A 72,089-nucleotide genomic window follows, 5' to 3' on the forward strand; every position below is an offset into this window, starting at 1 on the left:
AACTCTCCGATCTTCTAAAAAACCCTAATTTAGTTAAGTGAGATGCAAGTTTATCGCACTCTCGAAACCCTAACCCTGTAAGGTGTCGAGAGAGAAACTTGTCCCCCTTCAATGCAGGTTTCTTTTTAAAAGCGCGAAATTTCCCCAGAATTTACGATGCAGTGCACATCCCTTTCTAAAATCTACCCCTCAATCGTCTCTAAACCTGGGACATTACAGCCTTTCCCCCTTAAAGAAAACTTCGTCCCGAAGTTGTGGTTGTAATACCTGAACAGTTCTGGGTACAATTTCCTCAGGTCTTCTTCCTTTTCCCAGGTGGCTTCCCTCTCGGGGTGATGCTTCCATTGAATCTTGCAATACTTAATGGCTCTATTCCTGAGTTGTTTCCAATTCTCCTCGAGAATCTTGGCTGGCTTCTCGATATAGGTCAAGTCTGGTTGTAACTCGAGCTCATCATGTGATATTGGCTCGTCTGGGGTCTTTAAACACTTCCTGAGTTGAGACACATGGAATACATTGTGAACTTGAGCTAACCTTCCTGGTATATCCAATTCAAAAGCTAACCCTTGGTTTTGACTCAGTATCTTGAAAGGTCCGATGTATCTAGGGCTCAGCTTTCCCTTTACTCCGAATCTCTGAAGACCTTTCATCGGACTTACCTTAAGGTATACCATGTCTCCAACTTGTGGCTCCCATGTTCTTCTCTTTTGATCTGCATAACTCTTTTGTCGACTTTGAGCTATTTTGAGCCTATCTCTTATAATGTCGATGATCCGCTGCTTTTCTTTGACATAATCAGGATTGAACTCCTTGCTTGATCCTGCCTCGTACCAACATATCGGTGATCTACACTTCCTTCCATACAGAGCTTCAAATGGTGCCATCTTGATACTACTTTGATAGCTATTATTGTATGAAAACTCTGCTAGTGGTAAGTGCTCCTCCCATGATCCTCTGAAGTCTAGGGCACAAGCCCTAAGCATATCTTCCAATATCTGGTTTGTTCTCTGATAAGGGGTGGCCCGATCTTCTCAGTAAGCGACGGGTGGTGATGAACACACGATGGTAGCAGCGGATGGAATCGATGATGATGAGGAGGATAACTTGTATGATGCCAACGAAGTCTCTCGATTGATTCCTGATGCCAATGCAACAGCTCTCAACCCTGCAAGATATTCGCAACTCCACACACTTGCGCACGTAGCCGCCGACCACGAAGCGGTAGATTGCAATCTTCTAATCCCCAATGGAACAGCTGAAAGGATCGTATGCCGCACCTAGAGGGGGGGGGGGTGAATAGGTGCTAACCAATTTTTAGTTCTTTTTCAATTTAGGCTTGACACAAAAGGTAAATTCTCTAGATATGCAACTAAGTGAATTTACCTATATGACAAGGATAACAACTAAGCAAGATATAGAGATAGAATAGGATAGAGGTAACCGAGAGTGGAGCACGCGATGACACGGAGATGATTCCCGTAGTTCCCTTCCTTTGCAAGAAGGTACATCTACGTTTGGAGGAGTGTGGTTGCTACGAAAGCCAAACCAACAGCCACGAAGGCTTCACTCAGATCTCCGGTGAGCAACGCCACGAAGGCCTAGCCCACTTCCACTAAGGGATTTCCTCGAGGCGGAAACCGGGCCTTTACAAGGTTCTTGGGGCACACATCCACAACCTAATTGGAGGCTCCCAAATCTGTTACAACATAACAATCAACAACAATACATCAACACAAATCAACTAGGGAACCAAATAGGAACACTAGCATGAGATCCCTCAAACAAGAGAGGGGGAAATGAAGAACGCTTCGGTGAGGATGTAGATCGGTGTCTTCTCCTTCGAATCTCCAAAGATCAAGAGATTTGGTTGGGGGAGGAAGGAGATCTTGTAAATCTTGACTTTCTTGAGGTGGCTCTAATGGAGGTGGCTTGGCAGAATTCTTGTGCAATGATTGAGCAAGCAACCAAGGAGGAAGAAGGGGGGTATTTATACCCCCTCTCAAAAAGGAGCCGTTGCTGTTTCCGGGGGGCCGGATAATCCGGCCTAAGTAAGGGCCGGATAATCCGCCCCCCCCCCCCGGATAATCCGGTCTTCGGGGCAAAAGTGTGACATTGTCCGGCCAAATGTCCGGCCCATAGCCAGAGAAGCATTTCTTCCAGACCTTAGCCAAAAATGGGGGGCCCGGATATTTCCAAAATATCCGGCCCGGATAATCCGGCCCTGGTACAATACCGGGACATTATCCGGGCAAATGTCCGGCCCCCATACAGAGCCGCATTTCCTCGAAGACTTAGCCAAAAACAGGGGGCCGGATATTTCAACAATATCCGGCCCGGATTATCCGGCCTGGCCAACTTTTTCTGAATCTTTTTGACAGACGATCAAATCCAACACACATGAATAAATATCTATGTAATCTCTGTACCACTTAAACAAACATTAGTGTATCATATATATTGACATCAAACACACAAAATATAATGTGAGAGATGTTCTTTCAATCTCCCCCTTTTTGGTGTTTGATGACAATATACGGATTTGCAAGAGAATCACTATAGAGACAAGCATGATGGCAAAACATAGAGGCACTCCCCCTACATGTGTGCATATAAGTAATTTGCACTTGAATACAAATACACAACACATAGGAGTATGGTGCCTCAACACAAGTAATATCCAACATGAGCTCTAACAAAAGACATTGACACATATGAAGTTGAGATAGGATGTAAGAAGTCATACCCATGTGTAGATATATAATACGGAGATATAGCATCACACATAATGTAATATCCTTGATCTCAACTAATAGAAATCCGAAAACCATACCAATGTCTCACACCACATAGCACATAGTTTTGAACGGCACACAAACAAACCAAATAGTTCAAATAAGCGGGAACACAAGCAATATAAGAATGATAAACGCATATGCTTGTGCCCAAACCATGCAAATCCCCGAGAATCCTAATAGAACACTTCTCCCCCTTTGGCATCGAGACGCCAAAAAGGGGACAAGCGCGATGCTACACGTCCCATGGGAATCACTCGGAGGCATAATCATCATCAGACTCTTGCGCCTCTTCTTCTTATTCTTCTTCCTCAGTGTCAGGAGCATCCGGAGAACGACGAGAGGTGTTGGACCTGTGAAGGCAATCATCAAGATCACTCCATGGAACCTGTGCAGAGTGCCATCCACTGTAACCCTGGTGAGCTGGAGGCTGAGGCGGGGGACCTTGATCACCACTAAGCTTGTGTAGAATAACTGCCTAAGTATGCTTGATCTCAGAACGCTCACGGCTAGCTGCATAGTTCTCCTTGTGAATCTCAATGTTCATGCAAAGGATGTGACGCTGAAACCAACTAAGCCGAGTCACTTCCTTCCTCATAGCCGGGACATCAGGATGACGAGCAGGAGCAACACCACTAGAACGAGCATCATGCATGAAAGAGTCGGGTGCGAGTGCAGCTGAAGAGACTGGCTTAAGCTTGTAGGCCTTCTTGACATGGTGCTTCACCAACGGATACCCACTCAAATCTTCACTCACAGACACAGAGTTGTTGATGAGAAGCTGGATGTAGGGGGCATAAGGTATGGTGGTCCGGGAGACCATGGCATCACGGATCTCATGGAAGATAAAGTCCATGATATCAAGAGTGTAGTCCCGCTCCTCATTACCATCACGAGCACACTTAAAACTGAGGTGCATAAGATCCACAAGGACTCCCCGGATAGCATCATTATTACCACCACTTGGGCAAATGGTTGCCCGAAAGAACCGGAGCAACTGACTGTATATGAGGAGCAGCCCCTTAGTATAACCAATCCTTCCTGCTGAGGTATAGAGATTCGCAAGAGCATTCTTGTCAGTCTGTTGTGGTCCATGAAGACGACGACCCTCATCAATAGGAACTCCAAGAATACCAGCAAAGCGGCGCAGAGTGGCAGTGCAGTGAGTGGAGCCAGACATCCATTCCATAGTGCGTTCCTCATCGGTCTTGATTGCCAAAGTGGCAAAGAATTGCTTCACCAACTCTGGGCTATAGTCACATTGAATCTTCATGATATCTTTCAAGCCTATTCTTCCAGCAACCCAGATAGCATCTTCAAAGTGGTTGTTCTCAGCCAGGATGTCCACATTGATAGCTTGCATGGGTCTCAGATTCTTCATAGGCTCATAGATGTCCTTGTAGATGAACACTTGCTCCATGCACCAAAACCTCCTGCCCTCTATCTCTTCATCCCTTGGAACATCTTCATACCAGTTCTTCAAGCAAATAGCAGAATAAGACACTGGATCCATGGTCTTGTAGTTCTCCCTCACTTCCTTGTTCTTCCTCCTTGAGGTGACGGACTTGCGAGGTGCATTGGGTGCAAACTCGTCACTAGATCGGTCATGCCTTTGGCGTCTCCGACCACCCCGAGAAGCACCACCTGTGAGAAGCAAAAGGCGGGAAGCAAAGAGAAGGTAATGCTCATAAGTCATGTAAGATTTCCACCTCAGCTAATTTTAATTTTGAACCGCTAAACTAAAGTAATGTGCACACAATTTACCGGATTAAATTATTTGTTATAAAGTTTAGATATGAACTATGCCATATGATGGAGTTGGTATCACAACATCTCAACATGGAGAGACAATTTAAATTGTTGATCTATGTACTTGACACATATTTCCTCTTCGGTCGATTGCAATCTTTTTTCTAAAGTATTTCATATATAGTATATTTATTTATTTAATTTTGGCATTGTGTCTTTCTGTTTTTCCATGTTTTATTTATAAAGAGCTAACTTTGTTCCACAAACTGTGGTACGTACTATTGCATTGTTTGGACTTCTTTCCTGTTTGCCCAAGTGAAATTCTGCAGCAATAAGCATAACAAATAAAAAACTGCAACTAGCACACCACGAGAACAAGGAGAATGCGGAACAACGAGACGGCGTGGGGCATGCCTGATTGATCTCGGACTACATAGAGTCATGCTAGGGGAGGACACCATCGGAGTGACGGAAGGAGGACAAAGATGACACGAATATGTCAACATCGAGACAAATTTGGTGGCAACCCGTAGCAACGCACGGGTAATTTTGCTAGTAGTAATATACTCGAGAAACATGCTATAAGTTGGTACAAGTCTAGACATGATAGATTGAAGCAAAACTGCAGCGGCGATGAAGCTCCAGGCCGGATAATCCGGTGTCCCCTGGGGGCGGATAATCCGGCCCGGCCGGATAATCCGGCCTGCTCGGGGGGCGGATAATCCGGCCCTACGAGATGTGCAGATTTCCAATCAAAAACTTGTCTAAGACTAGATCGGCCTCATAGCATGCAAGAAGAGTACACTACTCGTGATTTGGAACAACTAGACACCAATTCCACCAAGAAAATAGCACATATAAAACACAACATCTAGGGTTAGAGATTGTGAATCATACCCACATCCATTGTGGAAACCGCTTGGAGGAGAAGGTAGCTAGGGAGGAGATGCACCCGATCCACCCAAGAACTCCGAGAGGGGGCGGACGGAGCGTCTCCGGCGAGGAGGAGGAGATCCGGTGGCCTTGAGAGGAGAAAGAGGAGAGAGGCGCGTGGGGGGAAGGTCTGAACCGTTTTGCCCCCTGCGCCCTCGACTCAACCCTTTCAAGATCTGCCCAGGCCGGATAATCCGGCCCTAGCTTAGGGCGGATAATCCGGCCGGGCCGGATATTCCGGGGTCGCCTGGGGCCGGATTATCTGGGGTTCTGGAAAATTCCAGAATCACCGGGAATCCGGCCCATCTTTCGTTGGTTATTTGCAACACTCATATATGAAGTAATAAAGTATCACGTCACATATAAGGTGCAAATTTACCAATAAGATGGAGCACCCTAGATCATCCGACCGAAAAACCTCAAACTCCAAGTTTTTACCAAACATGACAAATGAGCAAGATGGAAATGGCTTATAGGAGAGAGTAGGCTTAGGTTTTAGAAGATACAAACTGTTAATGGTACATGGTCACTCAAGTTTGCAAGATATGAGCAAATAAGGCCAAACTAGAGTGATTTCCCATAAGAACATGGAGAAGTCAATAAAATCCAATGAAAAACCAAACAACTCCAACTCTTCATGAAGAAGAGTGTGGTGGCCTAGGCCACCATATATGAGTGTTATGGTATGGCACCGCGAAGATATATCTTGGGTCCAAACCAATACTCATCATTTAAGCTCACATATCAACAGATGATATAACGAGAATGAAATCTTTAATGTTGGCATTATGGGGGGAGGGATAGCTCAATAGTTTAAACCGCACTCCCCCTATTTCCATGCCCACATCTAAACCAAATAAAGTTTTGAGACGAAGGTGTGTTTGCAAGATGGTCAAGCTATACTCCTTGAATCGATGATATTTAGCTCATTCCTCAAATAAGTGAACCTTGCTTCATCAAGAGGCTTCGTGAATATATCGGCAAGTTGATCTTTGGTAGGAACATAGATGAGCTCAATATCACCACGGGCAACATGATCCCTAATGAAGTGATTCCGGATCTCAATATGCTTCGTTCTTGAATGTTGCACCGGATTGTAGGCAATCTTGATAGCACTTTCATTGTCACATAAAAGAGGCACTTTGTCACAAATGACACCGTATTCCTTTAAAGTTTGCCTCATCCATAACAATTGAGTGCATCCACTTGCGGCGGCAACATATTCGGCTTCGGCGGTGGAGAAAGATATGCAATTTTGCTTCTTAGATGACCAACACACCAAGGACCTACCAAGAAATTGGCAAGCCCCCGAGGTTGATTTCCTATCATCCTTGTCTCCCGCCCAATCCGCATCGGTGTACCCATTGAGAATAAAACTTGAGCCTTTGGGGTACCAAATACCATATCTTGGGGTATCAACCAAATATCGAAAGATTCTCTTGAGAGCAATCATGTGGCTCTCCTTAGGAGAAGCTTGATACCTTGCACACACACCAACACTCAACACTATGTCCGGTCTAGATGCACAAAGGTAAAGCAAGGATCCAATCATGGAGCGATATACCTTTTGATCCACCTCTTTACCATTGGGATCAAGTGCAAGATGACATTTGGTAACCATAGGAGTGGCAACACCCTTCATCTCGGTCATCTTGAACCTCTTGAGCATGTCTTGGAGATATTTTGCTTGATTGATGAAGGTTCCTTCTCTCAATTGCTTGATCTCAAACCCAAGGAAAAACTTCATCTCTCCCATCATAGACATCTCAAACCTATCGGTCATAAGCTTTGAGAATTCATCATTGAAAGCTTTGTTAGTAGAGCCAAATATAATATCATCAACATATAATTGGCAAACGAAAAGCTCCCCATTGACCCTCTTAGTAAAAAGAGTGGGGTCGATTAGCCCAACATCAAACCCACGGTCTACCAACAATTCCTTAAGGTGCTCATACCAAGCTCTAGGACCTTGTTTGAGACCATAAAGTGCTTTATCAAGCTTGTAGACATGGTTAGGAAAGTTGAGATCCTCGAACCCCGGGGGTTGCTTAACATACACCTCTTCATGCAAAGGACCATTAAGAAAAGCACTTTTCACATCCATTTGTTGTAACTTAAAGTTATGATGCGATGCATAAGCAAGAAGGATACGGATGGACTCAAGACGAGCCACGGGAGCATAGGTCTCTCCAAAGTCAATCCCTTCAACTTGAGAGAAACCTTGAGCCACCAATCTTGCCTTGTTCCTCACAATATTTCCAAACTCATCTTGCTTGTTCTTGAATATCCATTTAGTGCCTATAACATTGCGGCACTCCTTTGGCTTCTCTACTAAGGTCCACACTTTGTTGCGCTTGAAGTTGTTGAGTTCCTCATGCATAGCTTCCACCCAATCCGAATCTTCAAGGGCTTCAAACACTTTCTTGGGTTCCACTACGGAGATATAGGCATGATGATTGCTAAAGTTAGCCAATTGCCTTCTTGTGGAGACTTTTGCTCGAATATCACCGAGGACCTTATCATGAGTGTGTCCACGAATTTCAAGGGTCCTATCTCTTCTTGCCAAACGACGGGCCTCGATCTCCTCCTTGGTTCTTCTTGGCCTTGGAGGTGTCACTTGATCAACTTGATCATTTGGGTCCCCGTCTTGACCTTCAATTTGAGCTTCCTCAATTACTTGAGGTTGCTCATCCTCATGTGCTTGATCTTGGACATTATCCGGTGAGAGAAGAATGTTGAAAGGATATTCATCGGATCCATCATGAATCCGTGGTTGATCTTGTCCTTGATCTTGTCCTTGATCTTGCACACAAGGGGGAGGGTTTTGTTCTTGTTCTTGGGTTGGTGCATCATTTGCTTCACTTGATGGGGTTTGTTGATGTTGAGAAGATGAGGGCTCCACCGTGGTAGAGCATAGTCCTTCCCGAGACGCCACACCGTGTCCCTCAATGGGGTGGAAAAATCCCACACCCATTCTTACTATGGCATCTTGAGGTATTTCATCACCTGCACAAACATCAACTTGCCCCACTTGGGAGCCATCATTTTCTTCGAACTTCACACTACAAGATTCAATGATAATCCCGGAGGATACATCAAAGATTCTATAAGTGTGAGATTCGGCACCGTAACCAACAAATATACCCTCCAAAGCTTTAGGAGCAAATTTAGACAAACGAACCCCTTTGATTTTGTAGAAACACTTACACCCGAACACCTTGAAGTATGAGATATTAGGCTTGTTCCCGGTGAGTATTTCATATGGAGTCTTGTTCAAGCCCTTGCGGAGATAGAGCCGGTTGGAGGAGTGACAAGCGGTGGAGATGGCTTCGGCCCAAAAGTTATAGCGGGATTTATACTCCGCCATCATAGACCTTGCCATATCCATAAGAGTCCGGTTTTTCCTCTCCGCAACACCATTTTGTTGAGGGGTGTAAGCAGCGGAATATTGATGACGAATCCCCTCATCACTATGAAAATCATTGAGTGTGTAGTTCTTGAACTCGGAGCCGTTGTCACTTCTTATTGCCATAATGAGAAGGTTGTGTTGGCGTTGCACCTCGGTAGCAAAATCAATGAATACTTGTTGAGTCTCATCTTTCGTCTTGAGAAAATAAACCCAAGTTTATCTTGAGTAGTCATCGATAATCACCAAGCAATGTTTCTTCGCACCAAGACTTGCATGAGTAACGGGACCAAAGAGATCCACATGAAGGAGCTCCAAGATCCTCTTGGAAGAGATGATGGTCTTGCTTGGATGCGGAGAGTCATGCATTTTGCCTTCAACACAAGCCCTACAAACACGATCTTTGGCAAAAGACACATTTTCCATTAGTCCCACAATATGGTTCCCCTTGTGAAGACTTTGCAAAGTTCTCATGTTGACATGGGCTAGGCGGCGATGCCACAACCAACCCACGTCCGCCTTTCCGAATAGGCACATCGCACTTGACGTGGTGGTCCCCGAAAAGTCCACCACATACAAGTTGTGTTCGCGATACCCAACGAATGCGACTTTTAGAGTCTTGCTCCACAAGAGGACCACAATATCATTATCAATAAAGACGGCGAAAGCCATCTTGCCAAGGGCGGAAACGGAAAGCAAATTGTAACCAAGGGTTTTGACAAGCATGACATCCACAAGAGTAATGTTGTGTGCAACCACAACCTTGCCAAAACCCAATACCTCGGATGTAGAATTATCGCCAAAGGAGACGGTGATATCATTTATGTTAGGCCTCAACTCCTTGACGAGGTTCTTGCCGCCGGTCATATGACTTGTACATCCACTATCAAGTACCCATTTTGAACCTCCGGCGGCATAGTCCTACATGAGATCAATTCTTGGATTTAGGTACCCATTTTTCAATGGGTCCTCTTTTGTTAGCAACAAGGGTCTTTGGGACCCAAATAGACCAAGCAACATAACCATCATATGGACCAACATACTTAGCATAAACATCACCATAATAATCTTTAAAGAGAACATAGTGAGGATTATCTATTCCCGCACCATCATCATTAATGGTGTTGCCCTTTCGGGGTTCACCATTAGCTTTCTCATGTGCGGGCTTGGTTTTTTTCTTGTTTGCCTTTTTAGCCTTGGAATTAAAACCTAGTCCCTCCTTCCCATTGTTTGATCTTTGCTTACTCAAAAGATCATCCAAAGAAAGTTTACTTTGGGGAGAGGAGGTCCTAGCAAGTTCATCTTTCAACCTAGCATTTTCCTCAATAACATTTGCATGATCACATGAAGGAGTAGAGGAGCTAGGCACATCATAAGAGGCAAGCCTAATTTGAAGTTGCTCATAAGACTTGGATAAGAGAGTGAATTCACTCTTCAAAGCTTTGTGAGCTTTGTCTAGTTCATCTAGATCTTTCACAAGTTTCTCATGATTAACCTCAAATTGGGCCTTTTCCTTTTTAAGCACTTTAGACTTAGCCCTAGCAAGATCTCTAGCTTTAGTGAGCTTGTTAATTTTATCTTGAGGCTCTTCAAGAGTTTCTAGCCTCTCCTCAAGAGAAGCTATAGTTTCTTGACTTTCCTCAAGAGCATTTTTAAGAGCATGGATTTCAAGAGAGTCTTCTCTCTCTATTTGACCCTTTTTCTCAAGCATATCACTTTGTTGAGCTATACGAACCATGAGGCTAGAAACATGCTTCTTAGTGTTACCTTGTAGGTTAAGAATGAAATCATCAAACTCTAGCATTTCTTGTTTCACTTTTAGACTAGCATCATCAACCCCTAGATCACTAGATAAGTTAGGCATAGAGGGGGTAGGGGATGATACCTCGGAGGATTTAGCCATAAGGCAACTTTCTTCCTCCACATGAATGACCTCATTGGGGGATTCACTTGGTGATGAAGCGTTGGTGGAGAGGGAGGCAAGAGCGACCAATCCATTAGAGGTTGTATCTTCTTCATCATCAACATCATCATCTCCGGAGGTATACTCTTCTTGAGTTGATAGCACAATAGGTGTGTCCAAGGAGGACCTTGCCATGAAGCAATGTGCATTCTTGATTTGAGGGTTCTCATTGGGAGATTCAAAGAGAGATGAAGAGGGTGTGTTGGTGGTGACGATGGCGGCTAATTCCTTTGAGCTTTCTTCATCTTCATCACCACTAGAACTTTCAACTTCATCGGTAGAATATTCTTCCCTTGTTACTAGCACAACTCTTGAGGGCCTCTTGCCCTTCTTGGTCTTGTTGTTGTAGAACTTCTTGTTGAGGGGCTTTGAATATTTGCCCTTTGAGTCTTTGCTCTTGTCCTTGGGAATGAGCCTCCCATTATGAAGCTCTCTATTCTCATAGGGGCATTCGGCAATGAAGTGGCGCTTGTCATCACAATTGTAGCATGATCTTGTCTTTGGACCAAAGCTAGTGAACCCATTTTTGTTGTTCCTCTTGATGTTGTCTTCCTTAGCCTTGGAGGGATCAACCCAAAAGGATTTTGCATGGAAGGCCATGTGATCATGGTAGTGGCATTGCAAATCTTCCGGATAGGTCATACTCCAAGATGCTCTATAAGATTCTTGAGGAACCACTTCTTCAACGGAGTTGACCACCAAGGCAAGGTTGGAACCTTTTGCCATCCCAATAGCACGATTGCGAGAATCATGAGAGGTTTCCTCAAGCACCTTGAGAGCTTGCAACTCGTGCATGACTTGTTGAGAGGTGAGAGAGGAATAGCATTCCCTTCCCACAAGAGTCTTGACATCAATGGGTACAAATGGCATCATGCATTCAATGTACTTCTCCTTGATCCAAGAATCATTGATGTGGGTGGCACCAACAAGCCGAAAGGCATCGGCAACGGTGAGAAGTCTTCCATACATGTCTTCATGATCTTCATCCGGTAGCCTCATGAACCCTTCGGCTTTATTCTTGAGAGCATTATACTTGTTCCTCCTTGTGCTCTCACTTCCAATGCAACTCGAGGTCAAACCATCCCAAGCTTCCTTGGCGGTGGTGTAGTTCCGGACACGATGCAATTCCTTTGTCCCCACACTAGTTTGAATCATGTACAAGGCGGTGACGTTGAGTTGACTATCAACCGCTTCTCTTCTAGTCAACTTGTCGGGGTTGTATGGCTTGAAGCCCTCCATGATGATTCTCCATAATTCATTTGAGGCACTACAAACATGAGAGCGGAACTCAAATCGCCAAGTATCGAAATTTTCAATAGAAAACTTAGGTGGGTCGCCCCGAATGTTCAAATGGGGATGGGGAACCGGTATGTCGGGTGATTGGAAAGGTGGAGGTACTCGATTGTAGCTCTCACTTTCACTAGTTCCCTTGGGAGATGCAATGGGGGATTTGATAGTGTTTAAGTTATCACCTTCCACGGGTTTGGTAGATGAGGGTAAGTCCGAAGCCTCTCCCTCATGTAACACACCCGTGTCTTTTACCTCTACACTAGGAGCCTTGGGAAGGGCCGGAGCCAAAAGCTCGGCAATCATCTTTTTCATGCTTTCCATTTGGGCTTCCACGGAGGACTTCAACGAATTGAAGTCTTCCACGGAGACCATCTTGGCGGCCCCTTCCGAGGACTCCTCGTCCGCATACTCTTAGGCGGTTAAGCCCGAAATAAGAGCCGAGGCTCTGATACCAATTGAAAGGATCGTATGCCGCACCTAGAGGGGGGGGGGTGAATAGGTGCTAACCAATTTTTAGTTCTTTTTCAATTTAGGCTTGACACAAAAGGTAAATTCTCTAGATATGCAACTAAGTGAATTTACCTATATGACAAGGATAACAACTAAGCAAGATATAGAGATAGAATAGGATAGAGGTAACCGAGAGTGGAGCACGCGATGACACGGAGATGATTCCTGTAGTTCCCTTCCTTTGCAAGAAGGTACGTCTACGTTTGGAGGAGTGTGGTTGCTACGAAAGCCAAACCAACAGCCACGAAGGCTTCACTCAGATCTCCGGTGAGCAACGCCACGAAGGCCTAGCCCACTTCCACTAAGGGATTTCCTCGAGGCGGAAACCGGGCCTTTACAAGGTTCTTGGGGCACACATCCACAACCTAATTGGAGGCTCCCAAATCTGTTACAACACAACAATCAACAACAATACATCAACACAAATCAACTAGGGAACCAAATAGGAACACTAGCATGAGATCCCTCAAACAAGAGAGGGGGAAATGAAGAACGCTTCGGTGAGGATGTAGATCGGTGTCTTCTCCTTCGAATCTCCAAAGATCAAGAGATTTGGTTGGGGGAGGAAGGAGATCTTGTAAATCTTGACTTTCTTGAGGTGGCTCTAATGGAGGTGGCTTGGCAGAATTCTTGTGCAATGATTGAGCAAGCAACCAAGGAGGAAGAAGGGGGGTATTTATACCCCCTCTCAAAAAGGAGCCGTTGCTGTTTCCGGGGGGCCGGATAATCCGGCCTAAGTAAGGGCCGGATAATCCGCCCCCCCCCCCCCCCCGGATAATCCGGTCTTCGGGGCAAAAGTGTGACATTGTCCGGCCAAATGTCCGGCCCATAGCCAGAGAAGCATTTCTTCCAGACCTTAGCCAAAAATGGGGGGGCCGGATATTTCCAAAATATCCGGCCCGGATAATCCGGCCCTGGTACAATACCGGGACATTATCCGGGCAAATGTCCGGCCCCCATACAGAGCCGCATTTCCTCGAAGACTTAGCCAAAAACAGGGGGCCGGATATTTCAACAATATCCGGCCCGGACTATCCGGCCTGGCCAACTTTTTCTGAATCTTTTTGACAGGCGATCAAATCCAACACACATGAATAAATATCTATGTAATCTCTGTACCTCTTAAACAAACATTAGTTTATCATATATATTGACATCAAACACACAAAACATAATGTGAGAGATGTTCTTTCAACAGCAGATCACACAAACTTTCAGTAGCATAAAACTCCAGATCGCAACGAATTGGAGAGTTGGGGAACAATAGTTTTGCTTAGCAAACAACTATGAACTAGGGTTTATCTTAAACTTGGTCTAAAGCAGCTAGGGGGGCGTCCTAGGCACTTATATAGGCGTCCGGGACGACTCCTGGTCGAAAAGATACAAGAATAACCGACCCAGAATAGATCTGGTCAAGACAGACTCGGACGAATCCGGTATGGAATCCGGTCAACCAGACCAGGGACCGGGTCGGCCGGTCTGGCGGCCGGTCAACCGGGCGGCAACCGGAAAGTTGCGAGGTTTTCCGGTTTTGATCCGGTACGAGCATCGCATCCGGTTGGCGCCGGTCAATCAGCCGAGGACCGGGCTGGCCGGTCTGGAGGCCGGTCTAACCGGGTGCTGGACCGGCCTGGACGTCTTCTTCTCCTCTCGCGCATGCCTCCTGCTCCTCCCTCGCGCATCCATGAGATATCTTCATGTCCAGCTCCATGTCCAGCTTCACATCTTTCTTGACGTCCGTCTTCATGTACAGCTGCTCCTCTACTCCTCGTGCGATTCTCGTCTCCTCTTGATACCTGATGATACATAAGTAATAGGACTTAGGCAGTATAAAGTTCTCATCAATCAAAGTACCGTTTAGAAACAAGTTCACCTGTTGTTTAAGTAGCTTCACACGAGCCCTTGTAATTGGTCCAATCCGAACTTCATTGGACTTGAGCTTCACAGCAGGTTCATCTTCATTTATCAATGACGGAGATAATGGTGTAGTAGGGATGTCCTCATCATTCTCTCTGTTTGTCCACCTGTCTGAGGATGATAGGCGGTGCTATAGTCTAACTTGGATCCTAAAGCTTCATGTAGTTGTTTCCAAAATGCAGAGGTGAATACGGATCCACGATCTGACACAATCTTCTTGGGTACTCCATGTTTACTCACAATCTCTTTGATGTAAAGATCGATGAGTTTCTCTCCTTTATCCTGCTGGTTTACTGCTAAGAAGTGTGCACTCTTTGTCAACCGATCCACGATTACCCATATCATATCCTTCTTTTTATTAGTCATGGGTAGTCCGGTGATGAAATCCATTCCTATCTCCTCCCATTTCCATTCTGGGATTGGTAAAGGTTGCAACTTTCCTGCCGGACTTTGATGTTCAACTTTCACTCTTTGGTAGGTATGGCATTCCGCCACGTATTGTGCTATCTCTCTCTTCATGTTATTCCACCAGAACAATTCCTTGAGATCCATGTACATCTTTGTACTTCCCGGATGTATTGAGTATGGTGTTTGATGTGCTTCCCGGAGTATAACTTCCTTGATCTCATCAATATCCGAAACGCAAATCCTTTTCTGGAACCATAATGATCCCGACTCTCCTCGGTGAAATTTTGATGGTCTTCCCTCATCAATCCTTCTCATCTCCTCCACGATGAATGGATCGTCCAATTGACCCATGATTATCTCATTCTTCAGATTAACACTTAGTTCATCGGCTACTTGTAAAGCCGATAGTCCTTCATGAGCTTCTTTCTCCCAAAGTTGTATCTGGGCTTGGCTTATTTCCTTCTTCAACTCCGGTGATATTTCTTGTTCAACTCCTCCAGTGCTCTTCCTACTCAATGCATCTGCTACAACATTAGCCTTTCCCGGAGTATAATTGATTGTCAGGTCATAATCCTTGATTAGCTCCAGCCATCTTTTCTGCCTCATATTGAGTCCCTTCTGAGTGAAGAAGTATTTGAGACTCTTATGATCCGTATAGAGCTCACACTTGGCTCCATAGAGAAAATGTCTCCAAGTTTTAAGTGCAAATACTACTGCTGCTAATTCTAAGTCATGTGTAGGATAGTTTACTTCATGAGGTCTGAGTTGCCTTGATCCATAGGATATTACTTTCCGATCTTGCATGAGTACGCAACCCAATCCATGTTTGGATGCGTCACAGTACACGGTGTAATCCTTGCCAACTTCCGGGACTGCTAACACCGGTGCTGTGGTGAGTTTCTCTTTCAGAGTCTGAAAACTCTTCTCACACTCATCAGACCATACGAATGGTGTGTTCTTCCTTAACAGCTTAGTCATTGGTCCTGCTATCTTAGAGAATCCTTCAATGAATCTCCTATAATATCCTGCCATTCCTAAGAATCCTCGGATTTCTTTGACAGTCTTGGGTGCTTCCCAATCTGAAACTGCTGCTACCTTGCTCGGGTTAACAGCTATCCCATCCTTGCTAATAACATGACCAAGAAATTCTACTTGATCTAGCCAAAACTCACACTTGCTGAATTTGGCATAGAGTTGATGTTCTCTTAGTGTTTGCAACACTATCCTCAGATGTTCAGCATGTTCAGCTTTATCTTTGGAATATATCAAGATATCATCGATGAATACGATGACAAACTTGTCTAGAAATGGCATGAAGATCTTATTCATAAGATTCATGAAGATTGTTGGGGCATTGGTTAATCCAAAAGGTACTACTAGGTATTCATGATGTCCGTACCTTGAGACAAAGGCTGTTTTCGGAACGTCTTCCTTCTTGATCTTTATCTGATGATAACCGGATCTTAGATCAATCTTGGAAAAGACTCCCGCGCCTCTAACTTGATCAAATAGATCTTGTATTCTAGGAAGTGGTACTTGTTCTTGATAGTAACATTATTCAGATTCCTGTAGTCTCCGCACATCCTTCGGCCTCCATCTCTTTTATCCACGAATATCACAGGTGATCCCCATGGTGATATACTCTCCTGAATAAATCCTTTCTGTTCCAGGTCATCCAATTGCTCCTTGAGTTGTTTCAACTCCTTAGGCCCAATCTTGTATGGTGCTTTAGCAATCGGAGCTGTTCCTAGAATTAGGTCGATAGTTAACTCTATCTCCCTATCTGGTGGCATTCCAGGTAATTCCTTAGGAAAAACATCCTGAAATTCATTCACTACAGGTATATCCTCCAACTTTACTTCCTTCATGCTATTCAACTGTAGCTCTACTTCAATCTGGGTATGCTTATCTCCTTGGCAGATCATTCTACTTCCATCGGGGCTTTTCAACGACACTGTTTTGTTCACACAGTCTATCAAGGCTCCATTTGCCTCTAACCAATTCATACCAAGAATGACATCAATGTCCTTCATCGGTAAAATGAAAAGGTCTGCGTCAAACGCACACTTATTGATCATAATGACATGTCCTTGTTTGGTATGGGTTACTACTATCGTTCCCCACGCAGAAAGTATGGTTATGGGTGTATCTAACTTAGTGCAACTAATCCCATGTTTGATGATGAATTGCTGAGAAATGAATGATGTAGTTGCACCAGTATAAAAAAGTACTTTGCCAGGATGAGTAAGTATCTGAAGCGTACCTATCACTGCCTGATCGGAGTTCACCACCTCCTCCAAGCTGGTGCAGTTCAACTTGCCGAAGGGTTTCTTGTTCTTCCAATTCCCTCTGTTGCCCCCGCTTCTATTTCCTCCTCCTGACTAACCTCCTCCATTCTTTTTATTAGGGCAATCCTTCATCATGTGCCCTTCCTGACGACACCCAAAACAAATGATTCTGGGTTTACGACAATCCTTCGAGGCATGTCCTTTAAATCCGCAGATGCGGCAAACGATCTGGTTTGCGGCCTGGAATCCTTGATTCCTCCTGCAGTTGTTGTTGTTGTTGTTGTTGTGGTTGTTGTTGTACCTTGGCTTGAAACTCAAGCCAGTATTAGACTTGTTGCTGACATATCTCTTAGGCTCAAATTTAGCCTTCTTCCTTTTCTCTTCTTGCAGCTTCTTGAAATCATCTTCAAGAGTGATGGCTGCATCCACCAACTTCTGGAACTCGGTAGCTCTCATCATTCTGAGCTGTACCTTGAACTGGGGACTTAATCCCCGCAAGAACCTCTTCTTCTTTTTGTCCACGGTGTTGACGTCCTCAACGGCATACCGAGTCAACTTGGAAAACTCCCTGACATAAGTCAGGATGGCCTTATCTTTCTGCTCGAGACTTTCAAATTCTCGATGCTTCAGTTCCACGATACTTTCAGGGATATTGGATTCCCTGAACTTCCTCTTAAACTCTTCCCATGTAAACACCTTTTCAGCCGGATAAACGGCTACTATGTTATCCCACCATGATGCGGCGGGTCCACACAACAAGTGTGTTGCGTACCTAACCTTCTCCAGGTCGTTGCATCCTACAGTATTGAGCTTTCGCTCAGTGTCCATCAACCAATCCTCCGCGTCCATAGGTTCGGGCGCGTATGCGAAGGATATTGGCTTGGTATTCTGGAAGTCCGACAAAGTGACTCCCTGATTGTCTGGCCTTTCCACCTTGTTCTGCTGAAGCAGTTCCTGGAAGAACTTATTTTGCTGCTCCATAGTCACTCGTTGCCTTTCCTCCAACATTTGCATGTATTGGAGGAAGTTCTGTTGCGTCATGGGTGGTGGTGGTGGTGGAATTTGGTTTCTGGCTGCTTCATCAGCCTCTTCCTTCTGCTTGGCCTCGCGCTCGAGGCGCTGTGCTTCACTCTCCTCACCCGTCGCTCCCGACATATCCCCCTAGTTCTGCAACACAAAGTGGTACTCATAGTTACTCCATGCGCAAGTTTTTTTTAGCTCAACTTTGTGCACAGAACTAGTCACGCAATGGAAATCAAGAAGCAAATCCAAATCATACAAAACATATACCCTGTATATACATACTTAAGTGGTTTATTACAATACTCAGTGACGATGTGAGTATGCAAACTCACTTATTGAAGTATATGTACAAATTTCTACAAATATTACATACTACAATACATGTGGTACAACTGTATTGTAGTCTCGCCTCCCATGGTGGTCTCTAGTCGTGCTTTACTCCCGGTACATCCCAGGCTTCTATCCGGTCGAACGTGTAGTCCTCCTGACAGAATCTGGAACATAGGGTCTTCCCGTCGGCTTGTAGTCGGAATCAGAGGATGATCCCAGGGAGAAATCTGTGCTCATGAACTGATTATTCAATACATCATAATCCACCCATCGGGTGTACTCCCCTGTGACTCCGCCATAGGTATTTCCACCATCATTATCTGACTGAATCAGTATAGGATACTCCTCATAGTCTCCCTACTATACTGATAGTTCCGGAACTGGGTTGTGGCGTCCTCCTCCATCTCAGAATTACCTCTGACTGGATCGCTATTGGTTCCCGTGTCTGACCCCCAACGCCAACCTGTTGAGTTCTCTATATGAGTGATACGTCTCCAACGTATCAATAATTTCTTATGTTCCATGCTTGTTTTATGATGATACACACATGTTTTATACATACTTTATGTCATATTTATGCATTTTTCGGTACTAACCTATTAACAAGATGCCGAAGAGCCAGTTGCTGTTTTATGTTGTTTTTGGTTTCAGAAATCCTAGTAAGGAAATATTCTCGGAATTGGACGAAATCAACGCCCAGGATCTTATTTTTCCACGAAGCTTCCAGAAGTCCGAAAGGGAAACGAAGTGGGGCGACGAGGCGACGCCACGCTAGGGCGGCGCGGCCCAGCCCCTGGCCGCGCGGCCCTACTGTGTGGGTCCCTCGCGTCGCCCCTAAACCTACCTCTTCGCCTATAAGAAGCCTTCGTCGATAATAACTCAAGTACCGAGAGCCACGATACGGAAAACCTTCCAGAGACGCCGCCGCCAATACCATCTCGGGGGATTCAGGAGATCGCCTCCGGCACCCTGCTGGAGAGGGGAATCATCTCCCGGAGGACTCTTCACCGCCATGGTCGCCTCCGGAGTGATGTGTGAGTAGTTCACCCCTGGACTATGGGTCCATAGAAGTAGCTAGATGGTTGTCTTCTCCTAATTGTGCTATCATTGTTGGATCTTGTGAGCTGCCTAACATGATCAAGATCATCTATTTGTAATGCTACATGTTGCGTTTGTTGGGATCCGATGAATATGGAATACTATGCTATGTTGATTATCAATCTATTATCTATGTGTTGTTTATGATCTTGCATGCTCTCCGTTGCTAGTAGAGGCTCTGGCCAAGTTGATACTTGTAACTCCAAGAGGGAATATTTATGCTCGATAGTGGGTGCATGTCTCCATTAAATCTGGGGGAGTGACAGCAACCCCTAAGGTTGTGGATGTGCTGTTGCCACTAGGGTTAAAACATCAATGCTATGTCTAAGGATGTATTTGTTGATTACATTACGCACCATACTTAATGCGATTATCTGTTGTTTGCAACTTAATACTGGAGGGGGTTCGGATGATATCTTGAAGGTGGACTTTTTAGGCATAGATGCATGCTGGATAGCGGTCTATGTACTTTGTCGTAATGCCCAATTGAATTTCACAATACTCATCATAACATCTATGTGCATGGTCATGCCCTCTTTATTTGTCAATTGCCCAACTGTAATTTGTTCACCTAACATGCTATTTATCTTACGGAGAGACACCTCTAGTGAACTGTGGACCCCGGTCCATTCTCTTACATCGAATACAATCTACTGCAATACTCGTTCTACTGTTCTCTACAAACATCATCATCCACACTATACATCCAATCCTTTGTTACAGCAAGCCGGTGAGATTGACAACCTCACTGTTAAGTTGGGGCAAAGTATCTTGGTTGTGTTGTGCAGGTTCCACGTTGGCGCCGGAATCCCTGGTGTTGCGCTGCACTACACTCCGCCGCCATCAACCTTCAACGTGCTTCTTGACTCCTACTGGTTCGATAACCTTGGTTTCTTACTGAGGGGAAAACTTGCCGCTGTACGCATCAGACCTTCCTCTTGGGGTTCCCAACGGACGTGTGCTTTACCGTCACAAGCAGCAAGGCTTTTTCTGGCGCCGTTGCCGGGGAGATCAAGACACGCTGCAAGGGGAGTCTCCACTTCCAATCTCTTTACTTTGTTTTTGTCTTGCTTTACTTTTATTTACTACTTTATTTGCTGCACTAAAAGAAAACACAAAAAAATTATTTGCTAGCTTTACTTTATTTACTATCTTGTTTGCGTTCTCCATATTAAAAACCCAAAAAAATTAGTTACTTGCATTTACTTTGTCTAGTTTGCTTTATTTACTATTGCTAAAATGGGTACTCCTGAAAATACTAAGTTGTGTGACTTCACAAACACAAATAATAATGATTTCTTATGCACACCTATTGCTCCACCTGCTACTACAGCAGAATTCTTTGAAATTAAACCTGCTTTACTGAATCTTGTTATAAGAGAGCAATTTTCTGGTGTTAGTTTTGATGATGCTGCTGCCCATCTTAATAATTTTGTTGAATTATGTGAAATGCAAAAGTATAAGGATGTAGATGGTGACATTATAAAATTAAAATTGTTTCCTTTCTCATTAAGAGGAAGAGCTAAAGATTGGTTGCTATCTCTGCCTAAGAATAGTATTGATTCATGGACTAAATGTAAGGATGCTTTCATTGGTAGATATTATCCTCCTGCTAAAATTATATCTTTGAGAAGTAGCATAATGAATTTTAAGCAATTGGATACTGAGCATGTTGCCCAAGCATGGGAAAGAACGAAATCTTTGGTTAAAAATTGCCCAACCCATGGACTGACTACTTGGATGATCATCCAAACCTTTTATGCAGGACTGAATTTTTCTTCACGGAACCTATTGGATTCAGCTGCTGGAGGTACTTTTATGTCCATCACTCTAGGTGCCGCAACAAAGCTTCTTGATAATATGATGGTTAATTACTCTGAATGGCACACGGAAAGAGCTTCTCAAGGTAAGAAGGTAAATTCTGTTGAAGAAACCTCCTCCTTGAGTGATAAGATTGATGCTATTATGTTTATGCTTGTGAATGGTAGATCAAATTTTGATCCTAATAATGTTCCGTTAGCTTCATTGGTTGCTCAAGAAGAACACGTTGATGTGAACTTCATTAAAAATAATAATTTCAACAACAATGCTTATCGGAACAATTCTAGTAACAACTATAGGCCATATCCTTATAATAATGGGAACGGTTATGGTAATTCTTATGGGAATTCTTACAACAATAATAGGAATACACCCCCTAGACTTGAAGCCATGCTGAAAGAATTTATTAGTACAAAAACTGCTTTTAACAAATCTGTTGAAGAAAAGCTTGGGTAAATTGATATACTTGCTTCTAAAGTCGATAGTCTTGCTGCTGATGTTGAATTTTTGAAATCGAAAGTTATGCCTAATGAAAATAAAGATATTAAGTCATTTGCTACAGCAAATGCCATCCAAGTTAGAATTAATGAGAATATAAGATTGATGGCCGAATTGCGTGCTAGGTGGGAGAAAGAAGAAAATGCTAAAGATAACAATATAGCTAAAGTTTGGACTATTACCACCACTAGCAATGCTAATGCTTCACATGTTTCTACACCTCCTACTATCAATGGTAAAATAATTGGTGTTGGCAATGTTTCTACTTCTAATGCAAAGCCTCAGAAAAGCTATAAACTGCTAAAACTGCTGAAATTGCCTGTGATAAAACTGCTGAAATTTTTTCTAATGTTGGGGATAATGATCCCATTGCTTTAGATCATAATGGTTTAGATTTTGATGATTGTCACATCTCTTAAGTTATAAAGTTCTTACAAAAACTTGCTAAAAGTCCTAATGCTAGTGCTATAAATTTGGCCTTTACAAAACATATTACAAATGCTCTCATAAAAGCTAGAGAAGAGAAATTAGAACGCGAAGCTTCTATTCCTAGGAATTTAGAGGATGGTTGGGAGACCATCATTAAGATGAAGGTCAATGACTTTGATTGTAATGCTTTATGTGATCTTGGTGCAAGTATTTCCGTTATGCCTAGAAAAATCTATAACATGCTTGACATGCCACCATTGAAAAATTGTTATTTGGATGTTAATCTTGCTGATAATTCTACAAAGAAACCTTTGGGGAGAGTTGATAATGTTCGCATTACGGTTAACAATAACCTTGTCCCCGTTGATTTTGTTGTCTTGGATATTGAATGCAATGCATCTTGTCCCATTATATTGGGAAGACCTTTTCTTCGAACTGTTGGTGCTATTATTGACATGAAGGAAGGTAATATTAAATATCAATTTCCTCTCAAGAAAGGTATGGAACACTTCCCTAAAAAGAGAATGAAGTTACCTTTTGATTCTATCATTAGAACAAATTATGCTGTTGATGCATCATCTCTTGATGTTACTTGATACACACTTTCTGTGCCTAGCTGAAAGGCGTTAAAGAAAAGCGCTTATGGGAGACAACCCATGATTTTACAACAGCACTTTTGTTTTATATTTGAGTCTTGGAAGTTGTTACTACTGTAGCAACCTCTCCTTATCTTAATTTTGTTGCATTTTTGTGCCAAGTAAAGTCTTTGATAGTAAGGTTCATACTAGATTTGGATTGCTGCGCAGAAACAGATTTCTTGCTGTCACGAATTTGAGCAGTAGGCTCTGTACGTAACTCAGAAAATTCCGCCAATTTACGTGAGTGATCCTCAGATATGTACTCAACTTTCATTCAATTTGAGCATTTTCATCTGAGCAAGTCTGGTGCACCTAAAAAATTCGTCTTTACGTACTGTTCTGTTTTGACAGATTCTGCCTTTTATTTCGCATTGCCTGTTTTGCTATGCTTGATGGATTTCTTTATTCCATTAACTTTCAGTAGCTTTGTGCAATGTCCAGAAGTGTTAAGAATGATTATGTTACCTCTGAACATGTGAATTTTGATTATGCACTAACCCTCTAATGAGTTGTTTCGAGTTTGGTGTGGAGGAAGTTTTCAAGGATCAAGAGAGGAGGATGATACAATATGATCAAGGAGAGTGAAAGCTCTAAGCTTGGGGATGCCCCGGTGGTCCATCCCTGCATATTTCAAGAAGACTCAAGCATCTAAGCTTGGGGATGCCCAAGGCATCCCCTTCTTCATCGACAACATTATCAGGTTCCTCTAATGAAACTATATTTTTATTCCATCACATCTTATGCGCTTTACTTGGAGCGTCTGTATGTTTTTATTTTTGTTTTGTTTGAATAAAGTTGGACCCTAGCATTAATTGTGTGGGAGAGAGACATGCTCCGCTGTTGCATATGGACAAATATGTCCTTAGGCTTTACTCATAATGTTCATGGCGAAGGTTGAAACTGCTTCGTTAAATTGTTATATGGTTGGAAACGAGAAATGCTATATGTGGTAATTGGTATAATATCTTGAATAATGTGATACTTGGAAATTGTTGTGCTCATGTTTAAGCTCTTGCATCATATACTTTGCACCTATTAATGAAGAAATACATAGAGCTTGCTAAAATTTTGTTTGCATGATTGGTCTCTCTAAGGTCTAGATATTTTCTAGTAAGGGTCGAACAACAAGGAAGACGGTGTAGAGTCTTATAATGCTTACACTATGTCTTTTATGTGAGTTTTGCTGTACCGGTTCATACTTGTGTTTGTTTCAAATAACCTTGCTAGCCTAAGCCTTGTATTGAGAGGGAATACTTCTCATGCATCCAAAATCCTTGAGCCAAACACTACGCCACTTGTGTCCACCATACCTACCTACTACATGGTATTTCTCCGCCATTCCAAAGTAAATTGCTTGAGTGCTACCTTTAAATTTCCATTCTTCGCCTTTGCAATATATAGCTCATGGGACAAATAGCCTAAAAACTATTGTGGTATTGAATATGTACTTATGCATCTTATCTCTTATAAGTTGCTTGTTGAGCGATAACCATGTTCCTGGGGACGCCATCAACTACCCTTTGTTGAATATCATGTGAGTTGCTATGCATGTTCGTCTTGTCTGAAGTAAGGGCGATTTACCATGAGTTGAATGGTTTGAGTATGCATATTGTTAGAGAAGAACATTGGGCCGCTAACTAAAGCCATGATCCATGGTGGAAGTTTCAGTTTTGGACAACAATCCTCAATCTCTTATGAGAATATTATTTGTTGCTAAATGCTTATGCATTAAAGAGGAGTCCATTATCTGTTGTCTATGTTGTCCCGGTATGGATGTCTAAGTTGAGAATAATCAAAAGCGAGAAATCCAGTGCGAGCTTTCTCCTTAGACCTTTGTACAGGCGGCATAGAGGTACCCCTTTGTGATACTTGGTTAAAACATATGTATTGCGATGATAATCCAGGTAATCCGAGCTAATTAGGACAAGGTGCGGGCACTATTGGTATACTATGCATGAGGCTTGCAACTTGTAGGATATAATTTACATAATACATATGCTTTATTACTACCGTTGACAAAAAAAATTCTTGTTTTCAAAGTAAAAGCTCTAGCACAAACATAGCAATCAATGCTTCCCTCTGCGAAGGGCCATTCTTCTAATTTTATGTTGAGTCAGTTTACCCATTTCTCTCCATCTTAAGAAACAAACACTTGTGTTAACTGTGCATTGATTCTTACATACTTGCTTATTGCACTTATTATATTACTTTATGTTGACAATATCCATGAGATATACATGTTACAAGTTGAAAGCAACCGCTGAAACTTAATCTTCCTTTGTGCTGCTTCAATGCCTTTACTATGAATTTATTGCTTTATGAGTTAACTCTTATGCAAGACTTATTGATGCTTGTCTTGAAAGTACTATTCATGAAAAGTCTTTGCTATATGATTCAATTGTTTACTCATTGTATTTACCATTGCTTCGAATCGCTGCATTCATTACATGTGCTTACAATAGTATGATCAAGATTATGATAGCATGTCACTTCAGAAATTATCTTTGTTATCGTTTACCTACTCGGGACGAGTAGGAACTAAGCTTGGGGATGCTGATACGTCTCCAACGTATCGATAATTTCTTATGTTCCATGCTTGTTTTATGATGATACACACATATGTTTTATACATACTTTATGTCATATTTATGCATTTTTCGGTACTAACCTATTAACGAGATGCCGAAGAGCCAGTTGCTGTTTTCTGCTGTTTTTGGTTTCAGAAATCCTAGTAAGGAAATATTCTCGGAATTGGACGAAATCAACGCCCAGGATCTTATTTTTCCACGAAGCTTCCAGAAGTCCGAAAGGGAAACGAAGTGGGGCGACGAGGCAACGCCACGCTAGGGTGGCGCGGCCCAGCCCCTGGCCGCGCGGGCCTACTGTGTGGGTCCCTCGCGTCGCCCCTAAACCTACCTCTTCGCCTATAAGAAGCCTTCGTCGATAATAACTCCAGTACCGAGAGCCACGATACGGAAAACCTTCCAGAGATGCCGCCGCCGCCAATCCCATCTCGAGGGATTCAGGAGATCGCCTCCGGCACCCTGCCGGAGAGGGGAATCATCTCCCGGAGGACTCTTCACCGCCATGGTCGCCTCCGGAGTGATGTGTGAGTAGTTCACCCCTGGACTATGGGTCCATAGCAGTAGCTAGATGGTTGTCTTCTCCTAATTGTGCTATCATTGTTGGATCTTGTGAGCTGCCTAACATGATCAAGATCATCTATTTGTAATGCTACATGTTGCGTTTGTTGGGATCCGATGAATATGGAATACTATGCTATGTTGATTATCAATCTATTATCTATGTGTTGTTTATGATCTTGCATGCTCTCCGTTGCTAGTAGAAGCTCTGGCCAAGTTGATACTTGTAACTCCAAGAGGGAGTATTTATGCTCGATAGTGGGTTCATATCTCCATTAAATTTGGGGGAGTGACAGCAACCCCTAAGGTTGTGGATGTGCTGTTGCCACTAGGGATAAATCATCAATGCTATGTCTAAGGATGTATATGTTGATTGCATTACACACCATACTTAATGCAATTGCCTGTTGTTTGCAACTTAATACTGGAGGGGGTTCAGATGATAACCTGAAGGTGGACTTTTTAGGCATAGATGCATGCTGGATAGTGGTCTATGTACTTTGTCGTAATGCCCAATTGAATTTCACAATACTCATCATAACATGTATGTGCATGGTCATGCCCTCTTTATTTGTCAATTGCCCAACTGTAATTTGTTCACCCAACATGCTATTTATCTTACGGAGAGACACCTCTAGTGAACTGTGGACCCCGGTCCATTCTCTTACATCGAATACAATCTACTGCAATACTCGTTCTACTGTTCTCTGCAAACATCATCATCCACACTATACATCTAATCCTTTGTTACAGCAAGCCGGTGAGATTGACAACCTCACTGTTAAGTTGGGGCAAAGTATCTTGGTTGTGTTGTGCAGGTTCCACGTTGGCGCCGGAATCCCTGGTGTTGCGCCGCACTACACTCCGCCGCCATCAACCTTCAACGTGCTTCTTGACTCCTACTGGTTCGATAACCTTGGTTTCTTACTGAGGGAAAAACTTGCCGCTGTACGCATCATACCTTCCTCTTGGGGTTCCCAACGGACGTGTGCTTTACCGTCACAAGCAGCAATGAGTCTCGGTACGCTGATGGTTTCCGGATTCCTCTCCACCCTCATATCCTCTGTGGGAACTACTAGGAAAGTACCTAGGTGTAATGGGTGTGGTTTGTTGTTCGGGATGGTCAATACTAATGAAATCACCAGCTGAATAAACTGGTGTGTGAACCTCATTCTCCATTGGTTCCTTTCCCTTCGCCTCCTCCTTGGGCTCAGTGAACTCTTCTAACATTGTATCAATTGCCCCCGACAGATGTCGGTTCAACTGAAAGAACAATGACAGTAAGTTGCGGCTGTTATCCATGTACTTATCGGCTTCTGCTGGTTTGCGTTTTGCAAGCTTGAAGTGGTTAAGCATAGGATCATCTTCCTCCTCCATATGAGGAATGTGTGCGAATTCGGAACCAATAAGCTCCTTCGTCTTATGTTCCCGAATATCAGTGATGGCTCTCATTATGGCTATGTGGTAGGCTGTTCGGATGGTTCTAGCCTCACCTGCTGGCATCACTATACTCATTCCTAGGGATTCTGGAAGTCTTAGTCCTACCCTACACTTTGCCAATACTGTACAGTCATAGTACATGTATTTCATTACTTGGATTTGGAGATCGCACCCAAATTCAAGTAACATGGCACGAAGAATATACGCGAGTCCTCCGTCATAGTCACTCAATGTTGACTCCATCACTTTCACGTTACGTCCCGAATGTGAACTTGCCATAGTTGGCTGTAGAATAGAAAGAATATAATATTAGTAATGATGCATCATAATAGAGATAATAAAGAATTATCGCACTAAAAGATATGATTGATTTATTCTCAAGTGAATATACACCATATTTTTAGAGAATTCTTACTAATCCTATTTGACTCCTAACGTTCTCTCCCATTTACTAGGTTCCAACCTAAGGTCAAAGCTTTTGCTCTGATACCAACTGTGGTGACCCTGCATACCACCGCATGTTGTAGTATGCCAGTCGTTGATATAACATTCACGAAGTACCAATCCGCAAATATTACATCCCTCAGAGTAGTACAATAGAACATAGCATGTCCATAACTCATTTATTTATTATTACAAGCAACGTGTACATATCATCTCGGAGCTCCTCTTGGGTCCTAAGAGGGATACTCCTGGGTTCGAGGCGAACCCGACTTAACTTACAATATAAGAGTCTTACTAAGTTATACATTTTATTCTCCTCGAGCAGTTAAGTACTAAGAGTTCGTACTGCTCGGATACTACTACTACTCGATAGGTCTAAGCTTGCTCTCCTCCGGAACCCTCCCCGGTTTCGTAGACTATGAGGTAGTCTACACCTTCAACACCTCCGGAGAGGTCTGGTTCTTCATAGCCGATGACTTCGGCTCCTTCAGGGTCGTCGTTGTCCTCCTCCAGTCGATTCAGACAATCTAAGAAGGGGATTTAAGAGTGGTATGAGTACGAGCGTACTCAACAAGTTCATTATAGAAAAGAGGTGTTTAATGCACTATCTACGATATCAGACCAGAAAGTCTAATACCAATGCAGGTTTTGATAAACATTTCTTCAAGAGGTTGCTTTTATTCAGAAGAACTATGTCCGTCAGCCTTCACCGGTTTACTAGAACTTCATGGAGTTCCTTTCCGGCAGCGTTCGCAGTTCCAAATCCCGGAACAGGGAGTGACAGGTCACGATTCCTTACACTCTGCAGAGGTGTGTTGCTTTACCCATAAGAGATCTTATCCTTGGTGCCAACCGGGCAGCTTTCCCGTCCACATTTCCTTCGGTGTGAGGCCCGGTATAAGGTCATAGCCAATCATATTCCTCCGCTGCCTCGCACACCCACCCTTTGTTGCATACCCCGACCCTGGGTCCTCGCCGGTCCTCTTATACCAATTAAGGATGGACCCCGACCACGACGACAGTCTGGGATCGAACCAAACTCCTTCGCCGGTAGCTGCAACCCATCATAGACCGCAATACCGTGGGGACTTAGTGTGGGATCCCCACCCACAAGTTGTTCCGCAAGCCGCAACTGCTACGGTATGCACAACATAACCGCGGGGAATTAGAGTGGGATCCCCACCCTCAAGTTGCTCCGCAAGATACAACCGCTACGGTAAGCGCATCCTTTGATGTACAAGAGGTGGAAATACGATTGACTAGTCCGTCCCATTTCAGATCTTATGGTTAACACGAGTTTTACGGCACAAGAATCACTGGACGACATTTGTTGTTTAATCCTAGATGGATATAAACCCTTGCAATGGAACCTCCACCATATCAACACAATCCATGGTTCCATTGCCCACCACTTAGTCATATTCATAGTATGAAAATAGTGGTTTTGTTTTTTATGCAATAGTGATAAACATAGTACTTTGCAAGTAATCTGGTAAAAATACTCGAATGACATGAGCAAGTGATGAACTTGCCTGAACACTGCAAAGTGTTGCAGTTGGATGGTGTGGACTGACCCTTGTCCTCTGTTGCTGAAAAATAACATCATTGTCCGATAAGGGCAATGGTTAAAGAAGCAATTATGCATGATTCAACTTTTAGGGTTGTTTCCCCCCTTCCGGTGTTTTTATCATTTCATGTGAGAGGTTAATACTAAGAATGATTTAGAGATACTTTGTTTAGGGTAAAATACAACCTTGAAATGTTGTCAAGGTGTTTTTAAAGTCCAAAAGCATTTATGGACTTATTTTTATTTATTGAAAATATAAAGTGTGATTTAAATGATTAATTTAATCGTCAAATTTGGACTTAATCTTGTTTGTCTTCACAAATTCCTTTTCATATTTTATTATGATAGAGAATTTTATCCTGAGTAGTTTTCATATTTTTAATTATTTTTTTTAGAGATATTTATCATTTACTATGCATTTTCAAAGTTTCCGTTTTAATTGGAATTGTGAAAAGTCTAAAATGCCCCTGGGCCCACTTGTCAGGGTGGCCCAGCGGGTTAACCCTAACCCGAGCCGCCTGTCCGGCTCGGTCGGACGCACCCGTCCCCTTCCCCTTCTCTCTCGCGAACCCTAGCTCTCCTCTCTCCCGCGACACCGTGGTCGCCTGCGCCGTCGCCGAATTACTCCGGCCGCCACCGGCCATCCCCGCCGACGAGATGTGGCGCATCTGAACCGCCGTTCGACGGTGCTTCAGATCCACCGTGTCGATCTATTCTTCGTCGCATCCTCGTTTCGCCCCCAACTTCTTTGCTCGCCTGGCCGTGGTGGTCCGCGACGGTTCATCGCCGTCGACGATCCTGGCGCCGTGGCGCGGCCGTGTGCCTCGCTGTGGTTGCGCTGGAGCTCTGCGCTCGGCGACCGCCTGGCTTGGCCATGGCTTGGCGCTGCCGTGGCCAGCCTGTGCCGCTGTGCCGCCACGGTGACGCCGTGGTGCTCTGCTCCAGGTTAGTGCCCCTGTTCTTCTCCTTTCTCTCCTCCTCCACTTCGTCTAGCTCTGGCTACTGGCCTTGCCTCCCCTCATGGAGATGCTGGCCATGCCGTGATGCTGTTGCTGCTACGCCTCTGTGTGCTTTGCGCCATGCTTGCTCTGGTGCTGTGCTAGCTGCTGCTACCTACATGTGCCATGACTCCTAGCTGTTGTGCTTGCTCTACTGCTATGTGTATCTTTATTCTTTGTCTTCTTTGCCATGGTTCCTAGCTACCTGTCTTTGTCTTTGTTCTTCCCTATAACTTGCTGTTGTAACTCATGAGCTCTTGCTCATGAGCATATTGTGATGCTATGCTTAATTAATTTGCTCCTGATTCTCCTGTGTGTGCAATTTCTTGCCTCTGGCTTGATCATGATGCATGATCCTTGCATTTTGCAAGTGCCAGTGCTCCTCTTGTGCTTATATTCATGGACATGCTCAATTGAGCCTAGCTGTTGACTTGGCAGCTCCATCCCTTGATGGAGTGCTTCTGGATACAATTGTACTGCCTTTATTTACTTATCTATGATGCAATTGTTCAAGTTATATGGTTGATTTAATTATATGGTCCATGTATTGATACTAGAATTGATTCTAGCATGCTGTAGCATGCTCCAGCAAGCTTCTGATGATCTTGTGATCATCAGTTGCTTGTAAAAGCTGCTGTGTTGTTCCTGTGCCTCACTGCTGCTCACCCTGTGATGTGTGTGTGTCACACAGGCTTGTCCTGGTGTGTGCTGGTGCTTGCTCAAGCATCTGTTGATGCTTGCAATGATCCTCTGGATCATGTGCAAGTGTTCCAGTTAATGGTGATTTATGAATTTCATTTATCTGTATAGCTTGTCCTTGTTTACTGGATAAATGAGATGAACTGCTTGCAGTGATGACTCTTATAATTTATTTGATTGAGCTAGAGGGATGCAAACAGCTGTTGGGGACCCTAGCTCCTCTTTGAACCCATCTGGGTAATGATACAAGTGCTGGGCTTGGTGGTTTGGCTATTTGAGTGGTTGAGGTGACCCTAGCAGTAATCATATACTGCCTTTGGGTAGCTCCCCTCTTGTTGGCTTGATGTGGCTCACTAGATGCTTTCTGGGTGATCCTTTTGTTGGATTGCCAGTAGCTTTTGATGTTGAAATCAAATAGACAATGATTTGTCTAATGTCTGATGGTTAGTGAACCATGTAGTGCTAGGTGAGTTGGGCTAGGCTAGCTGTGGATCAATCCTTGCTGGATTCTTTGGTTTGCCTCAGTGATAATACACTGGGCTTGACCATTTCTTCCCTAGGATGATTTTCTTCTGGCTTATTCCCCTTTTTGCCAGAATCAAATGGTTTAACACCAAATGATCATGCACACAGGGTAATCATACCCTCTGGCTTGTGTATGTGTTATGCACATGCTTATTTATGAGCAAAACATATGTTTGCCCATGATTTCTTGTTTATACCTCACTCCAGCTCCTAGATTAAGTTGTTGGTGTAGAGGATTGCTTCTGGTGGTTTGGTTTGCTTGCCCTGCTCCTCCTTGCCAGCTTGTGGTGCTTGATTAATTTCTGTGGCTGCTGGGATAGGTTGAACAGCAGTGGCTGTTCTTCCCGTTCTTGCTGTTCTTGTGTTCTTGTTGTTCTTACCCAGAAGCAATTGTTGTCGATGAAATGTCTAGGGTTTTGGCTATGAAAAGCTTTTATGTGCCTTGCCCTTGCTTCTCTGGTCGACAACAAGGCCTGGCATTTTGGTGACTCTCCCAGGCCGTGTGTGTGTGCTGTTGTGCATGCACACCCATGGCTTGCTGTTGCACATGCACTCAAGCTGTGTGAGCAGCTTGTGTGTGTGTGTGTGTGGCCTGTGCAGCTGAGTGGATCAGCTCGGCTGGTTCCTGTCATATCCACTCAATTCTACATTCTTTTGCTAACCTGCCAAGTGGCAATGCCACTTGGCATAACCCTGGTTTGGTCTTTGTGTGTGTGCAGGGTACAATGTGATGCTCCAAATGAAGATCAAGATCATCTTGAGCAAGATCTCCATGATGATCATGTGATGTACTTTAGGATAGATCATTCAATTGTAACTTTCTTTCTTTTTCTTTTTCCGTTTAGTCAATTCTTGTAATGTGTTGTAATATTTCTTAATTCATTTCTGAATATAGTAAATGACAATGTATCTTGTGTGATTATCAATAAAGCTCCAATTTTCCTTAATGAGCTTTGTATAATAGTTATACTATTTATATTCTTGATTAATTATAATTTGTTTAATGAATTACCTCAATTTTGAATTATGAGATATTCATATGATGTTTGAATTTGAAATTCAAACACAAGTTTGTTTGAATTCAATCATGCAACTTAAGTTGTAATGCACAAAGTCTCCGATCTTCTAAAAAACCCTAATTTAGTTAAGTGAGATGCAACTTTATCGCACTCTCGAAACCCTAACCCTGTAAGGTGTCAAGAGAGAAACTTGTCCCCCTTCAATGCAGTTTTCTTTTTAAAAGCGCAAAATTTCCTCAGAATTTACGATGCAGTGCACATCCCTTTCTAAAATCTACCCCTCGATCGTCTCTAAAATGCTCAAATGCCCCATTCATGAGCTTCCTGGTAATATCATCATTGATAATTTCTATGCAAGACTTTCTTTTCAAGACAAAACCTTGCTGGATACTACTTGTTCTGGATCATTCACGCGCAATAAAGAAGAGTTTAAATGGGACCTTCTTGATCGGATTCAGGAGAACGCTGAAGATTGGGAGAACGACAAAGGTAAAGAATCAGGTATAAACTATGAATATGAATGCATTAAGTATTTCATTGAAACTGTTGATTTTCAAGAGCTTAGTGCTAAATATGGTCTTGATCCTCAAATTATGGTCGATTGCTATAGAGCCTTTGCTTGTCATATTAATGTTCCTAAATAAAATTGGTACATGTATCATGAACCTTTCAAAGACATTTGCATGGGAAATGAAATTGTTGTTAATGATTTCAATAAACATGCCCAAACTTCTGAAAATACTATTTCTTATAAGCATGTTAATTTTTGTGGAATGCATAGACCTTGTGGAATTAATCAAATCGAAGATGAATATTGTATCCATCATAGGAATGAAAAAACTAGAAAGTGGTTTAGGGCTCTAGATGATCTTGGTGAAAAAGTTTGTGCCCTCTATCCTTTTATTTGTGAACTTTGCCATAGAGTGGGTCATTTTAATTTTCAATGCTCCTCCAATGATAATTTGAACCCCATGAGTGCTGCAAATTTGTATTGTGATGATGAAATCCTTCCTAATCAGCATGATGAACTTACTTTATTTTTGGGGTGTGAAGAGTTATCAAGAAAAATTTCTTTGTTACATATGAGTGATCTTGATAATAATAGTGTCCTGCATGGGTGTCTTTCTTATTGCATTAATAATTGCCATACAAATACTTACATACAAAATATTTTAGAAGATGACACTTTGCCAAAATATGATAGGACCGCTGTGTGTTTTGAACTTATTAATGAAAAGGAGGAACCCTCCCAAGCTTCTTCTATTGTTTCTGGAAATAAATCAGGTTATGTGGAGAAGCCTCCCTTCAAGCCTCTTCCTCCTAAAGAAGGAAACAAGAAGAAGGGAACGAAGAAGAAGAAGAAGAAGAAGAAGAAGAAGAAGAGGGGGAATAAAAAGAAAGAGGTAACGGCATATCCCCGCGTGTATGAGATAACGATAGGTAACAGTAAGTATGTTGCTCCTAATGATTATTATGATAATGAATCTGAATACAATGATCTTCCTATGCCCTTTACATACATTAGTGATCATGATTTAGAAGAGCACACTACTTTTGATATTGAAAATCTCTGGGAAACTAATTCTGAAAATTATGATGTTAATAATTGCCATAGTATCAATACTATCCATGCTTCCTCCCATAATGATATAGAAAGCTCTAAGCTTGGGGATGAGGTGTTTTAAAATCCTTTTGCTACTGATGATTATATGTTTGATACATCTCCTTCTAGTAACAATGATGGTATGGTTACAGATGAACATACTGTGGAAGATAACTATTCTATTTCTTATGATGACACTATGCCTCCAATCTTTGACAATTATTATAAAGAATGCTATGACACAGGTTATAATTATCCTTATGAAACTTGTAATAGTTATGATGGGATTGCCAAAAACCATTCCCTTAGTATGCAACTTGTTTACCATGTTCAAATTCTTGATAATGATCCTGTTCCAATTACTATTAATGAGAAGAGTTTTTCTTATGCCAAAATTAATGATACTTTTATGCATATGAACCGTGATAAGAATATTTTAAGTGATGGGTATATTGTGGATTTCATCAATGATGCTACTGAAAGTTATTATGAGAGAGGGAAACATGGTTATATGCATCTTAATAATATTAAGTTTCCCCTCTTTATGTTGAGAATCTTGAAGTTACTCGTGTTTTATCTTTCTATGCTTATTGCATTATGCTTACATGACTTGTTTATTTACAAGATTCCTTTTCATAGGGAGTGAGTTAGACTTAAAAGTGTTTCTTATTTGCTTTTGATGCTCTCTTTTACTTCAACTCTTGTTACTTGTGAGAGCATCATTAAAATTACTGAGCCCATCTTAATGGCTATAAAGAAAGCACTTCTTGGGACATAACCCATGTTTTTATTTTGCTACTGTTTTGTTGTGTCTTGGAAGTTGTTACTACTGTAGCAACATCTCCTTATCTTTATTTTATTGCATTGTTGTGCCAAGTAAAGTCTTTGATAGTAAAGTTGATACTAGATTTGGATTTCTAGCTGTCACGAATTTGAGTAGATTTCTCTGTAGGGAACTCAGAAAAATCTGCGAAAATTCATGAGTGATCCTCAGATATGCACGCAACTTTCATTCAATTTGAGCTTTTTCATCTGAGCAAGTTAAGTGCCTCGAAAAAATTCGTCTTTACGAACTGTTATGTTTTGACAGATTCTGCCTTTTATTTCACATTGCCTTCTTTACTGTGTTTGAGTGGATTTCTTTGCTCCATTAAATTTCAGTAACCTTGGGTAATGTCCAGAAGTGTTGGGAATGATTGTGTACTCTCTGAACATGTGAGTTTTTGATTATGCACTAACCCTCTAATGAGATTACTTCGGATTTGGTGTGGCAGAAGTTTTCAAGGGTCAAGAGAGGAGGATGATTGACATGGGCATACTCTTCGGGTACCCATTATTAGTATACCTGGCTCGGCCCAATATGGAGAAGACCTAATATGAAGAAGGCCCAACAAGGCAACCCGAAGAAGTAGTCGACTAGGACTCTTGTAAAACCCTAGGCTGGTTGCATATATAAAGCTAGCCAGGGCACCCGAAATAAGGGGGACAAGATATAGACAGAACATAGACAACATAGCTCCGCTATGGCGGCACCCTGTAAACACACATATGATCATATACTGGATTGCTAGCAGCACGTAGGGATCCTCCACCGAGGGGACCCGAAGCTGGGTACGTCGTGTGCCTAATCTCGTCCCCGGAATCTCCATCGTCGCTCTCTCCCGAAACCCTAGTCTACAATACGTAGGCATTGCCGAGGTATTCCCTCGTCAATTGGCGCCGTCTGTGGGAAAAGCGGCCACTGGATTTTGTAATCCGGGCGGGATCCGTCGAGTTGGTCATCAACATCAATCGCCGTTAAGCAAAAGCAGCCAGATCGGTTTCGTCGGTTCCGTTCATCCGCCTCGATACGCTCAAGCTTCATCTACAAATCGTGTCGCGCTGTCAAGCTTCAGCTACAAATCGTGTCGCGCTGTATCGCTGTTTCGGTTGCAGCTTCAGTACGTGAGGCTCTCGCGTTTTGTTTCTCCAGGGACATGACCTTGCAGTCCTCTAACGGATCTTGTACGGAGATTGGAGCAAGTCCAAGAAAATAGAACCAAACCGAAGCCTAATCAAAGCACTGGTGACATCTTTCCTCTATTTTTTTTATATATACTTTGATTGGCACATGGTAGTCGTATTGTTTCTTCTTTCTCGTAGCTGTTCGGCACATGACAAAGCACGGATACTAAACATGACAAAGCATATGTAGATCGGTTATAAAATATATATCTCGTATTTGCCTAGTTTATATCCTCCAGTTTGCATGATCATGGCTTACCCTTACTTAAATTAGATAAGATCCGCGCAGATACACTAAACCCTGACTTTATTTTTGGCTTATGCATGAGGAACAAATCAACGTGAGGCAATACAGGTTTGGCGACTTCAGCTCCGCACACGAGCACCTCGGCGACACGCTGCTAAAGCTGGTCGGATTGACTCAGTTGAGGAAGAATCAAATCGCACATTCGCGGTTTGGATGCCGTGCGGCGCGCCCCGCCCGGCGATATCAGTCACGTTCGAGAGGCTCGCCCTTTGCAAACTCGACAACTTGCACTTCAGTCAACATTACGAACTCGCCATGCGACATAAATACCATCAGGTTCTATTTTCCAATTAATTACTATTAGTAAAATCATTTTGGCCAAATATTTTTTCGGCTTGTGTTGTTATTTGCGCGCAGATTTCCGCACTTCAATAAAATTAGATCGGAACAAGCTGCAATTACTTAGTTGTATGCTCGGGGGTTCGCTCGCCGTGAATCCGACAAACACGCACTCACCTCGCCCGGGAGCTCGCCCACCGCGAACTCGACGATTCTATCTTCCATGCTGACTACTTCCACCTTGTCGAATATCTTTGGCTAAACACCGCACGACTCCGCTGCATCGACTGTGTCCGTTACATTGACTCCATATGCCGGGTGACCTACTTCCACAACGACTCCGTCGCACCCGATAAAAAGCTAAGTGTTCCTCTTCCGAGAGTTAATTATTGTTTACTTTTGCCATACCCGAATATTCGGGGGTGCGCCATTACGTCGTTACCGCAAATACATTCAATTACTTGGTGAATTTATTTTCTTCGGCAATGGTGATTTCTACTTCGGCTTTGGATATATCTTCATCGTCTCAATGGATTTATTTTCTTCGGCTCGCGGATTCATATTTAATACCACCCGATGTGTTTTCCGGGTCAATGGGTTGATCTTCTATGGTTATTACTGAAACTATTTTCTTCGAGTCAATGGATTCATCCTCTATGATATCAGCGGATTCATCTTCTATGGTTATTACTGGAACTATTTTTTTCGGGTCAATGGATTCATCCTCTATGATATCAGCGGATTCATCTTCTATGGTTATTACTGGATTTTTCGGGTCAATGGATTCACCCTCTATGATATTAGCGGATTAATCTTTTATGAATATTATTGGATTTATTTTCTTCGGGTCAATGGATTCATCCTCTATGTTATCGGCGGATTCATCTTTAATATATGCTTCATATTTACTGGCGCAATCTTCAATATGGATTCATCTCAAATACTTCATTCATCTTCATGGACTCATATTATATCATTGACAATGGATTCATCTTAAATGGCTTCACCTTATATGACGCCGCGACTCCGACATCATGGCTAAATACTCGGGGGCTCGATCATGATTTCACCTCGAGTAACAACTGTGACACGGCGTCTAAGCAGCAATCATGACATCACCCCAGCAGCGCTCGGGGGCTCGGCTATTTCTTCATCAACAATTTTGCGGCATCCACTTGTGCTATTTGGTGGTTTCTACTTTGACTAGATTTCTTATCTACACTCGAAGACTTCATCATGCATCGACTTCGTCGTGCCCAAAAAGCTAAGTGTTCTTTTATTTTGCACAAAGTTGATTATCATCTACTTTTGCCGCACCCGATGCTCGGGGGCTGCGCGGCGTATATTCACTTTACATATCATTGAATCTGAGCATCTGACACTGCATGCGAAAAAGAGAGTCAAGGAAAAGATAGAAAAAGTTTGTTTATTTGTGCAGGAGATAGCAAATTTCAAAGTATATAAAAGATTACCCGATGAAATTTTCTTCAAGAGAGAACCCGACAAAATCTTCTTTAGGGAGGAACCCGACGAAATCAAAATAGCACCTGACGAAATCTTCTTCAGGGAGGAACCCGATAAAATTGTGAGAGAACCCGACGAAATTTTCTTCAAAAGAGAACCCAATGAAATTTTATTCAAGGAGTTGCCGAAGAATTATCCTCAAGGAGGTGCCGAAGAATTATACTCAAGGAGGTGCCGTAGAATTATACTCAAGGAGGTGCCGAAGAATTATACTCAAGGAGGTGCCGAAGAATTGTCCTCAAGGAGGACCCGAAGAAATTTTCTTGAGGGAGGAACTCGACGAAATTATCATCAAGGAGAAACCAAAAAAAAAAAAAAAAAAAATAAGAGGAGTAGAAAAAAAAGGGAAAAAAAAGAGGATGGACAAATCTTCGGGTCCATTGACTCGTCATTTGTTCTGAGCAAGAGCATCGGCGATGTGCCTGACGACAATATAGAAGAACCAATATATTCGGCTGTCTCATCAAACCCGAGAGAAAAATATAGAAGAACCCGCAAAATGGGTCATTGCATCAGCCGAACAAGGCACTCGACAATATATTCTCAGAACGCCAAAGTTGCGATCAATTTCTGAATGCCGCAAATTTGCGAAGGTAAGACCCCAGATCCGTTCTGCTGGGCGTGGCATCGCCGAAGACTGCGCTCTGCTACTTTTATCCGTATCAACAGATACGAAGAAAAATCCTAACGGACGCGTTAGGTACCCGATAAAACATGACTGGGACTCGACAGAATGGTAAGACCTTAAGCGGCACCTGTCGAAGTTTGCACCAGTATCCCGAGATCATGTCCAGGGACGTGATCTTGAAGTAGGTTTTTGCGGATTGCCACTAGAGCAGTTAACTAGTACCTGATCCGTCAGATGAACTAGCCTCAACTACCATTATCCCTGTACAATATAGATATGGATGTCAAATAAAAATAGCAACGGCTTGGAGTCGATAAAAAGAGGGGCGCACCAAGTTCGTTATCGAGTAGTACAACTTGAGCCTATGCCTAGGTGCAAGCACCTGCTCATAGGCTCGGGGGCTACTCTTATCGAGAGTAGTGTTTACCCTCCCGACAAGAAAAAGGAAAAATTGTGGAGTCAATTACAAGCAAGTTGAGCCTACACCCAAGTGCAAACACTTGGCTGTAGCCTCGGGGGCTACTCCCATCGGGAGCGCTGGTCGCGCACCCGTTAGAAAAATAACTTCGACATCATTTATGACAATGAATGTTTGTAGACTCAACTCGATTCTACGACTCGAGTGGAGCCTACTCCCATCGGGAGTGTTGGATTTCATTAAGTCCTCTAACAGGAGTCGATAAAAAGAGGGGCTGCGCCTAGAAGTACAGTCAAATTCTTCATCGAGTAGTACAACTTGAGTCTATGCCCAAGTGCAAGCACTTGCCCATAGACTCGGGGGCTACTCCCATCGGGAGCGCTGCCGCGCACCCGATAATTTCAAGAATCGTCGACATCATTTACGCTACACGTGATCTGCGGCATGGACCTCGCCTTGAATTTTTCTTCGACTTCGGAGATTGTTATGCTTGGAGTTTCTACGCAAGTCTGCGACTTCCCTATAAACTCGGGGGCTACTGACATGGGCATACCCTTCGGGTACCCATTATTAGTATACCTGGCTCGGCCCAATATGGAGAAGACCTAATATGAAGAAGGCCCAACAAGGCAACCCGAAGAAGTAGTCGACTAGGACTCTTGTAAAACCCTAGGCTGGTTGCATATATAAAGCTAGCCAGGGCACCCGAAATAAGGGGGACAAGATATAGACAGAACATAGACAACATAGCTCCGCTATGGCGGCACCCTGTAAACACACATATGATCATATACTGGATTGCTAGCAGCACGTAGGGATCCTCCACCGAGGGGACCCGAAGCTGGGTACGTCGTGTGCCTAATCTCGTCCCCGGAATCTCCATCGTCGCTCTCTCCCGAAACCCTAGTCTACAATACGTAGGCATTGCCGAGGTATTCCCTCGTCAATGATATAATGTGATCAAGAAGAGTGAAAAGTCTAAGCTTGGGGATGCCCCCATGGTTCATCGCTGCATATTTCAAGAAGACTCAAGCATCTAAGCTTGGGGATGCCCAAGGCATCCCCTTCTTCATCGACAACTTATCAGGTCACCTCTAGTGAAACTATATTTTTATTCCGTCACATCTTATGTGCTTTACTTGGAGCGTCTGTATGTTTTTATTTTTGTATGTGTTTGAATAAAATTGGATCCTAGCATTCTTTTTGTGGGAGAGAGACACATTCCGCTCGTTCATATGAACACTGGTGTTCTTAGCTTTATTTTTAATGTTCATGGCGAATGTTGAAAACTGCTTCGTTCATTGCTATTTGGTTGGAAACAGAAAATGCTTCATGTGGTAATTGGTATATGGTCTTGAATAATTTGATACTTGGCAATTGTTTTGAGTTCTCAAATAGATCATGTTTAAGCTCTTGCATCATGTACTTTGAACCTATTAATGGAGAATTACTGTAGAGCTTGTTAAAATTTGGTTTGCATGATTGGTCTCTCTAAAGTCTAGATATTTTTGGGTAAAGTGTTTGAACAACAAGGAAGACTGTAACACCCCAAATTTCAAAACAACGAGAAAATGAATTTCCTTTTTCCAAAAATGAGAACCAACAAAAACTTTTCTTACATAGAGTGCTATGCTTAGTGCTCATACCTATTACTTGTGTTTTTGCCATGATGAGTGTTATTATGCTTATGTGATAAACCCTACAACCCTAAAGTGATCAAGTGAAGATCACAAACCAAATAAAATTAAAATAGAAAGAAATCAAATAAGAAAAACCCTAAACCCTAACCTCCTCAAAAATCCTTTGGATCTATTTTGAGAAACCAAAATAGAAGAAAAATACATATGTGGGCCTATAGCCCTAATATGGAGATTTTGAAACTCCACTTTTCTTACTTTGCTCAAATGGTGGTGAACCCTTGCAAAACTTACTAAACCCTAAACCTCATCCCTCTTGTCATCAATCTTTGAAAAATAAAATAAAAAGAAAATATCTTATTTAAGAAAAAGGCATATGCAAGCCTATAGATACTTGTTGAAAATGATGAGCTTTGCCTTTTCTACCTTGAGTAGATGAATTGAAATACCTCAACAAAGCACTTACCAACCAATTCAAGTGTGAAACAAAATAAAATCAAACATATGCATAGAGGCATATGTGCCTATGGCTATTTTTGTAAAACTTTACCCTAGGCCTTTCTACTTTATTTAGAGGATTGGAAAACCTTCATAAACCTTATCTAGTACTTCTCAAACCCAATCCAAAGTGAAACAAAAGATTTTAAAAAGAAAGTAATAATGCCATAGAGGCATATGAGAGCAAAATACCAAATTTGTGAAATTGAGGATCTTGACCCTAAGACTTGTAGTGAATGGTTGGATCACTCCTATATACCATTTCAACACTCAACAACATCAATTGGGTCAAGCCTAGTCAAATTAAAAATCAAATGCCACATATGCATAGAGGCATATGTGACACATAGCCATTTTCACCAATTCTTGTCTTAGGCACTTCTACTTTGACTAAATGGTGTGAAACCATCTCTAAATCTAATCTAACCCTAAATTGACCCTCAACCTTGCCCAAGTGAAGCAAGGGGAGCACATTACAAGAATAAGAAAAATTGACATGTCACCTCTCATGTGTTGTGGCCAAATTATCAAATCTTGACCTAGCCACCTCCATTGCCTCAAAATGGTTTGAACCTTTCACCTAACTCAATCTAACACAAAATAAACCTCACTCTTGTCAAAATGAAGCAAAGAAAAATAAAAGAATAAAGTTAGAAATTCACAAAACCCTCACATATGGCTTATGCTATTTTTATAAATTTTGACCCTAGACCATTCTTGTCTTCATCATTAGTGGAATAATGTTACTAAACACTTGTTACACCTTTTGGAATCAAAGAAACACAAATCAAATGATTTTCAAACTCAAATTGTGCTCACATGTGATAATGGTCAAAACTGCCAATTATATTCTGGTCACTACTTTGAGCCTCTCTATTTCAAGTTTTTCAAACTAAACTGTCCCAATTCTTTCCATGTCATCCAAGAGCACATGAAGGAAAACAACTTTGGTAAAGATCACCATGTCAAATTCATCTTGGATCAAAAACTATGCTCATCCAAAGTTGGAACATTTTATCATACTCAACAATCTCACACTTAGCAAATTTTGCAATACTTTGAATCTAGAATTTCCACCACCACACCTCATCTTCTCTGGTCATTTGTAACTTAACTAAACACACACATTTCAATTTAGTCAACCATTTGAACTCATTTAAATTTGGACAAATTTGCAATTTCCTCATTATGGTACTATTTAACACTATGTCAAATAGGGACTCTACCCCCAACCCTAATGCCCCTAACTACTCTACCCTGTCCCCTTGTCCCCTCTCTTCCTCACAGCAGCACAGAAACCCTAAATGGAGGCCACACATAGCCATGGCAAGGCCATGCCGGCCATGTCACCCTTGGACATGCCAACCCTAGATCCTCCCCTCCCTAGCTTGACCAACCTTGTCCCTCTACTCCCCCTGGCTCCCCTCAACACACATTTGCCCGCCATTGCCGGAGGAGAAGCCCACAGTGATGGCACGCGTCGTGCCCAGAGCGCCCAGGGCCATGCCGAGGACATCGTGCACGCGCCCGTGGACGCGCGCAGAGCACACGCCGCCCCAGCACTCGACGCCTCCCCCGGACCCCCTAGCTGCGCTTTGAGCTCCGCCACCTCGCCAGGAACTCGCCAGACATGGACCCATGTCCTCGCGTCGCCTGTCGCCGACGACCGCATCGTCGGATTCTCGCGTCCGTGCCGCCAGAGCTCGCCATTGCACGCACCCATCTGGCCGTCCCCCACCTCGTTCCCTAGCTCCATAGCTTCGCCTCGACCTCACCTACCTCGCCCTGCCGTCGCCTAGCCCTATCCCTCGCCGGAGACGCCGCGCCAGGCTTACCCCTTCCCAGCACCCCACGGCACACCTCGACACTATAAATAGAGCCACTCCCAGCACGCTCCCTTCACACCATTCGACTCCCCTCTCCTCACTGATCCTCCTCACCACCGTAGCTCGTCCAATTACTGCCTCCACTGCCGGAATCACAAGATCACCTCCGCCGGAGCCCGCAGATCATCGTCGCCGATCCACGCCGCCCCGAGCCTCGCCACTGCTACCAGGAGCCTCTACACCGTCGACAACGTCGCCTCGCACCCAGCAGAGCCCCGCGGGAACCTCCGTCGCGCTGCCGACCCCCTACCTCGCCGGAGCAGCAAGCTCTTCTCCCCCGACGGTGACGACGATCCACAGTCGTCCGATCGTGCTCTAATCCAACGGTCGACGCGGCGTACCGTTTCGGTAAGGAAAACAGTCACTGACGCGCGGGCCCCTTCTGTCAGCTGGCCCGAAAACGTTACTGGGCTGGCCTTCCTGCTTTTCAAACAAATCGGCCCACTTCGTTTCCCACCGGCCCGTTTAGATTCAAATCTCAAATTCAGTTTTAATTCAAATAGCTCACAGATGCTTTTTCAAATTTTAATAGAATCAAATCTATTGCACAAAATTCAACAAATTTTATATTGTTGGAAAGCTTATGAAATGCTTGATCCAACCACACTGGTCTCACATTGAAATTCTTTATAGAATTAATGTAGCAAAATAAACAAGACAGGGACTTTTCTGCCTTAGAATAATTATTAAAAATCAACCACAAATGATTTTAAGTTAATTCCAACTCCTATAAATCACATTACACTTGTACTAATTGTTTATGCAAAAATATACCATGCTTACTTTGAATGATCATGGCCTAGATGAATTAAAGGACTATATGACTATTTCTAGTCAAAGATATTGTCCAAAACTATTAATAAATCATGGAGGAGTTTTTATCTCACTTAAATCTTGTCATGAACAATTCAAAATGAGGTAGAGACTCTGGTCATATATGTCTCAAATGAATTGTTGATGATATTAAATCACCTCAATAGTAGTTGTTAACTTAGTTACAACTATGTGTTAAATCATATGAGAGGTATTCCTCTCATTTAAATCTTGTTCTCAAGTAATTCAACATGAGGAGTGACCATGTTCTATAAAATCTCATATTGAGTTATTTGGTGACATTAAATCACTACCATGTTAGTATTAAATTGTATGAGGTATGGAACCTCATTTAAATCATTTTCTCAGATGATAAGTATGAAGAGGTTGACTTTGGTCAACCTAGGTCATCTATTATTCATAAGACAAATTAAATCTTAATAAGATAATGAGAGGAAATTATTTCTCTAAGTAATTAAAAGTAACACCTAAGTTAGTATGAGAGGAAATTATTTTTCTTAAATAAGAAAAACACATTCACCAACTTAATAGTAAGGTGTGATGCTAGTTTAAGTTGTGTGAATCATGTGTGTGCTTAGTTTAGTAAATAAGTTTGGTATGATGATTGTGTATCCCGTATTGTATTTTCGACTCTAGTACCGGAGACTATCAAGAGGAAGAGGTGTTCTACCAAGAGGAAGAGCAAGAAAACTTTGATCACATCACCAACCAAGGCAAGCTATTACCAATGCAAGCTAGACTATTGCAAGTTATAATGTTGCAAGCTAACACCAATGCATGATAATACTCTTGCAAAGTGCAAAGCTCACCATGAGCAAGGCATTACCCCATTTACTTTATGCTTATGATCCTATTTCCCAGTTTTACTTTACAAGATTTATTTACTTTTGTTTTATCAAAGTAATTTTTGATTTATGATTCACTTGATTAGTATTGGATTAGTACAAAAGTATCAAGGTTATCCTAGAAGCAAAGCAAAGTATTTAGCACCCCTCATACTTAGATGCTAGTGCTAAATTAAAATTGACTACCTTAGTTGGGAACTTGTGAAATGAAATGACTTTGAAAACCTTGGAATGATGAGTCATTCTCTTTGAAAGATTTTGAAGGTGAATATGATCTGTGAATGACTTGGTGAACTTTACAAAAACTGATGGTTGGGTTCGGATGCGATACCATTCCAATTTTACAAGTACCCCCACAATACCTGAATCTGGGTAAGGCTTAGCTGGAAATTTAGGTGTCTTAGTATGGGTTCCCTCTGAACAAGCGTCATAGGGGTTATGCCGAGGCTGCCTCCGTTGAAAGTGAAATGACGTGAATTGAGGTGAATTGTACGGCCAAGCCCTGTGCAGTTCCCGGGTTGGCGGTTTGCTTTCACCGGGAGGCCAAGCTCATGGGGAGAGGTGCCTATACTAGGGTATGTAAATGAAAGGTTAGGATTGATAGTTCGCGTACTGCGTACGATAAATCAGGGCCAGTTACCCCTGACGAGCTATTGCAATTGTTGTGGCACAAGTGTACAACCTCTGCAGAGTTAAACCTATTCGAATAGCCGCGTCCGCGGTCATGGACAGTTGGGAAGGCCATATTGTTCCGTCATCAGAACTTTTCTAAAAACTATGAATGGTGAATGGTGACTTGTGATTTTGAACTTGAAAGGTGACATTGACTTTGAATCACAACGGAGTTGTGGGAATGACACTAATGTTCCCACTTGAGTTAGTTAGCACATGAGGAGTTGTTTACTAAAATGTTTGTGAACTAAAATTGGCTTTATGCAAAATAAACTAGAGCTTGGCACCCCTTGAATTGTTAGCACTTACATTAGTTTTAGTTTGCGAGTACTTTAAAGTACTCACGGCTGTGTCCTTGGCTATTCAAATGGCCAGACTATGAAGAGGAGCAGAACTATCAAGATGACGACCAGCAGGGCGCCTACGACAACTAGGGAATCTTCTGACGTCAGACGTTGGCCTGTGGACTAGAGAGTCCCTTCTATTTACGCTTCCGCTATGAAACTATGAACTTTGTGTCCGTTGATCAATAGATCAACTATTTGTGTAATATTGGATCATGTGATCTCGAGTTGTAAGACGACTATGGTATGTAATGAATGATGACTTATGATATTCAACTGTTATGTCTCGCAACAACAATATTCCTGGGATTGCGATGTATGGCGTAACAGGCATCTGGACCTAAAAATCCGGGTGTTGACAAGTTGGTATCAGAGCCATTGTTTGACCTTAGGAGACCCTAGTTAGAATGGACGTATGAAAAACTTAGTTTCAAAACAAATGGAGTGAATATTTATGAAAACTTATTCCCACTCTTATCCTTGAGATCTTTTGAAAAATGAGAATTTCATGCTCTACTTTTCCTTTGAGAACTACATAAAACTTTACACACTTGACCACTTCTTTAACTTACTCATCCTCATTGCTCACAGATGGAGTACAAATGGGAGATCTATCAGCTTGGTCACGGAGGAAATCTGATGTTCGAAAAAGACTTGAAGCAACTAGTGGACTGTCTAGGATGCCCGTATCCCGAGTTCTTTGGAACACCCCTCAACAATCACTCCGGAGGACCACCTCGGTGGGAAGTTTCTGCAGACCTACGAAGAAAGCTTGGAGCCCCAATATGGGAAACCATATGGTTTTCTGTAACGGGAAACACCTGGAAGGAAGGACTAGTCAGAGCAATGCAAGAATCAATTGCCCGTTTGTGTGGACAGAATGAGAACAAGATCAAGAACACTCGCTTCATCTACTACCCAAGACATGACCCCACCGGAAGACCAATGACCATGCCCCCGCACACGGAGATGAACCATTATGTAGCCCACCTCGACTTCATGCTGTACAAGACCCGCAAGGAGTTAGACAACGCCCTCGCCTCTCACCAAGCACATTACCCGTGAAGACGAAGACTCCACCCCGAAGAGTAGTATCACTCCATCACTTAAGTAGGTGTGAGTTGTATCAGGATCCCCTTGTATCGTAGAGCGAATGAATGGTTCTTCAAACCAACGGTGTGTTAGCTTTGTAATGTGTGATGTTTGGTATGATTGAAAAAGTGTTGTTGGTTATACCCCCTCAACACTACTCGAATTTTCAAGTTTTGAATTTCGTGAACTTTAATTCAAACAAACCGTAGAAATTTCCCTCTTATCTTATCATCCACTCCGATGTTCAGATGGCCCCTCCCAATCGCACCAATGACGCGATGATGCAACTGCTGCAAACCCTGCTTGCCGACCGAGAAGCCGAGAGAGCTAAACGCCAAGCCAACATTGCTGCACTGCAACAGCTTGCTCAGAACAACAACGGCCATGGAAACCACGACCACCCTGGGTCAAAACTGAAGAACTTTCAGAACACCAACCCACCCATCTTCAACAAGACCGAAGAGCCCCTCGACGCCGACGACTGGCTCCAGACTATGGAGAACAACTTGGAGGTAGCTGGAGTGGAAGCAAATGAGAAGGTTTTGTTTGCAACCCACTATCTCGCCGGACCAGCCCGCGCTTGGTGGACAAGCACTCGTGCCATGAACGGAGGTCAGTTCATGACTTGGGAGGATTTCAAGCTCAAGTTCAGCAAGTACCATGTGCCCCAAGAGACTCGCCAAGATTGCCGGCAACACCGCTGCACCTGCTCAGAACCAACGCCGCTTTGCCGCAAGAAAGAACCAGAACAACAACGGCCGCTACTACAACATGACTGCCACCAAAGCTCAAGAAGCACCTCAGAACATGCTAATGTCTACTTCCCCCTCCTTTTCCTGTAGACAGTGTTGGGCCTCCAAGAGCAGAGGTTTGTAGAACAGCAGCAAGTTTTCCCTTAAGTGGATCACCCAAGGTTTATCGAACTCAGGGAGGAAGAGGTCAAAGATATCCCTCTCATGCAACCCTGCAACCACAAAGCAAGAAGTCTCTTGTGTCCCCAACACACCTAATAGGTGCACTAGTTCGGCGAAGAGATAGTGAAATACAGGTGGTATGAATATATATGAGCAGTAGCAACGGTGCCAGAAAATAGCTTGCTGGCGTGTAGTTGATGGTGGTAGTATTGCAGCGGTAGTAACGCAGTAAAACAGTAAACAAGCAGCGATAGCAGTATTTAGGAACAAGGCCTAGGGATTACACTTTCACTAGTGGACACTCTCAACATTGATCACATAACAGAATAGATAAATGCATACTCTACACTTTTGTTGGATGATGAACACATTGCGTAGGATTACACGAACCCTCAATGCCGGAGTTAACAAGCTCCACAATTAATGTTCATATTTTAGTAACCTTATAGTGTAAGATAGATCAAAATAACCAAATAGATCACATCAATACCATCATAGTAATAGTTAACTTCACAATCCACAAGAGATCATGATCATAGCCTACGACAAGAACCACATGGTGCACACACTAGTCACCTTTACACCATGCAGGAGGAATAGAATACTTTAATAACATCACTAGGGTAGCACATAGATGAATTGTGATACAAAACTCATATGAATCTCAATCATGTAAAGCAGCTCATGAGATTATTGTATTGAGGTACATGGGAGAGAGATGAACCACATAGCTACAGCGGAGCCCTCAGCCTCGGGGGTGGATTACTCCCTCCTCATCATGGAGGCAGCGATGGCGGTGAAGATGGCGGTGAAGACGGCGGTGGAGATGGCTCCGTTGTCGATGGAGAAGCCTTCCGGGGGCACTTCCCCGCTCCGGCAGCGTGCCGGAACAGAGACTCTTGTCCCCCAGATCTTGGCCTCGCGATGGCGGTGGCTCTGGAAGGTTTCTGTGGTTTTCGTCGAACGTATCAGGGTTTTCGATCCAGGGGCTTTATATAGGCGAAGAGGCGGCACAGGAGGGCTTCTGGGGGGCCCACACTATAGGGGGGCGCGCCCCCCCCCCCCCCCTGGCCGCGCCGGGGTGTGGTTTGGTGGCCCTGTCCCCCTTCTCTGGCGGTTCTCGTGTGTTCTGGATGCTTCCGGTGAAAATAGGAACTTGGGCGTTGATTTCGTCCGATTCCGAGAATATTATTTACTAGGATTTCTGAAACCAAAAACAGCAGAAAACAGGAACTGGCACTTCGGCATCTTGTTAATAGGTTAATTCCAGAAAATGCACGAATATGACATAAAGTGTGCATAAAACATGTAGATAACATCAATAATGTGGCATGGAACATAAGAAATTATCGATACGTCGGAGACGTATCAGCATCCCCAAGCTTAGTTCTGCTCGTCCCGAGCAGGTAAAACGATAACACGTATAATTTACGGAGTGACATGCCATCATAACCTTGATCATACTATTTGTAAAGCATATGTAGTGAATGCAGTGATCAAAACAATGTATATGACATGAGTAAACAAGTGAATCATATAGCAAAGACTTTTCATGAATAGCACTTCAAGACAAGCATCAATAAGTCTTGCATAAGAGTTAACTCATAAAGCAATAATTCAAAGTAGAGGTATTGAAGCAACACAAAGGAAGATTAAGTTTCAGCGGTTGCTTTCAACTTGTAACATGTATATCTCATGGATAGTTGTCAATGCAAAGCAATATAACAAATGCAATATGCAAATATGTAGGAATCAATGCACAGTTCACACAAGTGTTTGCTTCTTGAGGTGGAGAGAAATAGGTGAACTGACTCATCATTAAAAGTAAAAGAATGGTCCTCCATAGAGGAAAAGCATCGATTGCTATATTTGTGCTAGAGCTTTGATTTTGAAAACATATAGAGAGCATAAAAGTAAAGTTTTGAGAGGTGTTTGTTGTTGTCAACGAATGGTAGTGGGCACTCTAACCCCCTTGCCAGACAAACCTTCAAAGAGCGGCTCCCATTTTATTTTATTTTTGTGTGGCACTCCTTCCAACCTTTCTTTCACAAACCATGGCTAACCGAATCCTTCGGGTGCCTGCCAACAATCTCATACCATGAAGGAGTGCCTTTTTATTTTAGTTTTATTATGATGACACTCCTCCCAACCTTTGCTTACACAAGCCATGGCTAACCGAATCCTTCGGGTGCCGTCCAACGATCACATACCATGGAGGAGTGTCTATTTTTGTTAATTAATTTGGGACTGGGAATCCCATTGCCAGCTCTTTTTGCAAAATTATTGGATAAGCGGATGAAGCCACTAGTCCATTGGTGAAAGTTGCCCAACAAGATTGAAAGATAAACACCACATACTTCCTCATGAGCTATAAAACATTGACACAAATCAGAGGTGATAAATTTTGAATTGTTTAAAGGTAGCACTCAAGCAATTTACTTTGGAATGGCAGGAAATACCATGTAGTAGGTAGGTATGGTGGACACAAATGGCATAGTGTTGTTTGGCTCAAGGATTTGGATGCATGAGAAGTATTCCCTCTCGATACAAGGTTTAGGTTAGCAAGGTTATTTGAAACAAACACAAGGATGAACCGGTGCAGCAAAACTCACATAAAAGACATATTGAAAACATTATAAGACTCTACACCATCTTCCTTGTTGTTCAAACTCAATACTAGAAATTATCTAGACCTTAGAGAAACCAAATATGCAAACCAAATTTTAGCATGCTCTATGTATTTCTTCATTAATGGGTGCAAAGCATATGATGCACGAGCTTAAACATGAGCACAACAATTGCCAAGTATCACATTACCCAAGACATTTATCGCAATTACTACATGTATCATTTTCCAATTCCAACCATATAACAATTTAACGAAGAAGAAACTTCGCCTTGAATACTAAAAGCTAAGAACACATGTGTTCATATGCAACAGCGGAGCGTGTCTCTCTCCCACACAAGCATGATGTAATCCAATTTATTCAAACACAAACAAAAATAAAAGCATACAGACGCTCCAAGCAAAGCACATAAGATGTGACCGAATAAAAATATAGTTTCAAGAGAAGGAACCTGATAATTTGTCGATGAAGAAGGGGATGCCTTGGGCATCCCCAAGCTTAGATGCTTGAGTCTTCTTAGAATATGCAGGGGTGAACCACCGGGGCATCCCCAAGCTTAGACTTTTCACTCTTCTTGATCATAGTATATCATCCTCCTCTCTTGACCCTTGAAAACTTCCTTCACACCAAACTCGAAACAAACTCATTAGAGGGTTAGTGCACACTAAAAATTAACATGTTCAGAGGTGACACAATCATTCTTAACACTTCTGGACATTGCATAAAGCTACTGGACATTAATGGATCAAAGAAATTCATCCAACATAGCAAAAGAGGCAATGCGAAATAAAAGGCAGAATCTGTCAAAACAGAACAGTTCGTATTGACGAATTTTAAAATGGCACCAGACTTGCTCAAATGAAAATGCCCAAATTGAATAAAAGTTGCGTACATATCTGAGGATCATGCACGTAAATTGGCTTAATTTTCTGAGCTACCTACAGGGAGGTGGACCCAGATTCGTGACAGCAAAGAAATCTGGAACTGCGCAGTAATCCAAATCTAGTACTTACTTTTCTATCAAAGACTTTACTTGGCACAACAAAACACAAAACTAAGATAAGGAGAGGTTGCTATAGTAGTAAACAACTTCCAAGACACAAATATAAAACAAAGTACTGTAGCAAAATAACACATGGGTTATCTCCCAAGAAGTTCTTTTCTTTATAGCCATTAAGATGGGCTCAGCAGTTTTAATGATGCACTCACAAGAAATAGTATTTGAAGCAAAAGAGAGCATCAAGAGGCAAATTCAAAACACATTTAAGTCTAACATGCTTCCTATGCATAGGAATCTTGTAAATAAACAAGTTCATGAAGAGCAAAGTAACAAGCATAGGAAGATAAAACAAGTGTAGCTTCAAAAATTTCAGCACATAGAGAGGTATTTTAGTAACATGAAAATTTCTACAACCATATTTTCCTCTCTCATAATAACTTTCAGTAGCATCATGAGCAAACTCAACAATATAACTATCACATAAAGCATTCTTATCATGAGTCTCATGCATAAAATTATTACTACCCACATAAGCATAATCAATTTTATTAGTTGTAGCGGGAGCAAATTCAACAAAGTAGCTATCATTATATATAGGAGGCATATTGTAATCATAATCAAATTCACTCTCCATAGTAGGTGGCACCAAAAGACCACTATCATTATAATCATCATATATGGGAGGCAAAGTATCATCAAAGAAAATTTTCTCCTCAATGCTTGGGGGACTAAAAAGATCATGAAAACCAGCTTCCCCAAGCTTAGAATTTTCTATATCATTATCAACAATGGTGTTCAAAGCATTCATACTAATATTACTACTAGCATGCAAATAAGATTCCATAGGTTTTTTAATTTTCGCATCAAACAATCCATGTTTTAAATCAGGAAATAGAATAAGAAGATCATTCTTGTCCATTATGCCAAACTAGTGTAAACAAGAAACAAAAAGATGCAATTGCAGGATCTAAAGGAAATAGCGCCGGAGAATAGCTTAGTAGCCGAGATCCGGAGTGTGAGTACCTTTTACCTTTCCTCCCCGGCAACGGCGCCAGAAAATAGCTTAATGTCTACTTCCCCCTCCTTTTCCTGTAGACAGTGTTGGGCCTCCAAGAGCAGAGGTTTGTAGAACAGCAGCAAGTTTTCCCTTAAGTGGATCACCCAAGGTTTATCGGACTCAGGGAGGAAGAGGTCAAAGATATCCCTCTCATGCAACCCTGCAACCACAAAGCAAGAAGTCTCTTGTGTCCCCAACACACCTAATGGGTGCACTAGTTCGGCGAAGAGATAGTGAAATACAGGTGGTATGAATATATATGAGCAGTAGCAACGGTGCCAGAAAATAGCTTGCTGGCGTGTAGTTGATGGTGGTAGTATTGCAGCGGTAGTAACGCAGTAAAACAGTAAACAAGTAGCGATAGCAGTATTTAGGAACAAGGCCTAGGGATTACACTTTCACTAGTGGACACTCTCAACATTGATCACATAACAGAATAGATAAATGCATACTCTACACTTTTGTTGGATGATGAACACATTGCGTAGGATTACACGAACCCTCAATGCCGGAGTTAACAAGCTCCACAATTAATGTTCATATTTTAGTAACCTTATAGTGTAACATAGATCAAAATAACCAAATAGATCACATCAATACCATCATAGTAATAGTTAACTTCACAATCCACAAGAGATCATGATCATAGCCTACGACAAGAACCACATGGTGCACACACTAGTCACCTTTACACCATGCAGGAGGAATAGAATACTTTAATAACATCACTAGGGTAGCACATAGATGAATTGTGATACAAAACTCATATGAATCTCAATCATGTAAAGCAGCTCATGAGATTATTGTATTGAGGTACATGGGAGAGAGATGAACCACATAGCTACAGCGGAGCCCTCAGCCTCGGGGGTGGATTACTCCCTCCTCATCATGGAGGCAGCGATGGCGGTGAAGATGGCGGTGAAGACGGCGGTGGAGATGGCTCCGGTGTCGATGGAGAAGCCTTCCGGGGGCACTTCCCCGCTCCGGCAGCGTGCCGGAACAGAGACTCCTGTCCCCCAGATCTTGGCCTCGCGATGGCGGCGGCTCTGGAAGGTTTCTGTGGTTTTCGTCGAACGTATCAGGGTTTTCGATCCAGGGGCATTATATAGGCGAAGAGGCGGCGCAGGAGGGCTTCTAGGGGGCCCACACTATAGGGGGGCGCGCCCCCCCCACGGCCGCGCCGGGGTGTGTTTTGGTGGCCCTGTCCCCCTTCTCTGGCGGTTCTCGTGTGTTCTGGATGCTTCCGGTGAAAATAGGAACTTGGGCGTTGATTTCGTCCGATTCCGAGAATATTTCGTTACTAGGATTTCTGAAACCAAAAACAGCAGAAAACAGGAACTGGCACTTCGGCATCTTGTTAATAGGTTAATTCCAGAAAATGCACGAATATGACATAAAGTGTGCATAAAACATGTAGATAACATCAATAATGTGGCATGGAACATAAGAAATTATCGATACGTCGGAGACGTATCACATGCCAAGTATGTTCCCTGCTAAATCCTATCGCCCAATCTCTCTTAGGAACCTAACTTTTCTTAAAATCTCGGGACGAGATTTGTTTAAAGGGGAAGGGTTTGTAACACCCCAAATTTCAAAACAACGAGAAAATGAATTTCCTTTTTCCAAAAATGAGAACCAACAAAAACTTTTCTTACATAGAGTGCTATGCTTAGTGCGCATACCTATTACTTGTGTTTTTGCCATGATGAGTGTTATTATGCTTATGTGATAAACCCTAAAACCCTAAATTGATCAAGTGAAGATCACAAACCAAATAAAATTAAAAGAGAAAGAAATCAAATAAGAAAAACCCTAAACCCTAACCTCCTCAAAAATCCTTTGGATCTATTTTGAGAAACCAAAATAGAAGAAAAATACATATGTGGGCCTATAGCCCTAATATGGAGATTTTGAAACTCCACTTTTCTTACTTTGCTCAAATGGTGGTGAACCCTTGCAAAACTTACTAAACCCTAAACCTCATCCCTCTTGTCATCAATCTTTGAAAAATAAAATAAAAAGAAAAGATCTTATTTAAGAAAAAGGCATATGCAAGCCTATAGACACTTGTTGAAAATGATGAGCTTTGCCTTGTCTACCTTGAGTAGATGAATTGAAATACCTCAACAAAGCACTTACCAACCAATTCAAGTGTGAAACAAAATAAAATCAAACATATGCATAGAGGCATATGTGCCTATGGCTATTTTTGTAAAACTTTACCCTAGGCCTTTCTACTTTATTTAGAGGATTGGAAAACCTTCATAAACCTTATCTAGTACTTCTCAAACCCAATCCAAAGTGAAACAAAAGATTTTAAAAAGAAAGTAATAATGCCATAGAGGCATATGCGAGCAAAATACCAAATTTGTGAAATTGAGGATCTTGACCCTAAGACTTGTAGTGAATGGTTGGATCACTCCTATATACCATTTCAACACTCAACAACATCAATTGGGTCAAGCCTAGTCAAATTAAAAATCAAATGCCACATATTCATAGAGGCATATGTGACACATAGCCATTTTCACCAATTCTTGTCTTAGGCACTTCTACTTTGACTAAATGGTGTGAAACCATCTCTAAATCTAATCTAACCCTAAATTGACCCTCAACCTTGCCCAAGTGAAGCAAGGGGAGCACATTACAAGAATAGGAAAAATTGACATGTCACCTCTCATGTGTTGTGGCCAAATTATCAAATCTTGACCTAGCCACCTTCATTGCCTCAAAATGGTTTGAACCTTTCACCTAACTCAATCTAACACCAAATAAACCTCACTCTTGTCAAAATGAAGCAAAGAAAAAAAAAAGAATAAAAGTTAGAAATTCACAAAACCCTCACATATGGCTTATGCCATTTTTATAAATTTTGACCCTAGACCATTCTTGTCTTCATAATTAGTGGAATAATGTTACTAAACACTTGTTACACCTTTTGGAATCAAAGAAACACAAATCAAATGATTTTCAAACTCAAATTGTGCTCACATGTGATAATGGTCAAAACTGCCAATTATATTCTGGTCACTACTTTGAGCCTCTCTATTTCAAGTTTTTCAAACTAAACTGTCCCAATTCTTTGCATTTCATCCAAGAGCACATGAAGGAGAACAACTTTGGTAAAGATCACCATGTCAAATTCATCTTGGATCAAAAACTATGCTCATCCAAAGTTGGAACATTTTATTATACTCAACAATCTCACACTTAGCAAATTTTGCGATACTTTGAATCTAGAATTTCCACCACCACACCTCATCTTCTCTGGTCATTTGTAACTTAACTAAACACACACATTTCAATTTAGTCAACCATTTGAACTCATTTAAATTTGGACAAATTTGCAATTTCCTCATTATGGTACTATTTAACACTATGTCAAATAGTGACTCTACCCCCAACCCTAATGCCCCTAACTACTCTACCCTGTCCCCTTGTCCCCTCTCTTCCTCACAGCAGCACAGAAACCCTAAATGGAGGCCACACATAGCCATGGCAAGGCCATGCCGGCCATGTCACCCTTGGACATGCCAACCCTAGATCCTCCCCTCCCTAGCTTGACCAACCTTGTCCCTCTACTCCCCCTGGCTCCCCTCAACACACCTGTGCCCGCCATTGCTGGAGGAGAAGCCCACAGTGATGGCACGCGTCGTACCCAGAGCGCCCAGGGCCATGCCGAGGACGTCGTGCACGCGCCCGTGGACGCGCGCAGAGCACACGCCGCCCCAGCACTCGATGCCTCCCCCGGACCCCCTAGCTGCGCGTTGAGCTCCGCCACCTCGCCAGGAACCCGCCAGACACGGACCCATGTCCTCGCGTCGCCTGTCGCCGACGACCGCATCGTCGGATTCCCGCGTCCGTGCCGCCAGAGCTCGCCATTGCACGCACCCATCTGGCCGTCCCCCACCTCGTTCCCTAGCTCCATAGCTTCGCCTCGACCTCACCTACCTCGCCCTGCCATCGCCTAGCCCTATCCCTCGCCGGAGACGCCGCGCCAGGCTTACCCCTTCCCAGCACCCCACGGCACACCTCGACACTATAAATAGAGCCACTCCTAGCACGCTCCCTTCACACCATTCGACTCCCCTCTCCTCACTGATCCTCCTCACCACCGTAGCTCGTCCAATTACTGCCTCCACCGCCGGAATCGCAAGATCACCTCCGCCGGAGCCCGCAGATCATCGTCGCCGATCCACGCCGCCCCGAGCCTCGCCACTGCTACCAGGAGCCTCTACACCGTCGACAGCAGAGCCCCGCGGGAACCTCCGTCGCGCCGCCGACCCCCTACCTCGCCGGAGCAGCAAGCTCTTCTCCCCCGACGGTGACGACGATCCACAGTCGTCCGATCGTGCTCTAATCCAACGGTCGACGCGGCGTACCGTTTCGGTAAGGAAAACGATCCAGCGACGCGGGCCCCTTCTGTCAGCTGGCCCGACACGTTACTGGGCTGGCCTTCCTGCTTTTCAAACAAATCGGCCCACTTCGTTTCCCGCCGGCCCGTTTAGATTCAAATCTCAAATTCAGTTTTAATTCAAATAGCTCACAGATGCTTTTTCAAATTTTAATAGAATCAAATCTACTGCACAAAATTCAACAAATTTTATATTGTTGGAAAGCTTATGAAATGCTTGATCCAACCACACTGGTCTCACATTGAAATTCTTTATAGAATTAATGTAGCAAAATAAACAAGACAGGGACTTTTCTGCCTTAGAATAATTATTAAAAATCAACCACAAATGATTTTAAGTTAATTCCAACTCCTATAAATCACATTACACTTGTACTAATTGTTTATGCAAAAATATACCATGCTTACTTTGAATGATCATGGCCTAGATTAATTAAAGGACTATATGGCTATTTCTAGTCAAAGATATTGTCCAAAACTATTAATAAATCATAGAGGAGTTTTTCTCTCACTTAAATCTTGTCATGAACAATTCAAAATGAGGTAGAGACTCTGGTCATATATGTCTCAAATGAATTGTTGATGATATTAAATCACCTCAATAGTAGTTGTTAACTTAGTTACAACTATGTGTTAAATCATATGAGAGGTATTCCTCTCATTTAAATCTTGTTCTCAAGTAATTCAACATGAGGAGTGACCATGGTCTATAAAATCTCATATTGAGTTATTTGGTGACATTAAATCACTACCATGTTAGTATTAAATTGTATGAGGTATGGAACCTCATTTAAATCATTTTCTCAGATGATAAGTATGAAGAGGTTGACTTTGGTCAACCTAGGTCATTTATTATTCATAAGAGAAATTAAATCTTAATAAGATAATGAGAGGAAATTATTTCTCTAAGTAATTAAAAGTAACACCTAAGTTAGTATGAGAGGAAATTATTTTTCTTAAATAAGAAAAACACATTCACCAACTTAATAGTAAGGTGTGATGCTAGTTTAAGTTGTGTGAATCATGTGTGTGCTTAGTTTAGTAAATAAGTTTGGTATGATGATTGTGTATCCCGTATTGTATTTTAGACGCTAGTACCGGAGACTATCAAGAGGAAGAGGTCTTCTACCAAGAGGAAGAGCAAGAAAACTTTGATCACATCACCAACCAAGGCAAGCTATTACCAATGCAAGCTAGACTATTGCAAGTTATAATGTTGCAAGCTAACACCAATGCAAGATAATACTCTTGCAAACTGCAAAGCTCACCATGATCAAGGCATTACCCCATTTACTTTATGCTTATGATCCTATTTCCGAGTTTTACTTTACAAGATTTATTTACTTTTGTTTTATCAAAGTACTTTTTGATTTATGATTCACTTGATTAGTATTGGATTAGTACAAAAGTATCAAGGTTAGCCTAGAAGCAAAGCAAAGTACTTAGCACCCCTCATACTTAGATGCTAGTGCTAAATTAAAATTTACTACCTTAGTTGGGAACTTGTGAAATGAAATGACTTTGAAAACCTTGGAATGATGAGTCATTCTCTTTGAAAGATTTTGAAGGTGAATATGATCTGTGAATGACTTGGTGAACTTTACAAAAACTGATGGTTGGGTTCGGATGCGATACCATTCCAATTTTACAAGTACCCCCACAATACCTAAATCTGGGTAAGGCTTAGCTGGAAATTTAGGTGTCTTAGTATGGGTTCCCTCTGAACAAGCGTCATAGGGGTTATGCCAAGGCTGCCTCCGTTGAAAGTGAAATGACGTGAATTGAGGTGAATTGTACGGCCAAGCCCTGTGCAGTTCCCGGGTTGGCGGTTTGCTTTCACCGGGAGGCCAAGCTCATGGGGAGAGGTGCCTATACTAGGGTATGTAAATGAAAGGTTAGGATTGATAGTTCGCATACTGCGTACGATAAATCAGGGCCAGTTACCCCTGACGAGCTATTGCAATTGTTGTGGCACAAGTGTACAACCTCTGCAGAGTTAAACCTATTCGAATAGCCGCGTCCGCGGTCATGGACAGTTGGGAAGGCCATACTGTTCCGTCATCAGAACTTTTCTAAAAACTATGAATGGTGAATGGTGACTTGTGATTTTGAACTTGAAAGGTGACATTGACTTTGAATCACAACGGAGTTGTGGGAATGACACTAATGTTCCCACTTGAGTTAGTTAGCACATGAGGAGTTGTTTACTAAAATGTTTGTGAACTAAAATTGGCTTTATGCAAAATAAACTAGAGCTTGGCACCCCTTACTAGAATTGTTAGCACTTACATTAGTTTTAGTTTGCGAGTACTTTAAAGTACTCACGGCTGTGTCCCTGGCTATTCAAATGGCCAGACTATGAAGAGGAGCAGAACTATCAAGATGACGACCAGCAGGACGCCTACGACAACTAGGGAATCTTCTGACGTCAGACGTTGGCCTGTGGACTAGAGAGTCCCTTCTATTTACGCTTCCGCTATGAAACTATGTACTTTGTGTCCGTTGATCAATAGATCAACTATTTGTGTAATATTGGATCATGTGATCTCGAGTTGTAAGACGACTATGGTATGTAATGAATGATGACTTATGATATTCAACTGTTATGTCTCACAACAACAATATTCCTGGGATTGCGATGTATGGCATAACAGGCATCTGGACCTAAAAATCCGGGTGTTGACAAAGACAGTGTAGAGTCTTATAATGCTTGCAATATGTTCTTATGTAAGTTTTACTGTACCGGTTCATACTTGTGTTTGCTTCGAACAACCTTGCTAGCCAAAGCCTTGTACTGAGAGGGAATTCTTCTCGTGCATCCAAAACCTTGAGCCAAAACTTATGCCATTTGTGTCCACCATACCTACCTACTATGTGGTATTTCTCTGCCATTCCAAAGTAAATTGCTTGCGTGCTACCTTTAAAATTTCATTCCTTGTCTTTGCAATACATAGCTCATGGGAAAATAGCCTTAAAAACTATTGTGGTAAAGAATATGTAGCTTATGTATCTTATTTCTTATAAGTTGCTTGTTGAGCGGTAACCATGTTTCTGGGGACGCCATCAACTATCACACTTTTGTTGAATATCATGTGAGTTGCTATGCATGTTCGTCTTGTCTGAAGTAAGGGTGATTTGCCATGATTAAATGGTTTGAGTATGCATATTGTTAGAGAAGAACATTGGGCTGCTAACCAAAGCCATGTATCATGGTGGAAGTTTCAGTTTGGACATTAATCCTCAATCTCTTATGAGAATATTATCTGTTGTTGAATGCTTATGCATTAAAGAGGAGTCCATTATCTGTTTTCTATGTTGTCCCGGTATGGATGTCCTCGAGTTGAGATCTATCAAAAACGAGAAATCAAATGCGATCTATCTCCTTGGACCTTTGTACATGCGGCATAGAGGTACCCCTTTGTGACACTTGGTTGAAACATATGTAATGCAATGATAATCCATGGAAATCCAAGCTAATTAGGACAAGGTGCGAGCACTATTAGTATTCGATGCATGAGGCTTGCAACTTATAGGAGGTTTTATGCATAACACATATGAATTATTACTACCATTGACAAAATTGTTTCCATGTTTTCAAAATAAAAAGCTCTAGCACATGAGTAATCCCTGCTTCCCTCTGCGAAGGGCCTTTCTTTTACTTTATGTTGAGATAGTTTACCTACTTCTTTCTATCTTAGAAGAAAACACTTGTGTCAACTGTGTGCATTGATTCCTACATACTTGCTTATTTGCATTCATCATATTACTTTGTGTTGACAATTATCCATGAGATATACATGTTGAAGTTGAAAGCAACTGCTGAAACTTATATCTTCCCTTGTATTGCTTCAAAACCTTCTATTAAGAATTTATTACTTTATGAGTTAACTCCTATGCAAGTCTTATTGATGCTTGTTGTCAACACCCGGATTTTTAAGTCCAGATGCCTATTATGCCATTCCTCGCAATCCCAGGAATATTGTTTTTGCGAGACATAATAGATTGAGATCACAACACATCATTCATTACAACACATAATCGTCTTACAAATAAAGGATCACATGATCCAGTCTCATTACAATAATAGAAGTTCTATTTATTCATTACATAACACATAGCGGAAGCGAAAGTAGCGTAGTAGTAATCCATCTATTCCACAGGCAACTGTTGACGTCAGGAGTGATCCTAGTTGCCGTAGACGTCCTGCTGTCCCTCAACCGGGTTCTGGTACTCGTCTTCATAGTCTGGCCATTTGAATAGCCAGGGACACAGCCATGAGTACTTTAAAGTACTCGCAAACTAATACTAAGGTAAATACTATCAACTATAGTAAGGGGGTTCTAAGCTCTAGTTTCATTTGCATAAAGCCAGTTTTATTTCATAAACCCTTTAATAATCAAAAACTCTTCATTTGCTTAACTAACTCAAGTGGGAACATTAGGGTCATTCCCACAACTCAGTTGTGATTCAAGGTCAAAGTCACCTTTCAATTCAAATCAGAAGTAACCATTCATATTTTTAGAAAAATTCTGATGACGGAACAGTATGGCCTTTCCAACTGTCCATAACCGCGGACGCGGCTATTCGAATAGGTTTAACTCTGCAGAGGTTGTACACTTGTGCCACAACAATTGCAATAGTTCGTCAGGGGTAACTGGCCCTGATTTATTGTACGCAGTACGCGAACTACCAATCCTAACCTTTCATTTACATATTCTAGTATAGGCACCTCTCCCCATGAGCTTGGCCTCCCGGTGAAAACCGCAGTCAACCCGGGAACTGCACAGGGCTTGGGCCGGACATTCACCTCACTTCACGTCATTTCACATCACTTCACCAGTACGGAGGCAGCCTCAAGCATAACCCCTATGATGCTTGTTCAGAGGGAACCCATACTAAAATACATAAGTTTCCAGCTAAGCCTTACCCAGATTCAGGTATTGTGGGGGTACTTGTAAAATTGGAATGGTATCGCATCCGAACCCAACCATCAGTTTTGTAAAATTCACCAAGTCATTCACCAGTCATATTCACCTTCAAAATCTTTCAATAGAATGACTCATCATTCCAAGGTTTTCAAAGTCATTTCAATTCACAATATCCCAACTAGAGTAGTCACTTTTAATCTTGAGCACTAGCAACTAGTTATGAGGGGTGCTAAGTAGTTTGCCTTGCTTCTAGGCTAAGTGTGATGCTCTTGTACTACTCTATAATTCAACCAAGTGAATCATAAATCAAAAAGTAACTTTGATAAATGAAATCAAGTAAAACTTGTAAAGTAAAAACTTGGGACAGGTTCATAAAGTAAAATGTAATGGTGCCTTGCTCTAGTAGAGCTTTGCACAAGGGAACCTTGCAAGAGTGTTAGCTTGCCTTGATTGGTGATGTGATCAAAGTTTTCTTGCTCTTCCTCTTGGTAGAAGACCTCTTCCTCTTGATAGTCTCCGGTACTAGCGTCTATAAACGAATACGAGGATACAATCACCAAACAACACTTAAGTAGTCTTATTTAGCCTTAATGGCTCACACCATTGATCTAGCATCACTACTTACATTTATTCACAAATTATTCTAGGGTTTCCTTATTTAACAATTAGGAAAATAATTTCCTCTCATTGAAAATTGGAAGTAGGGTTTATCTTTGGTTTGGAGAAATAATTTTCTCTCATTGAATTCTTCTTAAGATTTACTTTCTCTTATGAATAATATATGACCTAGGTTGACCAAAGTCAACCTCTTCATACTTATCATTTGAGGAAAATAATTTAAATGAGGTTCCATACCTCATGCAATTTAATACTAACATGGTAGTGATTTAAGGCCACCAAATAACTCAATATGAGAGTATATAGACCATGGCCACTACCTCATGCGGAATTACTTGAGAACAAGATTTAAATGAGAGGAATACCTCTCATATGCTTTAACACATAGTTGTAACTAATTTAATAACAACTACTATTGAGGTGATTTAATATTCTCAAATAACCAGGGATGATCCCATGTTGACCACGGTCAACACTTCTCACTTAGTATTTGAGAAAAGTGGTTTAAATGATATTCATCATCTCATGTGATTTAAATACCATGGCAATTGTAAATACTATTTAGATTTAAAAAATCTACAAGTGAGCAAGTATGAGCCTAAGCATTTAAAGGTCAACACATTACTTCATATCACTTGGGAGAATGATTTAAATGAGGTGCTACACCTCATAGATTTAAAATTCTAAAATTTGGATATAGTTTAAATGGGCTAGTATTGACTACATAGCCAATATTCTGCTTCTAGCCCATGATCATGTACAGAACATATATCATATTTTTACATAATAAATTAGAGTTTGTTAAAAGTGAATTATTACAATTGGATTCACTTCAAAATTCAAATTGGTTGATTTTTAAGATTTATTTGAATACTGAAAAGTCTCTGTTTTGTCATATTTGCTATTCAATAACTACACCACATATGAGGTTGAATCCAGTGGGGTTAGTTAGGGAAAATCCTAAGCTTTCCAGAACATTTGGATTTGCTAAATTTGGATTTGTAGATTTTGAACTATTCAATTTCTAGCACAGACCAGAATTGAATAACTGCTGAAATGAAATAAAACAAGATTCAAAGTGTTGGGCTGCGCGGGAAAACTAATGGGCCGCAAGGTTTGAATGGGGAAAACAGGCCCATTAACGGTTCGGTGCTTGGTGGGCTGTCAGGGGTGGGGCCTACATGTCAGCGACTGTTTAACTTACCGAAACGGTACGCGCTGACGACCGTCGGATCAGAACGAGATCGGACGACCGTGGTTTGTCTTCTTCTCCGGCGAGAGGAGGGCGTGCTGGCGACAGAGGTTGGGGGTCGGGGAGCGTCCTGGGCCGCCGGCGGTCGAGGGAGGGGTGCGAGGCGTCGTTGGCGAGGACGAAGGGGCTCCTGGTACAGCGGCGAGGCTCGGGGCGGCTCCAGTCGAGGTAGAGGCTCCGCGGGCTCCGGCGGGAACGAGCCTTCGATTGGGGCGGCTCCGGCGAGGTGAGGTTCAATTGGGTGGCGGAGGAGAGGCAGTGATGAGAGGGGAAGAGATTGGTGTGAGTGAGGAGTGCTCTGGTGGCCTCTTTTTATAGCGGGGGAGGTGGCCGGCGGATGCTGTGAGAGGGTGTCCATGGCGCGGCGTTTCTGGACGGCGAAGGGGCAAGTGAGGGGGCGTGGACGGTGCAGCGAGGCTCAGTGATCATCACGCGCGTGCTAGCGAGGACGGGGGTAGACGGAAGCAGGCAGGCGACGTCGTCGTCCTCTCGGTACCGTGGCGGAAGGACCGCGATCATGGCGACGACGACAGGTCCTCCGCAGGCGATTGAGCATGTCTATGAGCTAGCTGGTGCCGTGTTGGTGCTACGTGCAGCGGCAGAGGAGTAGGGAAGGACGGAGGCGACCGGGCACGCACGCGTTCTGGCGCGTCCAGGACGTGCCCGTGCGCGCTCACCGCGTGGCCTGGCATGTTCTGGGCGTGTCGGGGCATGCGTGTTCTGGCCAATGCCGTGCAATTCTTTGGCCAGGGAGGGTACCAGCGTGCAGGGTGGAGTGAGCTGAGCAGAGTTGACATGGTGGGAGAGAGAGGAGGGGCTCAGATCGATCAAGTGTATGAGGGCCGGCATGGTACACGGCATGGAAGAATTGGTGATCATGGCCTCACTTTAACCAGAGCCAATGAGTTTGGTTTGATGCAGAGGAAGTACCAGGGTGTGATGATCATCAAAATAAAGTGGTGGAGGCTAAAAACCAGAGGTTAAAAGGGTGTATCACAAATCTGAAACTATGCCTGCAAGGTGTTTGTATAAATGTCCGCATGAGAAAAAGTTTTGAATTTTGAGAATCTTTTTGGTGGAGCTTCAACATATAATCAAAGGGAAAGATTGGTGGTAGTGGTGCTCATTTTGGTGAAGGTTTGCAAGAATTCAAAAAGTGGATCATCTTCTCTTTATTTCAAAGTCCTCACTTGTCCATCTTATTCTGGTCAACCTGGTCAACTTCAGCAGAGATGGTCAACATGAAAGTTGTTGACCTTGACTTGGTCTTGGATGACATGGTCATAGTTGACCAAGTTTAGTTGAGGAATCAGAAGATAAGTTGGGGCAAAGTGGTGAAGAAAATGAAATTGGGACGAATGACCATCATCACATGTGAGATGGTTTTGAATTTTCCTTTGATTTGATTCTTGTTTCTTTGATGCAAATGTGTTTGTTTATCATATATAAGTATTCTACAAGCAAGAGATCAAGCATTGGTGGCCTTGGTTGAAGATTTGCAAATTTGGCTAAGTGTATGTGAGTGAAATTTGGGATTTTCTCACCATTTGATTTCCCTCCAATTGATTTGACTTTTGTTGACTCTAAAGTGATTCTTATTGGTTTAGAAACATTTTCAAACCATTGAATCCATTTCAAAAGGTCTTGATCAAAGATTTGCAAAAATGGCCATAACACATAAAAGGTGATGTGTCATATTTCATTAAGTTTGTAAATTGTTGATCTTGCTTCACTTGGACTTGGGTTAGGGTCAAATTAGTATTATATTAGGTTTAGAGATGGTTTCCCATCATTTGGTCAAGGTTTAAAGTCATAGGGCAAGAATTGGGTATTATGGCTATGTGTCACATATGCCTCTATGCATATGTTGCATTTCATTTTAAATTTGACTTGGCTTGACCCAATTGGTGTTGTTGAGTGTTGAAATGGTATATAGGAGTGATCCAACCATTCACAACATGTATGAGGGTCAAGGTTCTTAAATTCACAAATTTGCACTTTTCTCTCATATGCCTCTATGGCATTTTTAGTTTCTTTTTATTTTCTTTGGAAACCACTTGGAATTGGTTTGATAAGCCTTAGGTAAGGTGTATGAAGGTTTTCCAAATCTATAAGCAAGGTAGAAAAGCTTAGGGTAAAGTTTTATAAATATAGCCATAGGCACATATGCCTTTTTCTTATTTATTTTCCTTTTATTTTATTTTAACTAGGATGGGGAAAAGAGGGGTGAGGTTTAGGGTTTTTGATCACTTCAAATACTAATAACAAGCAATCATAGCAATAGCACAAGAATTAAGCAAGATCACTATGTATCCTACTTAATTAATAAAAGTTTTTGTTGGTTCCAAAATTTGGAACTAGTGAAATTCATTGGTTTTATTTTGAAATTTTTGGGATGTTACAAACCCTTCCCCCTTAAACAAATCTCGTCCCGAGATTTTAAGAAAAGTTAGGTTCCTAAGAGAGATTGAGCATTTTATTAACAGGAAGACATACTTGGCATGGTCTGGGGTGCTTCCTGAGCTTCAGTGGCAGTCATGTGGTAGAGACGGCCGTTGTTGTTGTTCTGGTTCCTTCTACCTGCGAAGCGACGCTGTTGCTGGGCAGGTGCAGCGGTATTGGCGGCAATCCTGGCAAGCTTTTTGGGGCACTCATTGGAGAAGTGACCCACAACTCCACATTCATAGCAGTTGACGGTGGACTTGTCCTTCGGGGTGACGGGGGTAGCATTGCTTCCAGTCCTTGGGGCAGTATTGGGGTTGATGTTGTTCCCATTGGTGTTGCTGTTGTTGGGGTGGTTGTTGTTGTGGTGGCTGTTGTTGTTGTTGTTGCCTCCGGGCTTCGGGGGTCCTCCGTTGTTGTTGGTGTAGTTGGGGCGATAATTCTGGGCAGGGGGCTTGTTGTATCTTGGGTTGAATCCTCCAGAGGAGTTGTTGCGGTACTTCTGGGTATGGTGGGGTCCATTCTGGTTCATCAGTCTGCGCTTGCGGTTCTCATTGGCATGATGCAGCTTCCCTTCCATCTGTATGGCTGAGTCTACCAGGGCTTCTAAGTCAGCGAACGGAATGTTCACTAACACAGTCTGCATCTCGTCGTGTAGTCCGTTCAGAAATCTTTCCTTTCTCTTCTCATTGGTGTCGGTCTCATCCGGGGCGTACCTTGACAGAGTGAGAAACCTGTCGCGGTATTCCACCATGGACATCCTTCCTTGCTTGAGTTCACGGAACTCGTCTCTCATTTTCTTGATCAGTCCTTGGGGCACGTGGTATTTGCTGAACTTCAGCTTGAAGTCTTCCCATGTCATCATCTGTCCCGCATTCATTGCACGGGCACTTGTCCACCAGGCTCTGGCAGGTCCTGACAGGTAGTGGGTGGCGAACAAGATGCTTTTCTCTGCGGCTTCAACTCCCGCAACTTCGAGGTTGTTCTCCATGGTCTGGAGCCAGTCATCAGCATCAAGGGGCTCTTCAGTCTTGTTGAATACCGGAGGGTTGGTGTGTTGAAAGTTCTTCAGCTTCGATCCAGGGTGATCGTTGTTTCCATGGCCTTGGTTGTTCTGAGCTATCTGTTGCAGTGCGGTAATGTTGGCTTGGCGTTCAGTTCTCTCAACTTCTCGGTCTGCCATCATTGTCTGCAGTAGTTGCATCATGGCATCCTGGGTGGCGTTGCGGGTTGGTGGGGCCATCTAAACATTGATGTAGATGATAAGATAAGAGGGAAATTTCTATGGTTTGTTTTGTTAAAGTTTAAAAAGTTCATCATATTGAAAACTTGAGTAGTGTTGCGGGGGTAAAAACCAACAATACTTTTTCATTCATACCAAGCATCACAAATTACAAAGCTAACACACCGTTGGTTTGAAGAACCATTCATCGCTCTACGATACAAGGGGGATCCTGATACAACTCACACCTACTATAGTGCTGGGGTGATACTACTCTTCCCGGTGGATTCTTCTTCTTCACGGGTGAGGTGCTTGGCGAGAGGCAAGGGCGTTGTCCAAATCCCTGCGGGTTTTGTACTGCCTGAAGTCCTGAGGTGCTTCATAGGGGTTCATCTTTGGTTGTGGTGGGGGCATGGTCATCGGTCTTCCCATGGAGTCATGTCTTGGGTAGTAGATGAAACAAGTGTTCTTGATCTTGTCCTCATTTTGTCCACACAGACGGAACATTGCTTCTTGCATAGCTTTGTCTAGTCCTTCCTTCCAAGTGTTTCCCGTTACAGAAAACCATATGGTTTCCCATACCGGGGCATCAAGCTTCCTTATTAGATCAGTAGAAACGTCCCACCGAGGTGGTTCTCCTAACTGAGCTTTGAGGGGTATTCCGAAGAATTCGGGATACGGGTGTCCTAGATATTCAACCAGTTGCTTCAAATCCTTTTCGAACCGCAGTTCTCCTCCGTGACCAAGCTGATAGCACTCCCAATTGTACTCCATCTGTGAAGAATTATGATGAGTAAGTTAGAGAAGTGTGTCAAAATTTTAGGTAACAGTATAAGAAGAATAGAGCATAACTTTCTTATTTGAAAAAGATCTCAATGATAAGAGGGAGAATAAGTTTTCTTAAATAGTCCTTTCATTTGTTTTGAAACTAAAATTTTCAGACGTCCATTCTAACTAGGGTCTCCTAAGGTCAACAATGGCTCTGATACCAACTTGTCAACACCCGGATTTTTAAGTCCAGATGCCTATTATGCCATTCCTCGCAATCCCAGGAATATTGTTTTTGCGAGACATAATAGATTGAGATCACAACACATCATTCATTACAACACATAATCGTCTTACAAATAAAGGATCACATGATCCAGTCTCATTACAATAATAGAAGTTCTATTTATTCATTACATAACACATAGCGGAAGCGAAAGTAGCGTAGTAGTAGTCCATCTATTCCACAGGCAGCGTTGACGTCGAGTGATCCTAGTTGCCGTAGACGTCCGCTGTCCTTCTTCCGGTTCGTACTCGTCTTCATAGTCTGGCCATTTGAATAGCCAGGGACACAGCCATGAGTACTTTAAAGTACTCGCAAACTAATACTAAGGTAAATACTATCAACTATAGTAAGGGGGTTCTAAGCTCTAGTTTCATTTGCATAAAGCCAGTTTTATTTCATAAACCCTTTAATAATCAAAAACTCTTCATTTGCTTAACTAACTCAAGTGGGAACATTAGGGTCATTCCCACAACTCAGTTGTGATTCAAGGTCAAAGTCACCTTTCAATTCAAATCAGAAGTCACCATTCATATTTTTAGAAAAATTCTGATGACGGAACAGTATGGCCTTTCCAACTGTCCATAACCGCGGACGCGGCTATTCGAATAGGTTTAACTCTGCAGAGGTTGTACACTTGTGCCACAACAATTGCAATAGTTCGTCAGGGGTAACTGGCCCTGATTTATCGTACGCAGTACGCGAACTACCAATCCTAACCTTTCATTTACATATTCTAGTATAGGCACCTCTCCCCATGAGCTTGGCCTCCCGGTGAAAAGCGCAGTCAACCCGGGAACTGCACAGGGCTTGGGCCGGACATTCACCTCACTTTACGTCATTTCACATCACTTCACCAGTACGGAGGCAGCCTCAAGCATAACCCCTATGACGCTTGTTCAGAGGGAACCCATACTAAAATACATAAGTTTCCAGCTAAGCCTTACCCAGATTCAGGTATTGTGGGGGTACTTGTAAAATTGGAATGGTATCGCATCCGAACCCAACCATCAGTTTTGTAAAATTCACCAAGTCATTCACCAGTCATATTCACCTTCAAAATCTTTCAATAGAATGACTCATCATTCCAAGGTTTTCAAAGTCATTTCAATTCACAAGTTCCCAACTAGAGTAGTCACTTTTAATCTTGAGCACTAGCAACTAGTTATGAGGGGTGCTAAGTAGTTTGCCTTGCTTCTAGGCTAAGTGTGATGCTCTTGTACTACTCTATAATTCAACCAAGTGAATCATAAATCAAAAAGTAATTTTGATAAATGAAATCAAGTAAAACTTGTAAAGTAAAAACTTGGGATAGGTTCATAAAGTAAAATGTAATGGTGCCTTGCTCTAGTAGAGCTTTGCACAAGGGAACCTTGCAAGAGTGTTAGCTTGCCTTGATTGGTGATGTGATCAAAGTTTTCTTGCTCTTCCTCTTGGTAGAAGACCTCTTCCTCTTGATAGTCTCCGGTACTAGCGTCTATAAACGAATACGAGGATACAATCACCAAACAACACTTAAGTAGTCTTATTTAGCCTTAATGGCTCACACCATTGATCTAGCATCACTACTTACATTTATTCACAAATTATTCTAGGGTTTCCTTATTTAACAATTAGGAAAATAATTTCCTCTCATTGAAAATTGGAAGTAGGGTTTATCTTTGGTTTGGAGAAATAATTTCCTCTCATTGAATTCTTCTTAAGATTTACTTTCTCTTATGAATAATATATGACCTAGGTTGACCAAAGTCAACCTCTTCATACTTATCATTTGAGGAAAATGGTTTAAATGAGGTTCCATACCTCATGCAATTTAATACTAACATGGTAGTGATTTAAGGCCACCAAATAACTCAATATGAGAGTATATAGACCATGGCCACTACCTCATGCGGAATTACTTGAGAACAAGATTTAAATGAGAGGAATACCTCTCATATGCTTTAACACATAGTTGTAACTAATTTAATAACAACTACTATTGAGGTGATTTAATATTCTCAAATAACCAGGGATGATCCCATGTTGACCAAGGTCAACACTTCTCACTTAGTATTTGAGAAAAGTGGTTTAAATGATATTCATCATCTCATGTGATTTAAATACCATGGCAATTGTAAATACTATTTAGATTTAAAAAATATACAAGTGAGCAAGTATGAGCCTAAGCATTTAAAGGTCAACACATTACTTCATATCACTTGGGAGAATGATTTAAATGAGGTGCTACACCTCATAGATTTAAAATTCTAAAATTTGGATATAGTTTAAATGGGCTAGTATTGACTATATAGCCAATATTCTGCTTCTAGCCCATGATCATGTACAGAACATATATCATATTTTTACATAATAAATTAGAGTTTGTTAAAAGTGAATTATTGCAATTGGATTCACTTCAAAATTCAAATTGGTTGATTTTTAAGATTTATTTGAATACTGAAAAGTCTCTGTTTTGTCATTTTTGCTATTCAATAACTACACCACATATGAGGTTGAATCCAGTGGGGTTAGTTAGGGCAAATCCTAAGCTTTCCAGAACATTTGGATTTGCAAAATTTGGATTTGTAGATTTTGAACTATTCAATTTCTAGCACAGACCAGAATTGAATAACTGCTGAAATGAAATAAAACAAGATTCAAAGTGTTGGGCTGCGCGGGAAAACTAATGGGCCGCAAGGTTTGAATGGGGAAAACAGGCCCATTAACGGTTCGGTGCTTGGTGGGCTGTCAGGGGTGGGGCCTACATGTCAGCGACTGTTTAACTTACCGAAACGAGCTGTGGCCCGGCACGACCGTCGGATCAGAACGAGATCGGACGACCGTGGTTTGTCTTCTTCTCCGGCGAGAGGAGGGCGTGCTGGCGACAGAGGTTGGGGGTCGGGGAGCGTCCTGGGCCGCCGGCGGTCGAGGGAGGGGTGCGAGGCGTCGTTGGCGAGGACGAAGGGGCTCCTGGTACAGCGGCGAGGCTCGGGGCGGCTCCAGTCGAGGTAGAGGCTCCGCGGGCTCCGGCGGGAACGAGCCTTCGATTGGGGCGGCTCCGGCGAGGTGAGGTTCAATTG

This window comes from Lolium perenne, chromosome 2 (assembly GCF_019359855.2).
Source record: "Lolium perenne isolate Kyuss_39 chromosome 2, Kyuss_2.0, whole genome shotgun sequence".
Taxonomy (NCBI): domain Eukaryota; kingdom Viridiplantae; phylum Streptophyta; class Magnoliopsida; order Poales; family Poaceae; genus Lolium; species Lolium perenne.